General features: G+C 35.9%; 1 protein-coding gene across 1 annotated transcript; it reads left to right on the top strand.

Annotated features, from left to right (window-relative positions):
* Nucleotides 1-30253: 30253 nt before the first annotated feature.
* On the top strand, nt 30254-54454 carry LOC138696155 (ankyrin-3-like). The gene is made up of 4 exons (XM_069820727.1): nt 30254-31309; nt 40055-40342; nt 40423-40601; nt 45218-54454. Exons 1-4 carry the CDS (start codon nt 31261-31263, stop codon nt 47132-47134), a joined length of 2433 nt encoding a protein of 810 aa, XP_069676828.1. The 5' UTR covers nt 30254-31260; the 3' UTR covers nt 47135-54454.
* The last annotated feature ends 6891 nt before the right edge of the window (nt 54455-61345 follow it).

The following is a 61345-nucleotide window of genomic DNA, read 5'->3' as shown; positions in this document are numbered from 1 at the left end:
TTTGGAGGCACAGCGATGATGTGCTTTTTAGATTAATATTGTTACATTTGTTACAAATCTCAATATATTTGTCATTACACAGTTTCAATGAAGAGGGAAGAGCATCTCTGAGAGCATGTGTTTGCACTGCATACCGTAGATATTTAATATTGTCTAATATATTTCAGTAAATGTATCTTCATGTAAGCTGGAATGGTTTCTCATTGCATGTGTGGGCAAAATGTGCTGATTTCTGAAAATAAAGGGGCTGGCTCCTTAAATTTTTTTTACTAGTAAAAATGATCTTTTATTGCATATAAGTTACCTTTAAATAAAAACTTCGTTATTATTGCCATTAAATCCAAGTTATGTATTGTACATGAGTACTATTCCTGTTGTTCACCGACTTATATACACAGGTACACGAATAGATAGATGTAAACACACAGTACCGGAGTGTGTGGGAAGAATACTGCAGCATGAAGTGTTGGCTCACAACTTGCTCTCCGTACTAAGCGAAGCTAGTATGGATCGAGGTACATCTAACTTGTATTCAAAGTAACCAAACGCAAGATCTATTTATCACATGTTACAATACTCGTCATAAATCTACCATCCATGGCATTAGCGATAAGCTGATTACATATATCCATTCTGCATTGAGCCTGTTCAGGTGTCAATTCAAGAGAAACAGATCTATAACTTTTGTATGATTTTCCAAGCGTCTTAATGTGGCGATTTATTCTGTCTTTTGAAGCATCAAGCTCTTTTGACAGGCTAGATGTATATTTTTGTGAATTTTCTTGCAATACAGCATGTATTTTCAATATTCCATGTCTCTAGTTTTCCAGGGTGTTTTATATCTTCAATATCTCCTTCTCCATTAATGAAACGTTGGAACTATCGTTGTGCTACCCATTCACTAACGATACATTCATCCACGACTTCAGATAGTTTTCGAGCCACAGCAGCAGCTTTGTAATCTTGTCTCAAGTAGTTCTTTACAAGAACTCTAATCTCAAATTTTCCAAACATCTTAATGTGGCGATTTATTCTGTCTTTTGAAGCTCTTCTGACAAGCTAGGTGTATATTTTTGTGAATTTTCTTGTAATACAGCGTGTATTCTCAATATTCCATGTCTCTAGTTTTTCAGGATGTTGTATATCTTCAATGTCTCCTTCTCCATTAATGAAATGTTGGACCTATCGTTGTGCTACCCGTTCACTAACGACACATTCATCCACGACTTCAGATAATTTTCAAGCCACGGAGCAGCTTTGTAATCTTGTCTCAAGTAGTTCTTTACAAGAACTCTAATCTCTAATTTTATCATCTCCATTTTGTATTCTCTTTACTAAAAACTGTTGTCTGTCACATGTTCACAACATGCAATAGTAACCATAGCGTCCTGTAAATTGGTTAGCCCAGCTAGAGAAAATTATTTAAATGTTACAAAACATGGAAATTAAAAAATCGACTGTACTGCTTCCGGCCTCTTTAATGAATTGCAGCGTTCCAAGAGTATCCATTAAGACAAAAAGTTTTACTGGAACTGTGCTAGGAGTCTTCTATAAATTTAATATTCTAGCAAAGCTAATTCCTTTCACTCTAAGAAGCTTCATGATAACTCGCTGTACAACAACATTCCATATACAGATATATTCCATGTCGGTTTTCTCCTGTTGATAGAAACAAACATTGGGAAATGAGGCCAGAAAGCGTAATTTTATATGGGCAATAGCCTGCATTCGCACCACAGATTTTTGTTAGATAGGACTCTCCAAAAGTAAGAGATAACTTCAACTGATAATATTTTCTTCATTGTCTACACAATATTAAAACCTTTGGCACTGACTTGTTACATAAGAAATAAGATATTTGCATCACCATGACAACGAGCTTTTCTTATTCTGATTCTTGTAGTGGTCGTGTTATCACTTTCCTGTAACTTGGCCTGCTATCCAGATTGCAGCGAGTGTCCTCCATGATCACCACCAACCAGCACTGCGCGTCTCGCCAAAAAATCCCTAACGCAGCCGAGTCTCATTCACCCCACTCCACCCTTCCAAGCTCCCATGCTGTTTCGTTGGCCAGAAGCAATGCTTTGAACTGTTTTTCTTTTGCACGCAAAGAATCCTTGTTCGGTTTATCCTGTACGAAATAATACGTTCATCTCATCAGTTTCTCATAAATGGAAGTTATGCACTGCTTACGTTGCTTCTATGGAATACATGCCACTGTCTGAATCTCTCATTAGCAGGACAACAATTTTGTTGTCAATAATATATATATTAATTATGAACTATACATTCTACAGAAAGTAATTACGTTTTTGTGTTTCTAAATCAATACCTGGCAATCTTTTTCGTAGTAATTACCTAATTACATACAGATATTCTTTTAAGTAAATGGTGTCGTACTGAGGACAATTAATGGAGGTGAGATCTCACATAATGTTAACTAAAAAATTGGTATTAATTTTTAAAAAAAATTATACAAAACAACCGCTCTTAACTGAGTATAAAGAGGATACTTTCATATCCTAGGTAGGGAAAATTGTTCTTAAGGGGTTAGGTCCAGCTTACAGCGGTAAAATGTTTGGAAATATTCAACATTTTTTTCCCTCCATTACTGTATCTTGTACAACATTGAAAATTGGTATGTGTAAAACATTGTCCTTCTACTATATTAAAAAAATATGTTTACGATTTAAAAAAACTATATATATATATATATATATTTTTTTTTTTTTTCAAAATTCATAATGATGGTAGTTCACTGTGCAGTGATGAAGCATTTCCCACATAACTCATAAACTTGTTAACTTTTTCATGATCTCTCCCTTTTATTTTGTTGCTGAAACTCATGTTTACAATATCATGCTCTTTCAGCTACGTTCCTTAATAAATCACACTTTTTTTATTTTGTGTTAGGAGAAAATACTGATATTTGACTATTTTTTAATTAATTTATTTTTTATCATACAATCTATCAAAGGTAGAGAAGTGATTTTGCATCATATTGTAGATATGATATGCATAAATACACACAAAAAATTTCAACACAGAATGTTGGATAGTTTTTGAGTTACGTCGGAAACACTTCATCACTCACTGCACAGTGAACTGAATTTTGAAAGAAAAAAAAAAGTATTTTTTTTTTAATCATAAATATATTTTTTTTCATATAGCAGAAGGATAGTGTTTTACACATACTAATTTTCATTATTGTACAAGAAACGGTAATGAAGGAAAAAATGTTGAATATTTCCAAAATTTTACTGCTATAAGCTGTACCTAACCCCTTAAGAACAATTTTCCCTACCTGGGATGTGAAAGTATCCCCTTTATATGCGGAAGCTATATGTTTTAATGGCTCTGTGTACATCTGTTACAATTAAATTATGAATTAGTTCATCATGAGTGGCATTCATCGTACTCATCCCCATCGATTATATCCCTTGATAATGTCGTGATTGGCTTCCCTAATGGTGACGTGACATCCGTGATATTCCCTCGTGACGTCATCTTGTATAGCACTCAGAAGATGTGTCCATTGTTATTGTGATAGCATTTAAAAATATCCAGATTTCTGAACTTACTCTGTGCTATGACGGACTAGTTAAGCTTTTCGTTGCTATAGACGTCGAACCACTTCAAGGTGTAGATCCCTGACTGGTAAAGGTCTAGGCCTATCGTTCAGATATAGAGTTGTATCACAAACTACTCTCTGGTGATGTCTGCTATCTGATCAAAGTCGCCTATTTTTCTGTTTTCTGGTCCATAGAACCACAGGTTGTCTTCCTCAGATTACACTTGAGTTTTAAGGTCAATCAGTTCCCTTCTTTCACATGCACGATGTGAGGTGTTATAGGCTGGAGAACCAAGCCGTGACCTGGATAAATGCAAACAGTTTGAGTAACTAACCTTGATTGTAATCTTTTATGATAATGGAGGTCATAATGGAAATGCTTACATTCAATATAGTATACACTCATGGAAATATCTTTTGGCTATCTGATTTCTCCTGAATCAAAGCTTGTACAGTTGTCATATTTTCATTTTGATTTTGAATCTTTATTGACATCTTGTTTTTACACTTGACGAGACTTTTAGATTGACTGTTTCGTTTATATGACGTAATTCCATTTTCAGTCAATGAAGTGTAATGACATTTTGATTCCAACCAATCACAGTCATACATGGCGATAATTTCTGCAGCTCGATTTATCCCTACCAATTTATCGCATGGTCGTTCTTTTGTAGTCAGTGTCCCCAACTGTTTCCATGTAAATCGATGAGCATGATAAAGTGCGAAATCCTACTTCCACATCTACATCTTCATATCCTAATTTCATGCCCATTGTATCTAAAGAAAATGACACTCCTTCATAACAATTGTTCATTTAATTAATGTATTAATCAGGTTATTAGTAATTATACTATAAAATGTTTAAATTAAATTATGATTTCAGCAGATAATGAAAATGTATTTCTGTTATAATAACAAGAGAAAAGAGCAGTATATGTAATTAACATTTTTAAACCTGTATTTCGCTTTTCTCAAATTGGCATTACTGAATAACATTCAATTTCTTTATTGAAGTAATCGTTATTCATCTATTTCGACTTCACAATGTCTTAATAGGTTAAATATTCATAAATATACAATTGAGGACCGTTTTTGTAAAACTTGCCAACTGCAAAATTTGCAAAATTGAGATTTTGGTGAATTCGTTAATATAAAACAGGCCTCTACACGATGTCAAAGTTATCTTAGTAAAATTGCATTATTTTTCTTCATTGTAGTGTGTCAAAGTGTGATGGCTGCACTTATAACCTACTTGTCTCCATTCAGTTTTGTGTCTCCTGTAAAATTTAGTTTTTTAATTTAGCAAGTTTTGCAAAAACGGTCCTCAATTGTTAACATTTTGGGAGCGAATTTTAGGGATATATTATTTAATTTTTATTTTATTCACGAAATAGTCCTAATAAATGTCACTCGAGATCTGAGATTTCCCAAATAAATCCACGAGCGAACAAATCTCAGACCTCTTGTGACATTACTATAGATAAAACTACTTCTGCTATTAAAGCACATCGTTATAGCCTCCTGCATACTGAGATATTTGTTGTTTTATTTTTAAAGTTCAATATAATACAATTCTACACTTCAAACAAGCCACTGACATAAGGAAAAATGCTGAATAACATCTGCAGATTGGAGTTAGGGTACAAACGCAGTTACGAGTATATTATACTATACTTCGGTTCTCTGTACATACATCTTACCTTGTGTTCATGTATGAAGTATAGTATAGGATACTATAGGCTACTCTCAGAACTCAAGAGTATACTAGAACAATGATATATACGAGTACTTAAATGTTAATAAAATGAAATAAATACGATAATTTATTTTGAAGTGACAATGAAAATTTTACTTTAACCTACAGGAATAGAGTTTAGCAGGGCATTTCTAATGGAATTATTTGTACACATTTCATATTAATTTATTTGATATTTCATCGTTAACCATTCACGTTTATGAGTTTCATTTAAAGAAGATCAAATTTTAGTTAGATTCTGTAAATTATTATTGAATTTATGACGATTTTATTCAACGCGAATGTTTTAAATATATTATCAGCATTCCCATCCTTCACTCATTAAAGAGTAGGCCTAGAATATGTGGAACCCAGAGGTTCATTGCCACCCTCACATAAGGCCGCCATCGGTCCCTATCCTGAACAAGATTAATCCAGTCCCCACCATCATATAACACCTCCCCCAAATCTATTTTAATATTATTCTCCCATCTACGTCTCGACCTCCCCAAAGCTCTCTTTCCCTGCGACCTCCCAACTAACACTCTATATGCTTTTCTCTATTCGCCCATACGTGCTTCATGCCCCATCTCAAACATCTGGATTTAATGTCCCTAATTATGTCAGGTGAAGAATACAATGCATGCTGTTCTGGATTATGTAACTTTCTCCATTCTCCTGTAACTTTATTCCTCTTAGCCCCAAATATTTTTCTAAGTACCTTATTCTCTAACACCCTTAACATCTGTTCCTCTCTCAAAGTGAGAGTCCAAGTTTCACAACCATACAGAACAACCAGTAATAACACTAGTCATAATTATATTACAGATGGCAATTATAAATTATTATTGTTCTTGTTTATTTAACTGTTTCAATCTTATAGTGAGCTTCCACGAATATAAAAATTGGTGTTTTCCTTTCCACTCGACTATAAGAAGTCGTTGACAACAGGGGTCATATTGAATGGACACTAGAGTTAAACAACGATCGAGAAATCAAGACTAACAGCGCCTACAAAGTCGAAAACTCGTACGACAATATTGCCAACGACGCGTTGACTGCTTGTGAGTGAATCAAGCGATCAAGACTTCGGGAGTGGTCAACTCTCAAACATCAAGCAACCTTGAATCGTACAGTTGTTTATACCGGACTGAACTTTTATCTGTTTCGACAACTGTTATATGTAGGCCTACATACAATCAAGTAGCCTATTTGAAACATCATACCTTTCAGTGTACAGTAATTCGTTCCCAATCTTTATTTAATTCCTAAGCCCTTATTAAAAGGCTAGTATTTTTTTATTCATATGTTTCAGATCAAGTGTACAATCTAAAGTAAAAGCAATATTAACACTTTATTTAACGTTATGTTTTATGTTTCTTTGAAATGCAAATTTATTTGAGAATTTTTTTTTTCTATTTAGGATAACCATAGCCCATAGGTAATATCTGATAATGTACACACCTGTGGAGTAACGGTCAGCGCTTCTGGCCGCGAAATGGACAATGAATTTCATTTTGCAAAACGTTTCCGTACAAAGCATTGCTTCCATGTATTAATATTAATATAACGCTTAACTTCTGTTCCTCTGAGAGTCCAAGTTTCACAACCATACAGAAGAACCAGTAATATAACTGTTTTATAAATTCTAACTTTCAGGTTTTTTGACAGCAGACTGGATGACAAAAACATCTTAACTGAATAATAACAGGCATTTCCCATACCGTACTTATTCTGCGTTTAATTTCCTCCCGTGTGTCAATTATATTTGTTACTGTTGCTCCAAGGTATTTGAATTTTTCCACGTCTTCAAAGGATAAATTTCCAATTTGTATATTTCCATTTCCTACGATATTCTGGTCACGAGACATAACCATATACTTTGTATTTTCAGGATTTACTTCCAAAGCTATCTCTTTACTTGCGTCAAGTAAAATTTCCATGTTTATGAGTAAAGAATCCTGTTCCTAATTGGTGATTATTGTTTCCCTCCCCATAATAGGCCTACAACAAATAAGCCTAATCTATTTGTGATATACCATTCCCATCTAACCTAACCTCCTGTACTCCCACAAAGTCTATTCTATATCTAGCTATTTCTTTTGCTACTAATGTTACCCCTCCTGTTCTATATAGACTTGTAACATTCCAACTACCAAATCTCATAACTTTATTCCTTTGCTGTGGTCGTGTCAGAGAATCAGTCCCATTTCGAGGCTTATTTTGGGGTTTCGTAACAAGCTCTTTTTTATGGTGATGGGTTGTTAGCTCTTCGCCTAGCCCCCCAAGCTGGAGGACCACCCCTTATCAGCTGTCCGTAATTGCTTAGCCTTATTCAATATATTTGCAGCTACCCTCCATATCTGGAGGCCGTCTCCTCTATCCGCAACCTGAGGATGTGACGAAGCTTCAGGGTAGGCAGGGTAAGCTGAGCTTTCTGAAACATTTTCGAAGAATGGACAAGATCAATTTAGAATTTAGTTAATTAAAAACATGAGCGTTTCCGCGTTTCGTTTACCTTTTAGCGACGTAAAGCACGGCCTAGATCAACATGCCTTCAGCCCAGCTTACCCAAAATTTTTGTCATGCTTTGCTACTGCCGGCTGTGCTGTGGTGATAGGGGCACACAATACATGGTAATACCATTTCACTAATAGTAATAGTAATAATAATAGTAATAATAATAATAATAATAATAATAATAATAATAATAATAATAATAATAATATTAGAGATGAAAAAAAGAGAGTGAGTCTAACCTTCTTGGGGCCTGGACTAGCTGAACCTGGGTTGGGAGGATACTCATGGGATCGTAATGTTTTTATTTGAATCTACGAACATAAACCTGCTGGCAGACAGTTGGGTCCTCTTCCTCTACTTTGCCGATCTCTGGTGTCTACATAAAGGGTTCGATGTTTGAAGTAAGTAACTACTCAACTGGACTTCGATAGTACAAAATGAATTGATCGTTGTATAAATATAATAATTATAATGCGAGAGTGTTTGTATGTGTATGAAGTAGTCTCAGAAACCACATTTTATCGATTTGAATACTTCTTTCACCATTGGAAAATGTAGTTCCTCTAGAACAGCCATGATCACGATGTGTGGCACTCGATTGATAACTCAATAAGTGTGGAAAGGATTGGGGGTGCAGTCAGAAGTAAGGAACCGTAAGTAAAAACAGCCGTATGCAGTTACGTAGAGCTACGAGCGCAGTTCACAATCGTGCGGCCAAATGTATCGAAGCAGATAGCGGCAATTTTTTAATTAATGTTTTGTAAACTCTTTAAGACTGTATACTGGGATGCAAAACTGAACTTTTAACTCGTCCCTTGTTTGTATTGCGATAATAGTACCATCTAGCAACAGCGAGTACAATTAACATCACATTGGTTATGCAGCCTCGCTGCTCACTGACGTTAAGGTTTACGTATTACACGTATTTAAGAAAAATTAATGTATTAATTTTTATTATTTTTTAATTATTTTTTGCGAAGTAGTTGGTGAAGAACCACTTCACTCTCTTCACCAGAATAGCCACCACTGTTATTTCCTCTGATTGAAGTTCTGGCTGATATGTGCACCTATTATCAAGCAGTACATCTCACTAGATGATATGCAATAGAGGGGGAAAGGAACTGGCCATCCTATCCATTATCCCTGGCCTAGTTGCCTCATAAGTGATGTCTTATTGGTGTCACTTATGAGTTTCAGACCTGTTTTCGGACAGTTGACTAAACAAACAAAGTACCTAGAATATTTTATTTAAATAGCATAGTAATATAAATATTTTATATTACTTATAATTTATATCCTACAATATCTACTTGCAGTATTTAGTGAAGAACAATTTTATGAGGTGTGATAGTAGAAAGAAGAAAAATGAAGTTAATTAAATATGCTCATGATATGGAGTTGTTCGCAGAAGAGAAGATGATACACAAAGAACTAAGGAATAAATAAATCTATGCTACAGGAGCTAAATGACAACTGTGACCAGTATGGATGAAGATAAATGCAAACAAGACGAAGATCATGGTTATTGGAAGAAAAATAAAGAAGGTAAATGCGTGAATTCGAAATGGGGCAATAGAACAAGTGGACAGATTCAAATATTAAGGGTGAACTATAAGCAGTAAATGAACTGCTGTCAGGAAGTCGAAAGAAGGATAGCAATGGCAAAGGAAGTTTCTAATAGGAAAAGAAACATTTTTTGCGGACCTCTGGAAAAAGAACTAAGTTAGAGACTAGTGAAGTGCTTTGTGTGGATTTTGGTAGTGTATGGGGCAGAAAATTCGACATTACGACGACAAAAGAGAAACAACTAGAAACGTTTCAAATATGGATATCGAGAAGAATGGACGGTGTGAAATGGACAGCCAAAATAAGAAATAAAGCTGTACTAAACAGAGTGGCTGTAGAAAAATTAGTATGAAACTGAACAGGATAAGAAAAATAAATTTAATTGCCTGAGTCACTAAGAAAAGACTGGCTATTGAAAGGGAATAAAGTTCGGGGCAGAAGAAGATACTGTATCAGATGATAGCCAATATTAAGTTATATGGATCGTATAAAGAGACTAAAAGCAAGACAGAAAATAGGAAGATTAGAGAATTCTGGGTTTGTAGTGAAGGAGCTGTCCTTTCACATAAAAAGTGTGAAATAAATAATAATAATAATAATAATAATAATAATAATAATAATAATTATTATTATTATTATTATTATTATTATCATCATCATCATCATTATTATTAGTTGATTTTATTTTTTTATGTTTCGATGGTACCGCGAGTGATGTTGAAAAGTCAAATTGGATAATAGGCTTATTCATTTTCCTTACATTAATAAAATAAGCATGAGACCTACAGTCGTATTATTATTATTATTATTATTATTATTATTATTATTAGTTGATTTTATATTTATATTTCGATGGTACCGAGAGTGATATTGAAAAGTGAAATTGCATAATAGGCTTATTCATTTCCCTTACATTAATAAAATAAACATGAGGCCTACGGTAGTGTTACTATTATTATTATTATTATTATTATTATTATTATTATTATTATTATTATTATTATTTTATTAGTTGATTTTATATTTATGTGTCGATGGTAGCGCGAGTGACGTTGAAAAGTCAAATTGGATAATAGTCGTATTACTATTATTATTATTATTATTATTATTATTATTATTATTATTATTATTAGTTGATTTTATATTTATATTTCGATGGTACCGAGAGTGATATTGAAAAGTGAAATTGCATAATAGGCTTATTCATTTTCCTTACATTAATAAAATAAGCATAAGACCTAAAGTAGTGTTACTATCATTATTATTATTATTATTATTATTATTATTATTATTATTATTATTATTATTATCATTACCATTATTAATATTATTATTATTATTATCATTATTGTTATTATTGTCATTATTGTTATTCATTGAGATTGTCGTAGCCTAGTTGTATGTACTTATTTTCAAGTTTTATTTGCATTGAAACGTCAACCGCAACCCAGCTTCCTTCGTGACACATAGGCCTTTGTTATAAGCTACAGAGGAAGGTGATAAGCATTGGAACTTCCTGGTCATGCCTTTGCAGGATGTAACTCCAGCCATGAATAACAAACCACAGAAAATGTAAGAAAATGACTGTACACCCAAACCGCATAATAAGAGAAAAATATAGTTTATGTTGCAATACATAGAATGGGACCAGTAATTAACTCAGGACTGTGGACAGAAATATTAGTATGGAAGATACTGAGTGTAATCAATTTAACAATAAATACCGATATTGTACTCAACACACGCGCTTATACTGATAAATGTATAAAAATAGTACCAAAACACTAGCTATACCCTTGTGCTTCGCTGCACTTGTTACAAGCAAATATAATTTATCCGTGTTGGTTTGATAATGAATACTTAATCATCGTCATATCACCATGGTAATGGCGTTAATTACCGCGCTGAGTACGATATGTAAATGATTACCGCACTGAGTGAGATATGTAAATGATTACCGCACTGAGTGCGGTAATGGAATTTTACATATTACACTCAGTCTACGATCGTATCATGAATGCACTAAGGAGTTATGTACAGCTTATAGCAGTATCATTTAGGAAATATTCAACATTTTTTCCCTCCATTAATGTATCTTGTAAATAATGAAAATTATTATGTTTAAAACACCGTTCTTCTGCTAGGCCTATATGCAAAAAATATTTTTACGATTTAAAAAAATAATTTATATATTTTTTCAAATTCAAAATGGTGGCAGTTCACTGTGCAGTGATGAAGCTTTTCCCTCATAACTCAAAAACTATCCAGCATTCTGTGATGACATTTTTGTGTGTATTTATCCATGTCATATCTACAATATGATGCAAAAGAACTTCTATATCTTTGATAGATTGTTTGATAAAAAACAAATTGATTTTTAAAAATGGTCAAATACCAGTATTTTCGTCTAACACACAAAAATATTATTTATTAAGGAATATAGTTGTAAAAGCATGATATCGTAAACATGAGTTTCAGGAATAAAATAAAAGAGAGAGAGCATGAAAAAGTTGAAAAGTTTATGAGTTATGAGCTTCATCACTACACAGTGAACTGTCACCATTTTGAATTTTGAAAAAAAAAAAAAATATATATATATATATATATATAGTCTATATATGTAAATATTTTTTTAATCGTAAAAGCCACTTGTAAGTAAGTAATTATGGGAAAAGGGGAATTTTGTCAAATTTACTTCCCCCTCCCCACCTTCTCAATTAAAATTACATTAGCTTCGTAATGCGTCAATAGTGAGTGTACGTCACGTCTTCAAGGTGTGACCGGACATTTCCCGCACTATATCAGGAAAAAAATGCTCAATATTGAACAAAGAGTTTTGTTCTTATAGCTGAGACGCTTTGTATATCATTGAATCTATTTTCACAGTTCAAAAACTTATATCCTGCAATTTGCGCTTTGGATCATATTAAACAATTCTCGCAAATTAGAATATCGTAAAATTATATAAAAAATTCTAGTCAGAAATTCAAGTCTCTTACAGTTTGAAGTCGTGTAAATCCTGCAACCTTTTCTTCTCACTCAATTAATATTCGTAGCTGCAAGGTTATTTTGTGTTCTCGTAGTTTCGTGCAATCATATTACACGATCTTTTGTTGCGACGGTGAAATCAACATAGCCCTACTCTACATCCAAGTCACAATGTTTGATGCAGTGTTAATCGCTACACTCGTTGGGTGCTTCATTGCAAGTAAGTAATATTTATGAAGGGTTTTTATCTATTGGTTACATTATTTCCTTTCCGAACTACATTTTAGTGACCTCAATACACTATTCGCTACAGTCTCATAGAGACTGTAAATTTATTTAGACCTACGTAAGTACAATGTGTGCACATATGATTGTGTTCAGAGTTTTTGAAGAGCCTCGGGAGCCTTTGTCACTAGAGGGCGCGTCCCAGATTGATAGAACAGGCTCTTTATTTCTAGTGAAGCAACTGTTTTAGGTGTAAGTAGCTACGAAATAAAAATTCAGGGCGGGCCAGGCTCTAAGCCAATGATCGAAAAGCGTCAAAATTGACGACGTAGAGTTTATACTGCCCGCTCGACACAAAGCGAAAGCTAGAGACAGGGTCATCCATCGTAGTGAGCGAGAATACAGTGGTGGATTGATAACTCCATCCCTATCTTCAGTGTTCATAACAAATAAATAATGGGAGATGGCATGAAAATCTGTTTAGTATAATATTCGTTTCATCTGTATTCACCTATTTTGTTGCTTTTCCTTTTTATTGTCACACTGGAACACACGAGTATATCTATCACCTCGCTAGACTTTGAAAATTAGTGGTTGTCTTACATTAAGTATCCAAGATGTTAATTATGCATAATAAGAGTGGAATTAAGATTTCCGGTGAGGGGGCATAGAATCCTAGATAGAGAATACCATATATAAATTTATTATTATCCTCATTCGATACGGCTCAACGCTTGGTCGCACTGAGTTGCTTGTCTTGCATTTTGATCATAATAATAATATTATATCTATGAGCAGCTTAAAATGAGATGTGTAATTCCCAACTTATTGACTGTTGTCAGCTTGCCGGTATTGATAATACATTAATATTATTTTCTTTGCTCCCTATATATTTTATAAAGTATACTCATAATAATTTTTATTAGTAGGTTATTTTACGACGCTTTATCAACATCTTGGGTTATTTAGAGTCTGAATGAGATGAAGGTGATAATGCCGGTGAAATGAGTCCGGGGTCCAGCATCGAAAGTTACCCGGCATTTGCTCATAATGAGTTGAGGGAAACCCCGGAAAAAACCTCAACCAGGTAACTTGCCTCGACCGGGAATCGAACCCGGGCCACCTGGTTTCGCGGCCAGACGCACTAACCGTTACTCCACAGGTGTAGACTACTCATATTAAAACAATTATATTTTGTGAGGGTGGGGATAGAAGTTATCTCTGGCAGGGATGTTAATATGAATTTATTAGAGGGGGGATAACGTTCCAAGAAGGGGAGTAATCCCCCCATTCCTCTATTAATTCGCACCCTTTACCATAAGAGAAAATCTCTGAAGCGGATTCTTCTTCGTGCTTTTAGTATGTTCAATTTTGAAAAGAAAAAAAATGTGGTACACCCGAGCATAGCTCTAATTCTGCCAGAAATGTACCTGTAAAATGGGTGTTTAGAGGAGTCAGTATTTTTAAAACATCTAAATCAACACAATCTTTTTTAACCGTGGCGCTACAGCCCGTGAAGGGCCTAGACCGACCAGCCGGCTGCTGGCCTCACGCCCACATGCCGAAGCAGAGATGGACGATCATCCAACCAGGATGGAGGTATCGTGTGGTTAGCACGATGATCCCCCCAGCCGTTATAGCTGGTATTCGCAACCGGATTTCGCTACCTATCGTAGCTCCCCAAGTGCATCATGATGCTGGGTGGGCACCGGTCCCATACATTGGCTGAAATTTAATGAGAAAATTTCTTCCCCCATGAGGACTCGAACCAGCGCGCATTCTGTAACGCGAGTCCTAGGCGGGATGCCTCAGACCGCGAAGCCACGGCGCAACACAATCTTTACACTAGCTTTTTTTTTTTTTACCATTTGTTTAAAGTCGCCAAATCGTCTATAATTAAATTCTGTAATTAAAATTTTAGGATGTCGCAATACTTATTTATTCTTGATTCAGAAATCTTTGAAAATGACTGCAGATATGAAAAATGAAGACACTAACTTTCTGTCAGTTGACACGGACCCCATGCACTTTGCTTCAATTTGCAAATGGAGTGCATTGAAATCGTAACTTTTGTTTCATGTTACATGAGGTCCTTCCATATTATTGTTGTTGATACTCATTGGTAATTTAGAACACAATAAACATTTAATGGTCTCCTTTTGACTAAAGAAAAACATATTTATCCTTCCATTCCGCCCTAAACAAAGTCTTTGTGGACAATTTAGGTTTTGAATTTGGCATTTCAGTACATAATGTAATCAATAGAAAGAAGACACAATCTTCAAACAGGACTGGATAAGATAATGAGTCCAACGTTGATATTACGCCTAACTACTGTATACTGTTGTCTAACCAGCAGTGTCTAAGTAGAGAAAATCAGAGCAGAGTGTAGCTTACTGCTTTCATTGCGGTCTGCGAGTTGAAGCTAATGTAGTCGTTGGAGTTAAAGTGTCCGAATGGTAAATAACTACGCACGCCCTACAGATCCACAAGGTGAAATAATTGGCAATAATTTGCAAGTTGTGCTACAGGGAATATGGCTATTATACTAATCTAAATCCGTGATCATCACGGCCAAAACGTAATAATTGAGACAGGGAAATCAAAATCCCCCTAACTCCAATAAACCAAATTTTACAGAAGAAAGAATAAACTTATTATTTCTCTTACTAACTTTAAATATTATACATTTGTCTATTAATATTGTGTAAAATTACATTCTTTATCAATTAAATACTTCAAAACCTAAATTGTTACATTATCTTACGCTACAATTTGAAATAAGCACTGCTGGAGTTAATGGTTTTCTGACTTCCACAGTGTATGAATTAAGAAAAATGAATAAACATGAGCCATGTGAAGAAAAAAAGATAAGTATATCATAATTCCCTTATGAAACATTGGAATATACGAGAAAATGGAAGTTTATTATTAAGATTAACATTACTACTTTCTTTTTTTATTTAAAAATATGAGACAGAAAATCATAAATTACAATAAAGCACATCAAATACAGAAATAAAACTACAAACAATATTAAAATGTTAACACAGTCTGATTCATATTACAGATTCTGTTTGTTTTTCTCTCACTCTCATGTTCTTCCTGTGCATCTAGATTCTAGATTATTATTGTCCACAAACAGAGTTTGGTAATTCATTTAATTTTCCTCAGAAATGTACTGCATTAAATTTTGCAAGTCCTTTTGCTTTCTTCTTTCAATGGCAATGCTGAATTGTACTTTAGTCGACTGGGGAATGATGCATCTGTTTTGCGTTTCTGGAAGTTAATCGACTCGATATTATGGCTTAAATTGTCTTACTTGCATGGATTTCATAGATTTTTGTGATATTCTGAATATTGTGTCACTTTACTCAGCTGGTTGAGTGATAGTGTTGCCACATACAGGGAAATTAAACTTGGAATACAAAAACTCTCTTATTCCATGGAGTAAGTGGAGTTCTGACTTCCATGAGTTTTAAAACAGCACCCAGAATGTAGATGAATGTCAAAATAAGTTTATTCTTGCCTTTCACGCATGTGGGAAAACTAAAAAGCATCATCCAGCCCATAACTAAATTTTGTCAAAAATTGGAGTTAGTGAGTTTTGATCTCCCTGTCTCAATTATAAACAAGGAGAAAACCATAATTGTGATCGCAAAATATATCCTCAATTCCTGAAAATATAACCACAAATTTTCAACAATTTTGTAACTATGTGTAACATGAATTACCATAAGAAAATTATTTGGTTATATTACACTAAAATGAGTTCTAAAAATAAAAGAAATGACAAAATAAAACATTCTCTACGGAAATTCTACTCATGCTGTCGAGGTAGCCCAAATCAGCGACTTGTGTTATGGAGTTAACTAAAGCGGCGCACGGAGGTTTACGGTAGTGAACTGCGCGCTCACCCGAAGGGACTTAGAAAATTTTCGCTGCTCCAGAGACCGGCCACTTTCATTTTGATCAAGTGTACATTGACGTTGAAAGATAATTGACCCTATTAGTCGATAGTGATCGGTAGTTTGCTGGTGTAAGTGCAGCTTCTTTAGTTATTACTTATATGGATAGATGGCGAAGATAATAGTCAGTGTTGCCAATCATATATAAATATACCCGCATTATAGAATTCAATATTTCATCACAAAATTTCTTTTCCTCTGTATAATTTCATAAAGTGCAACGTGTTTTGCTCGGTCCATTCCATGTTCACTGCCCACACAGACAGACGAATGGGTGTTGATTGATGGTTGATTGATTGACTAATTGATTGACATTAATCCTACGCTAACAAATGGGCTATCTTTCCTTGACCCTGCAGGTAAGGTTTCATCATCTACTAAAGAACCCGAATAGAACCTGGAGCCTCAAGCCCTTAGAACCTAGATTAACATCGGAAACCCGTACTTGCCATAAGTATAGGGGTCGAATCATTTTGCAACGCAACTTATTTTCGTACATATTGCGAGTTAAAAGGTTTCATGGATTATATGAGGGGATAGCTAAGCGACATAAGGCCGAGGAATGAGACAAGTTTGGAGTGGATTAGATGAGGGGATATATAATGTGAGAGGAGACATACTACGAAGGAACTAAAACCCCGCTCGCATTTTCTTTTGTATCAATATGGTCGAATGTGCTTTTCGCTTCGCTAGTGATGTACGAATATTTTTTGTAGTGGGTTATTTTCTGAAGTCAAGGGCTGCCGAACTTTAATTTCCTTAAATGTAAATTAGAAAAATATCTTATGATGAGTTGCCAGAACTAACGCGTTGCAAACATTTAATGGAATGTGTTCCACTGTATTTATTTTTATTTTTTTTTTGTTTCTTATTTTTATTGTGTAATCACGTAAATCGTGTTTATTTATCACTTAACGCCAATATGTATCCCACTGTGTTGTTTTTTTATTATTAACTTAATATATTTTTTGTGTACATTTTATTCAATTGTCGGTTTCTGGTTTAATTATGTAAATCCTACTTAATTGTAATCTAATATTAATATGTATACTAATGTGTTTATTTTTATTTTTACTGTGTACATTTTTTATTGAATTATCGGCTTCTGTTTTTATGTGATTCGTATTTGATTCTAACAATATTAATATGTATTCCACTACGTTTATTTTTATTTTATGAGGTAAATTTTTATGTAACTACCTCTTTTGATCTCATTATGTACCTAAATTGTATCAGTATGTAATTACTTAATCCGATCCAGTTGTATGTTCAACTATGTAAGCAAGTTTTAATCCTGGTTGAATGTAAAAGAAGGCCTTACGGCTTTAGATGGGCAGGGCATGTAGCACGTATGGGCGAATCCAGAAATGCATATAGAGTGTTAGTTGGGAGGCCGGAGGGAAAAATACCTTTAGGAGGCCGAGACATAGATGGGAGGATAATATTAAAATGGATTTGAGGGAGGTGGGATATGATGGTAGAGACTGGATTAATATTGCTCAGGATAGGGACCAATGGTGGGCTTATGTGAGAGCGGCAATGAACCTCCGGGTTCCTTAAAAGCCAGTAAGTAAGTAAATAATGTCCCTAGTTATTTTGATTTTATTAGTCAAGTTTAGAATAAATTGTTAAAGTAAAGTTATTTGGCTTTTAAGATTACTTTGTGTTTCATTTAACTGATAAAATTCTGGAAGCAATTAATAAAAAATTACAAGTAGGAGGGGTATTCTGTGATCTCTCCAAAGCCTTCGTTTGTATTAATCATAAAATTGTACTACAGAAATTAGACCTATTAATTTGCGGTCATTACTATTTCTACTTTAAATATATTGAGTTCTCTTTGTTTTGCATGAGACTCTTATGTCTTGTGTAATCCAATTATTTTTAGATGTTTGAGAATTTTTGTGCTTTACAAGAAAACTTAGTTCAAAGATATTTAATAATGTATTATGAAAAGCATTGAATTTACTATTCATATCTTCATTGACATATACTGATTTCCAGGTTTCATTTTTTAATTTAGCTTCAAAGTCCTTTAAAGATTCTTCATTTATGATTCTTAACCTAATTTTAGTCTTGTGTGTTGATTCAGCAATGTTATTGCATATTATTGTACAGTTGCCAGAAGCCGCATCGTCACTGCCACTCTTTCTTGAACTGAATGTGGTATCCTTCTTTGCAACATTAGGCGCCAGCAAATATTTAAAGTCAGTAGGTGACATTCTGGTAAAATTTTTATAACGTCCACCAACTGTTTTGAACTTCAAGTCAGCCAGAAAATTTGAATCGCCACATATATTTCTACTTGTATATGATATGTAACCATGTTTGCCACCATTGCCTCTGTTTCCGTTTCTTTTTGCACGCAAAATGCAAACAAATATAGGCTGCTGCAACTACGTCCATGATTGAAAGTAGGAGTACCTGAACTGGCGGACGCTGGTACGTTAGGGCCCAAGTTTACCAAACTTCTTTACAATAACGCTAACAGCATGTTAACTAACGTGTTGTTAAAAATTAAACATCCTGTTAGTGTAATAGTGTTTCACGAACCATTTGAGGTAGTTTGGTTAGGTAACATGATGTTAAGAGTAATGTAACAGGAATCAAAGAAGCAGTGATTGTATGAAAGTTTACTGAATGTGCCTTTAGTTGGTGTAGTCATTTGTTTTAGCGGGGAATTGTATTTTTTACATTATGGAAGTATTGGAGACTAACATAATTACAACGGAAATCGAGTAAAAGAAAGTGTAAGGAGTAGTAATTTTACCTCATATGAGAAATATAATTATTTTAGTATATCTAGCAATTATATGAATGTAATTGAACTCAAACGTAGTGATGGAACTTTCATTAGGAAAAAGGAACAAACATGGGTCTCTTTAACCCAATATTTTCAATCGCCATTTGGATGTGAAAACGCAAACTATGAAACAAATCAATGTTATGAAAATATTAAAAGAAATGCTAAGACGGGTCATGCACAAGATACAGTGGAACATTTGAAAACTGACGGTAGTACTTTTACTCTCAAAGTTGATATTTGTACGAAGATTCTTTCAATTATCCAGGATCAAATAGAACCAACAGAAAATGAAAATAATTCTATGCTGAATAAGCGTTAACATTATTTTCATATCTTATATATCTAACATATCTTCACACGTTATTAGTCATAATTACATGTGAACTCTTAAATCAGTGAAATAAAGAAATATCGTTTTGAAAATCTGCAATTATATCTGAGTATTAATACGAAATAATAATCACAGAAATGCTTACGTTAATAAACACATATCTTCTCTTTACTGAGGATGCAGTGCTAATATTAATATGAATAATTTTAGTATTTATGAACATATCTATTCTGAATAATTAAAAATGCTGAAGTAGTGATTGCAGCTAATTGTTTTCACTGCAAATATATCTCGATATAATAATGCGGCTTGTAACATATATTACCTGGCAGCCATTATTCACGCTGTAACAGGACGTTAAGGATTTAACTGAGGGAGTAGATATGTTAATTTAACAGTGGGTTTAACATGATGATAGCAGTAACAACAGTTGATGAAACATCACTTCCGTTAAGTTTGCTGTTAAACTGCCTTAACGTAATGTTAAATATTTAACAAGGGTTGGTGCAACCGGGCCGTCGTGTTGCGGACTTCGGCGCGGGTTTAAAAAGTTCATCCCGCAACGTAACAGCGCAACCACCGTGCGTAGCATTGCCCTGGCGCGCTACGGGTTTCGGCGCGCATATCTGTACGAGGCTTAAGATGATTATAGACAATAAAGGAATAGAGAAAGTGTTAAATGCGACTCAGTGAAACGTACAGCAGAGTCATGTAGGACAGTTTCTGTCGGATGCTTTTCCAATTCACTGCGGGATAAAGCAAGAAGATGCACTGTCTCCTTTATTTTTTTAACTTTGCTCTGGATATGCCATTAGGAAAGTCCAGAATAACAAATTTTCAAATTTATTTATTTAATACATTACACTTGAGCTACACAAGGCCTTGCAGCCCGAAAGAGCAGAAGCTCGTGCTCGGGCGCAGTTCAGCTCAGTTATACAGAATATTTCACAAAATTAAGAGAGTTCATTGAGGATAATAAAATTAATATATAGTAAAATACATACAGCATATAATAATATATACAGATAGAAAACACAAATGTACATGAGCATTAGAATATCAATTTTTAACTCAATTGGCTTAAAAGAAATACAAAACAATTAAATAATTAATCTAATTTGTTTCCTAAATGTATGTGTGTTAAGTGTACTTAGTTCAGGGTAAGCTCTAATTAATGCATTATTATATTCTGCATCCAAAATTTCTGCTGTGTTTTAATCCAGCAGTTGTATGGTTTGGGGGCGTTTTGAAAGAAACTGTAGTTTTGTCTTGTACAATATTCATGAGGATCAAATTTAAATTTAGGCCTATTTTGATTTTTATGGAAGTAACTCAGCAATGTTTGTTTATAAATTTGTTCTAGATTTGATATACAAAATTCCTGAAAAATTAATTTTGTTGAATAATCTAAAGGTTTATATAGACAAATTTTGATCATTCTTGTTTGGAGCAAATTTAAAGGTTGGAGAGTCGATTTTGCCATTCCTCCCCAACCTAATATACCATACTGAATTATTGATTGAAACAGAGCTAAGTACACAGTACGCAGAATATAAACAGGTAAATAAGAGCGTAGAATGGAAAATTTGTGGATTGTTTTACGCAGTCTGTTACACAAGAAGGAGATATGCTTGTCCCATTTTAAATGTTGGTCAATAATAATACCTAAATATTTAACTTGTGAAGATATTCTCAAGGCGTGACATGAGCAAGTAGGTAGGTTACAATCATGTATTGTTATATTTCTATTTGTAATTATGTTTAGTTGTTCAAGGCCATGTGACGTTAATGAAGATGGTATTGATTTTGTTTTAGAAACGTTCAAAGAAAGTAAGTGAACATCCAGCCATTCTTTAATAATGTTAATACCACTATTAGTATTTATATTAAACACGATTTTCACTAACGATAACAACTGTTTATAATGCTGATGTACAAACAATTTTATTTTAAAACTCTTCGACTTAATTTTAATTACATATTCGGTGAACTCAGCCAAGAAGAAAAGCTTATTTTACATTACACAAAAATTTAATTAATGATTTTAAAAATCTTCTTTTGTCATACTACGAGTATTTTCTTCGGTCAGTTAGAAATAGTTACCTCCCACTTTAATTTTTAAAGTAATAATCGGACTCGTTGTCTCACCCATTCCATGCATACGCTAGCTCAAAAGGCCAGCTAACTTTTGCACGAGCTGCATCTGTCCAGGCAGCTTTGCAGTGTTTTCAAAGCGCAGCAGGATTTAAAAATCATTTGGGGAACGAAAACTTCCATTGGTTTGGATCTAATTTCTCCATATTTAAAGTGCAAAACTAAAATTCTTTCAATTATTTATTATCATAATACACTCCTCTCTTAAACTGACTGAGTATACTCGGAATTAATTCAATAGCTTTCCCAAAATACGTTATGAAATGTTTCACATAAAATAATTTTATTCTCGAAAAGGAAGCACAAAGGAGCAAGATTGTTTTAAACTTTATTTGTTTTAAATAATCCAAGGAATAACCCTTTGAAATTAATGACATTGCTTACGGTTCAACAGTAGGTATTTTTCTCTGATTATGCGGTTTGGGTGTACAGTCATTTCCTTACATTTATCTGTGATTTGTTATTCATGGCTAGAACTACATCCTGCAAAGGCATGGCCAGGAAGTCCCGATGCTTGTCATCTTCCTCTGTAGGCTAGCTCATAATATACGTAAGTGTCACGAAGGAAGCTGGGTTGCGGTTGAGGTTTCAATGCAAATAAAACTCGAAAATAAGAAAATACTACTACTACTAGTAATAATAATAATAATAATAATAACAATAATAATAATAATAATAACAACAACATTACTGTAGACCTCATGCTTATTTTATTAATGTAAAGGAAATCAATATGCTTATTATCCAAGTTCACTTTTCAACGTTACTCTTGGTACCATCGAAACATAAACATAAAAGCAACTAATAATAATAATAATAATAATAATAATAATAATAATAATAATAATAATAATAATAATAATAAATTTCTTTCATAGTTTTTTGCGGAAAGGCAGGTCCTTTACTGCAAAACCTAAAATGCTCTAATCTTACCTACTTTCTGTCTTCCTAAAGTCTCTGCATACGATCCATATATCTTAACGTTGTCTGTCATCTGGCTTCTTCTTCTTCCTCGAACTTATTCCCGTTCACCATTCTTTCAGTGCATCCTTCAGTAGCCAGTTTCTTCTTAGCCAGCAACTCAGGAAATTAAATTTCTTTTTCTTATCCTGATCTGTCTCTTCATTAGTCTTTCTTCAGCCATTCTTTTAAATACAGCTTCATTTCTTATTTTGACTCCACAGGTGTGGACAACAGTTCATGTTACTGCTTATAGTACACCCCAAGTATTTGAAGCTGTCCACTTGCTCTACTCTATTATTTCGAATTCGTAAGTTTACATTCTTTATTTTTCTTCTTATGACCATGTAAACTCAGAAGCCTACTTACTTACTTACCTACAAATGGCTTTTAAGGAACCCGAAGGTTCATTGCCGCCCTCACACAAGCCCGCCATCGGTCCCTATCCTGTGCAAGATTAATCCAGTCTCTATCATCATATCCTACCTCCCTCAAACCCATTTTAATATTATCCTCTCATCTACGTCTCGGCCTCCCTAAAGGTCTTTTTCCCTCCGGTCTCCCAACTAACACTCTATATGCATTTCTGGATTCGCCCATACGTGCTACATGCCCTGCCAATCTCAAACGTCTGGATTTAATGTTCCTAATTATGTCAGGTGAAGAATACAATGCGTGCAGTTCTGCGTTGTGTAACTTTCTCCATTCTCCTGTAACTTCATCCCGCTTGGCCCCAAATATTTTCCTAAGCACCTTATTCTCAAATACCCTTAACCTATATTCCTCTCTCAAAGTGAGAGTCCAAGTTTCACAACCATACAGAACAACCGGTAATATAACTGTTTTATAAATTCTAACTTTCAGATATTTGGACAGCAGACTGGATGATAAGAGCTTCTCAACCGAATAATAACACGCATTTCCCATATTTATTCTGCGTTTAATTTCCTCCCGAGTGTCATTTATATTTGTTACTGTTGCTCCAAGATATTTGAATTTTTCCACCTCTTCGAAGGATAAATCTCCAATTTTTATATTTCCATTTCGTACAATATTCTGGTCACGAGACATAATCATATACTTTGTCTTTTCGGGATTTACTTCCAAACCGATCGCTTTACTTGCTTCAAGTAAAATTTCCGTGTTTTCCCTAATCCTTTGTGGATTTTCTCCTAACATATTCATCCGCATAGACAAGAAGCTGATGTAACCCGTTCAATTCCAAACCCTGCCTGTTATCCTGAACTTTCTAAAGCAAAGTTAAAAAGTAAAGGTGATAGTGCATCTCCCTGCTTTAGCCCGCAGTGAATTGGAAAAACATCAGATAGAAAATGTCCTATACGGACTCTGCTGTATGTTTGACTGAGACACATTTTAATTAATCGAACTAGTTTCTTGGGAATACCAAATTCAATAAGAATATCATATAATACTTCCCTCTAAACCGAGTCATATGCCTTTTTGAAATCTATGAATAACTGATGTACTGTACCCTTATACTCCCATTTTTTCTCCATTATCTGTCGAATACAAAAAATCTGATCAATAGTCGATCTATTACGGCGAAAACCGCACTGATGATCCCCAATAATTTCATCTACGTATGGAGTTAATCTTCTCAAAAGAATATTGGACAACATTTTGTACGACGTCAACAAAAGTGATATTCCTCGAAAGTTACCACAGTTGGTTTTGTCCCCCTTTTTAAAAATAGGCATAATTATGGACTCCTTCCATTGTTCTGGTACAATTTCCTTTTCCCAAATAGCAAGTACAAGTTTATAAATTTCGCTATATAATGCACTTTCACCCTCTTGTACTAATTCTGCTGGAATTTGATCGATACCTGGAGACTTGTACTTTTTCAGATTTTCTATCGCAATTTCGACTTCTGAAAGCGTGGGTTCGGGTATAAATGGCTCAGCATTTTGTATTTCAATTTCGTCCCGATCATTTCTATTTGGCCTATGTACATTTAGTAGTTGCGCAAAATAGTTTTTCCATCTGTTTAGGATTGATGGAGAGTCTGCAAGCAAGTCACCATTCTCATCCTTGATCACGTTTACCCTTGGCTGATATCCGTTCTTAAATTCCTTTATACCTTTATATAAATCTCGAATGTTTTTATTCTTAATATTTGTTTCTACCTCACTCAGTTTTTCCTTCAAGTAATCTCTCTTTTTATTCCTAAGCATATGACTTGCTTCCCGTCTTTCATTGAAATAATTATCTCTATTCTTCTCAACTGGATCCTGTAAGAATTTCAATTTTGCCTGTTTCCTTCTTTCTACTACCATGCAACAATCTTCATCAAACCACGGTTTCTTTTTCTTAGTTTCATAATAACCTATGCTCTGCTCAGCTGCAATCTCGATGCTATCTCTGATATTTTCCCACACGCTATTAACATCTAATTCTTTCTCAACTTCGTCGGAACGTTCTAAAGTGGCAAAGCTATTCGAAATTTCGACATGATAATTTTGCTTAGCTTCCTCGTCCTTTAATTTCAAAATATTGAATTCAGTAATATTAACTTGTTGCCCTACTCGCTTGGCTACTGATAATCTTTCTCTTAATTCTCCAATCACCAAATAATGGTCAGAATTACAGTTAGCACCCCTGAAAGTTCGAATATCTACTATACTAGTAAGTCTCCGTTTATCTATCAAGATGTGATCTATTTGGTTGTGTGTCAATCCATCTGGAAAAGTGCAAGTATATTTATGTATATCCTTATGGGGGAATGTTGTACTTTTGACAATTAAATTATTGATGTGGCAAAGTTGACTAATCTAACTCCATTGTCACTACTAATTGCGTGTAGGCTCTCTTTTCAAATAGTTGATCTAAAAATATCCTCCCGTCCTACTTTAGCGTTGAAATCCCCCAATAAAATTTGCATGTGATATCTAGGTAACTGATCAAAAGTATGTTCCAATTCCTTATGGAAGCTATTCTTTATATGGTCGTCTTTCTCTTCTGTAGGGGCGTGAGCATTTATAACTATGATGTCGCACCATCTACTGTTAAGTACTAAATATGATAACCTGTCACTGATAAATTCGACCTTTTTTACTTCTGTTCCTAATTGGTGATTATTGTTTCCTTCCCCATAATTCAACAAGTAATCTCCTATTTGATATGCCATTCCCATCTAACCTATTGTGGGTCCCTATCACTATGGCATGGCGCGTCCTCAGGTTGCGGATAGAGGAGATGGCCTCCAGATATGGAGGGTAGCTGCGAATATATTGAATAAGCAGTCGTGGACAGCCGATAAGGGGTGGTCCTCCAGCTTGGGGGTTGTGCGAAGGGCTAACAACCCATCACCGTAAAAAAACAGCTTGTTACGAATCCCTACAATAGGCCTCGGAATAGGACTGATTCTCTGGCACGACCACAGAAGCCTAGACCTAGAAGAACACGGCCTGTGTTTTGCCTCTTACCTTAATGGCCGCCAACAAAGTGTGATAGGTGGAGTCCACACCTGTGGAGTAACGGTTAGCGCGTCTGACCGCGAAACCAGGTTGCCCGAGTTCGATTCTCGGTCGGGGCAAATTATCTGGTTGAGGTTTTTTCGGGGTTTTCCCTCAACCCAATATGAGCAAATGCTGGGTAACTTTCGGTGCTGGACTCCGGACTCATTTCACCGGCATCATCACCTTCATCTCATTCAGACACTAAATAACCTAAGATGTTGATAAAGCGTCGTAAAATAACCTACTAAAAATAGCTGAAAATCGTTTTTCCTCTTGGCGGGCCGTGAGGTCAGGTGTTCCACAGGGATCAGTTCTCGGCCCTCTTTATTTCCTATCTATATGAACGAAATATCAGAATCATTAAAGTACTGTCGACACCATCTCTATGCAGACAACCTTCAAGTATACATAACATTTCACACTGACAAAATAAATGATGCAATAACTAAAATAATGACGATCTCGACTCAATTTGGACATGGGCACGGAAATTCCGACTTAAACTACTCGTAAATCCAGAAAAATTACAGTCAATAATTGTATGTTATTCACCTTTGTTAAGCACTATTACCATATCAAATTTGTATCTAATTAAAATATACGGTACCGAAATTCCGTTCATTGAATTAATAAAGAATCTCGATATTTATATGGATAAAAGTTTAAATTGGAACAATCAAGTTACAGAGTCTTGCAAAAAAAAATGTTCTCACTAATCCACTCGTTTAGGCAATTGACGAACTTTCTACTCTTTTCCATGAAAAATATTATAGAGCAAACATTCATGATGTCCCACTGTGATATTCTGTTTACTGACATAAGAGTTGCTTCGGCGCAGAGACTGCAACGTGTTCATGCGTTTGTTTCGTCTGCAATATTCGCCGGGCTGATCACATAACACCATCCCTCGAAATGTTGTCCTGGCTCCGTTTGGAAAATCGTCAGAATATCCACTCTCTTTCCCGCCTCTTTCACATATTCAATTTCTCCACTCCTATCTATCTAGCATCTCGTTTTCAAAATTTATCTACCCACCATAATCTAGACACACGATCACAACACTTCTCAACATTATCCGTTACCTCCCAACGAACATCCTCATTTTCATCTTCTTTCACTGGGGTTGTTTTTTGACTTAGGAATTCCCTATCGAGTAATATCAGAGACTTTCAGACATCAAACCAATTTAAGAGTAGACTAAGGAAATATTTTTTTAAAAATTCTTGTTAACAATAATAGCCGTTTCAAGTTTCTCAATGTTTAATAGTTAAATATACAGGGTGTTTCAAAAATACGGGGCATAATTTCAGGTATGTATTTCCAGCATGTAGACAATCAAAATAGTTCATTACAACATGTGTCCGGAAATACTTCACAACATTGAAATTCACCGGAACGTTTTTCTTTCCGCAGGTCGTTGTCATTAGAGAAGATGTTCAAAATGTACACCTCCTGCTTGAATACAGACCTCACATCGATGTCTCATTGACTTGCGAACACGATCCCAAACTCCAGGAGTATTGCGTATGTCTTCAGAACATGCCACAATTCGATTCCGAAGGGATTCCAAATCAGGCACCGGAGACGAATAAACCAATGATTTTAAATGGCCCCACAAGTAGAAATCGAGAGGGTTCAGATCAGGTGAGCGTGGAGGCCATGCAATTGGGCCACCTCTACCTATCCATCGATCAGGAAACCTTCGATCCAAGTACCGGCGAGCCGTACGACTGAAGTGTGCAGGAGCGCCATCATGCAAGAAGTGAATGTGTTCACGATTGATCAGTGGAGTGTCTTCTAAAACATGAGGTATGGTGTTTTCCAGGAAGTTTGTGTACGCCTGCCCCGTAAGTCTGTTTACAAGTACATGGGGTCCAACTAATCGATCACCAATGATACCGACCCACATGTTGAGGGAGAACCGCACCTGGTGACGAGATGGAACAGTTGCACGTTGGTTTTCATACGCCCATACATGCTGATTGTGGAAATTTGTTATGCCATCTCGTGTGAACTGTGCTTCATCTGTAAATATTACTAAGGCAGGAAAGTTCGGATTTACGCCACACTGCTGCAAGAACCACTGACAGAACCTAACTCGTGCAGGGTAATCTGCTGGTGACAGGGCCTGTACACGTCGCAAATGATAAGGATACAGTTGATATTCTTTGAACAGTCTCCAGACAGTCGTATGAGGAACATTGACTTGCAACGCTACCCTTCGTGTGCTGATAGAAGGAGTCTTGTTCACAGCCTCCAGAATCTCCTCCTGTACTTCTGGAGTTGTAGATCTTGGTTGTCCCCTTCCCAAACCAGGAGAGTTAAATTTTCCATACTCGCACAGACGGTAATGGAGACGTACAAATGTCTTCCGATCTGGACATTGTCGCTGTGAATACCTCTCCTGGTACAAACGACGAGCCAGCGCAGCATTGCCGTCCGCCTTACCGTACATGAAGTGTATCTCTGCCAGCTCTTGATTTGAATACAGTCTAACGCCTACACAACACTGAATGTAACCTTCGCCTCGGAATGAACTGTCAGAGTGCCCTCTTAATGTCTCCTTTGGCGGCAACGACCTGCGGAAAGAAAAACGTTCCGGTGAATTTCAATGTTGTGAAGGCCATAACTCGGAAATAAAGCATTTCCGGACACATGTTGTAATGAACTATTTTGATTGTCTACATGTGGGAAATACATACCTGAAATTATGCCCCGTATTTTTTAAACACTCTGTATATCACAGAATAAATATTTCAATTATCTAATTATTGATATTATTACTACTAGCACTATCACTACCACTACGTCTACTACTACTACTACTACTACTACTACTACTACTACTACTACTACTACTACTACTGTTTCTTACCAATGTTTATTACTGTCTCACTAATATTACTCATCCAAGTTTCATTATTTACTTTTAATTTCAATATTCACTTTCATGTTGTTTTACGGCCTAGATTTTAATGTAATAACTACCGTAAGCCAAATGTATTCAATTAGAATCAGAGTGTCTGGTTGGGAGGAAGAGAAAGGCTTACTGGCCTTAGCTCTGATAGATTAATTAAAAAAATAACCAAATAAATTATTATTATTATTATTATTATTATCATTATCATTATTATTATTATTATTATCATTATCATTATTATTATTATTATTATTATTATTATTATTATTATTATTATTATTATTATTATTATTGGGCCTAATATTATTACTCCTATTCTGGTCTTCGTCTTGTTTAAATTTATCTTCATTTCATATTGCTCATAGTTGTCATTTAGCTCCAGTAGTATATCCCTTAGTATCATCTCCTCTTCTGCTAATAGCTCCATATCATCAGCAAACCTTATGCAATTTATTCTTCTTCCTCCTACTATGACTCCTCCCATGTTCTGAAAATAGTTCTTCATTAAATCCTTCAAGTAGATGTTGAAAAGTGTAGGTGATAGCCTAAAGGGTATCGTTGTCGTACTCCTCTCCCTAATTCACATCCTTCTGACATTTCTTGTTCTATGCACACTTTGACTTCTTGTTTCACATAAAGATTACTGAACAGCCTCCTCTCTTTGCAATCCACACCAGTTTTCTTCAGAATCTCCATAAGTTTCTTCCAATCCACTCTGTCAAATGCAATTTCCAAATCCACAAATACTCTATATACTTCTTTTATTCTTCTCTAGGTATCTATTGCTGATTGTTCGCAGCAGTCCAATAGCATCTTACGTACCTTTCCCCTTCCTGAAGCCAAACTGCTCTTCTCCCAACTCTCCTTCCATCTTAGAATATAAAGTTTGATTCAGTACTTCAGTACTCACAGAAGAAACTTCACACCCATTATTAATTTATTAATATTATTATTATTACTATTATTATTATTATTATTATTATTATTATTATTATTATACAGATACGAAGTATCACTTCTTACCCATCGATATATGTAACTAGTCCATGAATATCAGCCTTGTTTAAAAATACTGTTTGCATACTGACACATTTCCGTTGAAAACATCTTCTTTTTTACTGTGTCATTCTTCTTTTAGATTTCCATGATACAAAAAAAAGTGGACAATAACATTATCTTGGAGATATTTATTTGAAGTTACCTGATTCTCTATTTCCCACTACATTCCTTACTTTTATTTTAGTCATTCACTTCACTATGAGCTACAGTCACTGCTGAATCCTTCCTCTGTGTGGACAGAACCATTTATCACATCCATAATAATAGACAGACATCTCAGAACTCAAGCCAAACAGTACTAAGAATAAATTTCTGAGACAGTCATTGTTTTTGACATGACCCTCTTTATACTTTCTGCGAAGAAAAATCAAAGGTTAACTTTTGTGCAACATATAATGCGCCATAACTCACGTCAGAAAACAATTATTATTTTTAATGATTCAGAAACCAGCTTATAGAGGGCAGACATAATCTGAAATTATATATTGTATGAGAAAAGGGGAATTTTGTAAAATTTATTCCTCCTCCCCGGCACCTCAATTAAAATTGCATCAGCTTTGTACTGCGTCAATAGTGATGTACGTCACGTCTCCAAGGTGTGACCGGACATTTCCCGCACTATATCAGGGAAAAAAATGCTCAATATTGAACACAGAGTTTTGTTCTTATAACTGAGACGCTTTGTATATCATTGAATCTGTTTTAACTCTTCAAACATTTATATCCTGCAATTTGCGCTTTGGATCCTATTAAACAATTCTCGCAAATTAGAATATCGTGAAATTATATAAAATTCTAATCACAAGTTTAAGTCTCTTACAGTTTAAAACGTGTGAATCCTGCAACATTTTCTTCTCTCTGAATAATATTCGTAGCTGCAAGGTTATTTTGTGTTCTCGTAGTTTCGTGCAATCATATTACACGATCTTTTGTTGCGACGGTGGAATCAGCATAGGCCTACTCTACATCCAAGTCACAATGTTTGGTGCAGTGTTAATCGCTACACTCGTTGGGTGCTTCATTGCAAGTAAGTAATATTTATGAAGAGTTTTTATCTATTGGTTACATTATTTCCTTTCCGAACTACATTTTAGTGACCTCAATACACTATTCGCTACAGTCTCTTAGAGACTGTAAATTTATTCTCGTAAGTACAATGTATGTTGTTTGTGATCGGACTTTTGAAGAGCCTCGGGAGCCTGTGTCACTAGAGGGCGCGTCCTAGATTGATAGAACAGGCTCTTTATTTCCAGTGAAGCAACTTTTTTGGGTGTGAGTACCTACGAAATAAAATTTCAGAGTGGACCAGATTCTAAGCCAATGATCGAAAAACGTTAAAACTGACGTAGTTTTTATACTACCCTCTCGACTCAACGTGTAAGCTAGAGATAGGGTTCATTCTTCGTAATAAGCGAGAACACAGTGGTGGATTGTGAAGTCCGTCCATATCTTCAGTGTTCATAACAAATAAATGAGGGGGAGAAGGCATGAAAATCTGTTCTAGTATTATATTCGTTTCATCTGTATTCACTTATTTTGTTGCTTTTCCTTTTTATTGTCACACTGGAACACACGAGTATATCTATCACCTCGCTAGACTTTCAAAATTAGTTGTTGTCTTATATTAAGTACCCAAGCTGTTAATTATGCATAATCAGGGTGCGAATTAAGATTTCTGATGAGGGGGCATAGAATCCTAGATAAAGAATACCATACATAAAATTATTATTATCCTCACTCGATACTGCTCAACGCTTGGTCGCACTGAGTTGCTTGTCTTGCATCTTGATCATAATAATAATAATAATAATAATAATAATAATAATAATAATAACAATAATAATGATAATGATAATAATAATAATAATAATAATAATAATAATAATAATAATAATATATCCATGAGCAGCTTAAAATAAGATGTGTAATTCCTAAGTTATTGATTATTGTCAGCTTGCTGGTATTGATAATGCATTAATATTATTTTCTTTGCTTCCTTTATACTTCATAAAGTATACTCATATTAAAACAATTATATTTTGTGAGGAGTGATAGAAGTTATCCCCTGCAGGGATGTTAATATGAATTTATAAGAGGGGGATAACGTTCCACCCTGTACCATAAGAGCAAAATCTCTCAAGCGGATTCTTCTTCGTGCTTTTAATATGTTCAATTTTGAAAAGAAATAAAAATGTGGTAGACCCGAGCATATCTCCAACTCTGGCAGAAATTCACCTGTAAAATGGGTATTTACAAGAGTCAGTAATTTTAAGACATCTAAATCAACACACTCTTTACACTTGCTTCTATTTTTTTTTTATAAAGGTATCATTTTGGATTTCAGAAACTTCAAATTACGTCTGGTTTTACCTTCACTATGGCTATAAAAGTATTTTGTAAACTGCATGAAATTATTTTCCACTTCTTTAAAGTCGCCAAATCGTCTATCTTTAAATTCTGTAATTAAAATTTTAGGATGTCGCAACACTTATTTATTCTTGATTCAGAAATCTTTGAAAATGACTGCAGATATAAAAAATGAAGACACTAACTTTCCGCAGTTGACACGGACCCCATGCACTTTGCTTCAATTTGCAAATGGGCGTGCATTGAAATCGTATCTTTTGTTTCATGTTACATGAGGTCCTTCCATAATATTGTTGTTGATACTCATTGATAATTTAGAACACAATAATCATTTAATGGTCTCCTTTTGACTAAAGAAAAACATATTTATCCGTCCATTCCGCCCTAAACAAAGTCTTTGTGGACATTTTAGGTTTTGAATTTGGCATTTCAGTACATAATGTAATCAATAGAAAGAAGACACAATCTTCATACAGCACTGGATAAGACAATGAGTCTAAAGTTGATATTACGCCTAACTACTGTATACTGTTGTCTAACCAGCAGTGTCTAAGTAGAGAAAATCAGAGCGCAGAGTAGCTTACTGCCGTCAATGCGGTCTGCGGGTTGACGCTAATGTAGGGGTTGCAGTTGAAGTGTCCGAATGGTAAATAACTACGCACGCCCTACGATCCACACGTTTAAATAAGTGGCAATAAATAATTTGCAAGTTGTGCCACAGAGAATATGATTATTATACTAATCTAATTCCGTGATCATCACGGCCTAAACGTAATAATTGAGACAGGGAAATCAAAATCTCCCTAACTCCAATAAACCAAATTTTACAGGAGAGAGAATAAACTTATTATTTCTCTTACTAAATTTAAATATTGTACATTTATCTATTAGTATTGTGTAAAATTACATTCTTTATCAATTAAATACTTCAAAACCTAAATAGTTACATTATCTTACGCTACAATTTGAAATAAACACTGCTGGAGTTAATGGTTTTCTGACTTCCACAGTGTATGAATGAAGAAAAGTGAATAAACATGAGCCATGTGAAGGAAAAAAGATAAGTATATCATAATTCCCTTATGAAACATTGGAATATACGAGAAAATGGAAGTTTATTATTAAAATTAACATTACTACTTTTATTTTAATTTAAAAAATATGAGACAGAAAATCATAAATTACAATAAAGCACATCAAAATGCACAAATAAAATTACAAACGATATTAAAATGTTAACACAGTCTGATTCATATTACAGATTCTGTTTTTTTTCTCTCACTCTCATGTTCTACCTGTGCATCTAGATTCTAGATTATTATTGTCTACAAACAGAGTTTGGTAATTCATCCTACTTTCCTCAGAAATATACTGCATTAAATTTTGCAAGTCCTTTTGCTTTCTTCTTCCAATGGCAATGCTGAATTGCACTTTAGTCGACTGGGGAATGATGCATCTGTTTTGCGGTTCTGGAAGTTAATCGACTCGATATTATGGATTTAATTGTCTTACTTGCATGGATTTAATAGATTTTTGTGACATTCTGAATATCGTATCACTTTACTCAGCTGGTTGAGTGTTAGTGTTGCCAGATGAATGTCGAAATTAGTTTATTGTTGCCTCCTACGCTTGCGGGACAAACTAAAAAGCATCGTCCAGCCCATAACTCAATTTTGTCAAAAAGTGGAGTTAGTGGGTTTTTGGTCTCCCTGTCTCAATTATAAACAAGAAGAAAAACCATAATTCTGATCGCAAAATATATCGTCATTTCCTGAAATCATAACCACAAATTTTTACCAATTTTGTAACTATCTGTAACATGTATAAATTTTCACCAATTTTGTAACTATCTTTAACATGAAGTAACATAAGAAAAATTATTTGATTATATTACACTAAAATGAGTTCTAAAAATAGAATAAATGACAAAATAAAACATTCTCAACGGAAATTCTAATCATGCTGTGGAGGTAGCCCAAATCAGCGCCATGTGTTATGGCGTTAACTAAAGCGACGCATGGAGGTTTACGGTAGTGAACTGCGCGCTCAACCGAAGGGACTTAGAAAATTTTCACTGCTCAAGAGACCGGCCACTTTCATTTTGACCAAGTGTACATTGACTTTCAAAGATACTTGACCCTACTAGTCGATAGTGATCGATAGTTTGTTGGTGTAAGTGTTGCTTCTTTAGTTATTACTTGTATGGATAGATGGCGAAGATAATAGTCAGTGTTGCCAGTCGGTATATAAATATATCCGCATTATAGAATTCAATATTTCATCTCCCTCAACTCAATGCTCAATGTCTGTTGTGTCATTTTGACGAATTTTCTTCTATCTACTCACCTTTAGACTTTCACGTTATTCTTATCTCCGAATCTTGGTTACATCCTAATCTTCCTTCCACTCTCGTAAACCTTCCTGGCTATACGCTTTGCCGTAATGACAGAGAGGGCAAGAGAGGCGGAGGGGTGGCTGGTTATATTAGATCCGATTTGCGACCTAAAATTATTCATCATTCTCCAAGCCAGTACTCTGCCAAACCCGAGTCCATGTTCATTGAAATTTGCACCTTATTTACAAAATGTCTAGTGTGTGTCGTATATAAACCCCCACATATATATGACGTAGATGATTTCGAAACATCCTTACTAAACGTAACGCCGCAATATGAGAACGTTATAATCATGGGTGACTTCAATTCAAACTTACTTGACTCACATTCTAGTACGACTAAAAGACTTCAATCATTCTTTCAATGCCTTGATATGGTAATCCTACCCATAGCTCCCACACATCATACGGAAGGTACAGACACATTACTGGACTTGATAATTACTAACAATGTTGACAAAATACTGACGCATGGACAGTTGCCTGCACCAGGACTATCAGGGCATGATATCATTTATCTAACCTTTAATCTGCAGTGTCATAAAATCGGCTCCCAGAGTAATTACTTACAGGGATATTAAAAGAATAGATAACATTGCACTGAAAGAAGACGCTGCACAACTTCAATGGCACATGATCTGGACATTACGAACAGTAGACGATAAAGTAGACTTATTCAATACGTTAATACTTCAACTTTATGACAAACACGCACCATTAAAGACCAAACGTACCAGAAGGAACCCAGCCCCTTGGATGACGACTGAAATACGTAGCCTGATGTCCGAACGCGACTTAGCTTATAGAAAATACACCCGCAACAAAAACGACGAATATTTTAACTTCTATAAACACCTAAGAAATAGAACGACTCAACTAATAAGAAACGCTAAACTGAAATACTCCTACAAACTTATAGAACCCAACACAACCCCTTCCGAATTATGGAAAAATCTGAAGGTTATTGGACTTGGAATGGCTAGTGAACAAGCAGACATTCCCATCCCACTTGACCGATTGAACGAACACTTTGTAAAGGACCCGAGCTTAAACGACACAACGAAACAATACACAGTTTTGCCTGACTCAGTTCCCCCAACTCGAGGCAAATTCTATTTTACCGACGTCACTCCCATTGACGTAATGAAAGCCATCCGACGCATCAAGACAAAAGCCCAAGGGCCGGACAACATTAGCATAATACTTATACAGAAAATACAAAAGATAGTAATACCTACGATTGCACATATATTCAATAGTTCCTTAATCACTTCAACTTTCCCTAAAATATGAAAGCAAGTTTTCGTTCTTCCTCTTCCAAAAGTCAAAGTTCCCACCGACCCGAACGACTATAGACCAATAAGTATCCTGCCAGCCATTTCAAAAGCACTGGAAAGAATCGTACACAGACAAATTACTAACTACATGAACGAACACAAGCTATTCGACGAGTATCAGTCAGGTTTCAGAGCTGGACACAACACAAGCACTGCTCTACTTAAAGTGACCGAAGACATTCGTGAAGCAATCGACTCTAATAAAGTAACATACTAACTCTTCTTGACCTTAGCAAAGCTTTCAACTCTGTAAATTTTGACCTGCTCACCCATAAATTGAGAAAATGTATTTGTCAGAGACTGCTGTGAGTTGGTTCGAATCCTACTTACGGGAAAGACAACAATGTGTTGTATCCGGGAATCGAAGCTCCTCCTGGTTTGACATAACATCAGGTATACCACAGGGGTCGGTACTCGGACCATTGTTGTTCATAATATATGTCAATGATATTACATCTCTTGTAAGGCATTGTAACTATCACTTGTATGCTGACGACATTCAATGCTACATCTCTTCCCGCTTAGACCGAGTAAATGACGCTATAGATAAATTGAACGAAGACATTGACTCGATTGTGACATGGACAAAGAAACTCCGTCTTAAAATCAATCCTGGAAAGACACAAGCAATTATATTAGGACACAAACGGAAAACCGACGCTGTAAAACACCTCGACATTTCCCCCGTTAAAGTAAGTACAGTGCATATCCCTTTCAGTTCTTCGGTAAAAAAATCTTGGCATTCACATGGATAATAATCTCAACTGGGACATGCAAATCACAGAAACCTGCAGAAAAGTATATTCTATTATCCATGTCCTAAAAAGGCTAAATGTTCATCTCCCCTCTTGCTTAAAAAAGTCCCTTGTACAGACACATGTATTTCCCTATTTCGACTATGCGGACATTTTACTGACTGACCTCTCCAGCGACAACAAAATGAAACTTCAACGTGCTCATAATTTGTGTGTACGTTTTGTAAGCAATGTTCGTAAATATGATCATATTACCCCATCCATGGAAGCAATAGGTTGGCTTAAACTAGATAAGAAAAGAAATTTACATTCACTTCTCTTTCTCTTCGAAATCTTGAACTCTTCTATTCCTTCGTACCTGTCGTCTCCCTTCACTTACCTTTCTTCCCACCATAATCTGAACACACGCTCTCGTCATGAAACAATACTAACAATACCATCCCATCGCACCTCCTCATACTCATCTTCTTTCACAATAGCCCTGCTAAGACTTTGGAATTCGCTACCTGCTAGCATCAGGGACAGTCGAAATAAAATTGAATTCAAACGAAAACTTACTAGGCACTTGGTCAATAATTGATTTCTTGTAAATAGTTTCTTTAATATATCACAAAATATTTCAATATTCAGTAATTTCATCACTATACAATTTTGTTATTCTAGATTTAATATTTATTTCAGTAAATATAAAATATTCTTTGTTTCTCTATGATAAATTATCTAGCTTTAATTATTCAGGTAATCTTTTCGTACTTTGATTTTATTTTAATTGTAATTGTAATGTTATTTGTAATTGTAATTATAAATTTAATACTAATTGTAATTTTATTGTTCATATTGTAGTTGGAATCTCCTGGTAGAGGGCACAGAAGGCCTGACGGCCTTATCTCTACCAGGTTAAATAAATAAATAAATAAATAAATACTACTACTAATTGCAAAATAACACTGGGTTTAGCTGGAAACCGCTGATATTAACAATTATGAGAATAATTTATGTTTAATCTACGTAATCACTTTCCCCAACATTTTTATCCGCCCCAATAATGATTCCACTTATTCAGAACTAGCGAAACTGTTTTCTGTTGATCAGGTACTGCGGTTATGCACATCTAATAACAGTTAAAGTTGTCATTTTTAAAATACAGACAATAGATACAGTAAACTGACAAATATTATGGAAAATTATGGCGGAATATGGAATACCGAAAAATTTACTTAATGCAATGAAGTTTTTATATCAAAATACAAAGATAGCAATCTGGTATAACAACCGCAGGTTCTTACTGCAGCGTTACAAGATCAGTTACAAAGAAATGCCACACTTATAAATAATAGGCTTATATTACAAGAATGCAACTTGCAAATATCATGTAGGAAAACGAAATTTATGGGTTATGGAGTTTAAACACATACGAAGATGTAAAATAGTAATAAACAATAGCACAATAGACCAAGTTAACCAAGTTAAATAATTACGCAGCACCTTCTCGCTACAGAAATATAACACAAATGTACTGGAATATAAAGAAATACAACACACTAAACGGATGTGTACAAAGAAATTTTGGGAAATATATGAGTAAAGATGTAAAATTAAGAATATATAATATACGCTCTAAACCGGCGATTATTTACAGTAGTGAAACATGGATAATAACGACTCAAGAAATAGAAAGCTGGAAGCAGCACAAATGTGGTTCATGAGATCTCTTATACCTAGATGATAAGGTCCAAAATAAACCGGAAACGGAAACAACAACGAGAACGGGAATATTGTTAAAATGAATTTATTTGAATGTGAGCATTCACAATTAATTTTCACGTTCCCGTTCCCGGGCTTCGGTAAGCTTCTCGTTAATTGCGAATGCTCGCATTTAAATACACTTATTTTAACATTTCCGTTCTCGTTCTCGTTGTCTTTTCCGTTCCCGTTTTATTGTGAACCAGCCCTTGAAATGAAATGGAATTTAACTGACGGGAGCACGGATGGCCCAGCACTGAGACCTATTGAGATCTATTGCGCTAACCCTCCATATGGAATGAGTTGCATGCCACAGATCCCCTGCGCGCATCGCCCTAACCAAATGACTCGCTTAATGACAGAATCCATATACCATTCTTGGTACGGCAAATTCCCCCAAGGCCTCCCTGTCGATCCGAGGCGGAACTCCTCCCACGAGTAAGTCCGCCTCGGGTACCATATCAGAAGCCATCCAACATCGCTGAACTACATTCCACGGAGGCCGGTCTAGAGAGTCGGCAGCTTCGGGAGGCCGCCGGTAGAGTGATCTGAAAAACCAGAAACGGGATGATGAGGAAAAGATGATAGGGAAGGAAAGAAAGTGACCAAGAAGAGTGGGGTTCCAATCGCCTGATAAATTTACCTGATATTCATCCATAGAATTGAGGGAAAGCCCAGTAAAAACCTCACCCAGGTAACTTGTCCTGACCGGGAATCGAAGCCGGGACCGCTGGGTTCGTAGTTAGAGACTCGCTAACCCCTCAGCCATAACGGTGGACGAACCAGCCCTAATTCGTAGATAAAGTAAAAGGCCAAACAATATTAGAATAACTAGGAATGAGATCAATAACAGAGAATATCAAAGAGTACCATCAAGAATGGAAACAGCATACTTTGAGGATGCCCAATGCACGAATTTTGCATCAAGTAGACCTATATATACCCAGCGACGAGACAGAACATAGAACGTCTTAGAACTAGATATAAACAGCAGTTCCATTGACCTCGCAACGGAAACAAACCCAAAACCTCATTTAGGTGGAAGAAGAAGAATAACCTACATAGACGGCAATAGGCTATTTGATTTGCGACAGCAGCGCTCTGGCCTTATATTTAGGTGGTGATGGGTAGCATCACATGCAAGATTTCTTATTCAACTGTATTTTTCTGTTCCAGGTCAAGGCTTGATTCTCCGGCCTATAACACCTCGCATTGTACATTTGAAGGAAGGGGACACGTTGGTCTTACAAGCACACGTGGAGTCTGAAGAAGACAACCTGTGGTTCTATGGGCCAGAAAACAGACGGATAGGCGACTTCAACCTGAAGGTAGACATCACCAGAGAGGAATTCGTGATACAGCTCCATATATGGAGGGTAGACCGTTACCAATCTGGCGACTACACCTTAAAAGGGTTCGACGTCTACAGCAATGAAAGACTTAACTGGTCCGTCATAGTACAGGGTGCGTTCACGTATTTTGACGTTTTCCCAATTCGGACACAATGAATAGGTTTGTAAAGAGCAGCATCTGTTTGTTTGCAGTTTCTCCTCAACACCACAACTCCATGGGCAGCGCCTCCCAATGCAGTGTCAATGTCGACCAACCTGAATTGAAATGCCAGGCTCCGAATCAAGGTGATGTCACGTGGGAGTATCACGGTTGTGATGTCACTATCAGGGATACAAATCACAAAATTATCAACGAATATAGTCAATGTGGGGTGAGTACCTCTGAGGATGAACTAATTTATACAGGGTGATTCAAAACCTCTGCGACAAACTCTGAGGGGTGATAGATCTAACAATAAGGAACCCTTTTTGTTTAACAACCTTTGTCTTTTGTCGCGTTGTTTCTAAGTTACCGTTGAAAATGTTCTTACGCGGGCGTATGTCAATGTATGCGAAAGTGTGCACCCCTGTTTGTTTGTTAAGATGTTTGTAAGAGACGAGAAGGGTTGTTGTTTGTTTACGTTCAATATTCAATGCCTTTTCCTTTCAGTTCAATTTAATCATCAATTGAGAATGGATGTCTACACTTTTCCCGAGTTAGCCGACATGATATTGTGTTATGGGGAGACTCGCGGAAACAGAAGAAGGGCTCTCCACATGTACCAACAACAGTTTCAAAATAGAAATCACCCTCATCACACAATGTTTGCTCGACTTTATCGGCGCCTTCGAGACGCTAAGTCTCTTCATCCCCGGCGCATTGGTGGAAGACCGCGTAGACATCCATTCTCATTTGATGATTAGACTGAACTGAAAGGAAAAGGTATTGAACATTAAACGTAAACAAACAACAACAACCCTTCTCGTATCTTACAAACATCTCAACAAACAAACAGGGGTGCACACATTCGTATGCATTGACGAAGGCCCGCGCAAGAACTTTTTCGACGGTAACTTCGAAACGACGCGTCAAAAGACATAGGTTGTTTAACAACAAATCTAATTAATTTTACACAAAAGGCATTTAATACATTACATAATCGCAGAAATTTAGACGTGATATACCTTGACTTTTCCAAAGCGTTTGATAAAATTGACCATAAAATTTTAATTAATAAACTTTCAAGATTTGGATCATCTTTTTCATACTTACAGTTAATAACGTCATATGTTACAAACAGGCAGCAGTATGTTTCATTCAATCAAGCAAAATCAAAACCATTCACAGTAACTTCAGGTGCACCCCAAGGATCTAATCTTGGTCCCTTGTTCTTTTTACTTTATATCAATGACTTACCTAAACATATTTTGCACACTAAATGTTTACTATATGCTGATGATGTTAAATTGTATAAAGTCATTGACAAACAACAAGATGTTTTTGATCTACAGCATGATTTGGACAGACTATATAGATGGAGTATCGATAATAATCTTAATAAATGTTGCTTTATGACATATTCTAAACATAAGACAGTTGCTCAAAATTCGTATGAAATTAATGGTGTGGAGTTACCTAGAGTAGAATCATTTAAGGATTTGGGTATTTATTTTACACACAACTTATGTTTTAAAATGCACTTAAATCACGTGGTAATTGATACATATAGAAAATTAGAATTTATAATCAGAAATACAAAAGAATTAAAAAATATAAATACTATTGATACTCTATATAAAACTCTAGTTAGAAGTAAGCTAGAGTATGCGTCTGTAATATGGTCACCCCAGTTCCAGTCCCATCAGATGCAAATAGAAAGGATACAGAAAAGATTTTTACGTTATTTATATTTTAAAAAACATCACGTGTCGTCTTATGACAAGCAAATTTCATATAATCAGGTACTCTTTGAATTTAATTATAAAATTTTAAAATCTCGACGATTAATAAATAGCCAAATTTTACTCTATAAGACTGTTAACGGTATATTGAATAACTGTGATTTTCTTAAATTCCTTCAGTTCAATGTAAAAAGAACAGAATTATGTCATAGGCAACCTTTTATTATTCCTATTCCTAGAACTGTTTTCTTCAAGAACTCTCCATTTTTTGTTATGTGTAATACTTACAACTCTCTGTCTTTAAACTGTGATTCTCAATTGGATTTCAGTTTAACAATTGAAAATTTTCATACAATATTAAAAAAAATTCTATTTCCATAGATATTTTAATTTTGAAGAAGTATATTATAATGTTTTTACTCTAGTTCTTAAAAAATTTTGCATCATTATATTGACATTTGACACTATATTAACTGTAATATTATATTCTAGCATCTATTACCATTATGTATTTTCTTTCTTTCGTTTGTGTTATTTGTTTTGTTGTTTTTTTTCCCCTCTTATTATGAATTTTGTGTATATATCTATGTAAGCCACCTGTAATTGGAAGCCTGCTTCTGTTGGTGGTAGATTTAAAATAAAATAAAAATAAAAGAGTTTCTTATTGTTAGATCTATCACCCCTCAGACTTTGTCGCAGAGGTTTTGAATCACTCTACATGTTAAAAATATTATGTTTTTTATTTAACGACGCTCGCAACTGCAGAGGTTAATCAGCGTCGCCGGATGTGCCGGAATTTTGTCCCGCAGTAGTTCTTTTACATGCCAGTAAATCTACTGACATGAGCCTGTCGCATTTAAGCACACTTAAATGCCATAGACCTGGCCCGGGCTCGAACCCGCAACCTTGGGCATAGAAGGCTAGCGCTATACCAACTCGCAACCAGGTCGATACTCTGTATGTGTACGAAGTGTCCAAAAATTAAGTGTAGAGTTTACTGAAATAGCGATTGTACTGCTAACATTTGTAATGGTAGGTAATATGTTCGTTACACGTTACTTCCAAATATGTGCATTCACATACCTCCAATCTGTTGCCAGTAGCGCGAGAGATGTTCTAGAACAGTGGTCGTCAGCACTCGCTGAAATGGGTAAAGGGTAAGCGGAGCCGTCCCCTGTGTCCTTTGGTGCTGCAGGAAGAGGTAGAGAGCATACCCGCTAGCAGCTACGAGTGCACCATAGTACAGTGTGTTCTCCGCGGGTAAGTGACGCTAGTTCCAGAGTGCTCCGTGCTGATGACCGCTGTTGTAGAACATCGTCAGGATCATGGTGACTACAGCTTATGTAATGCTGTTTCGGAACTTTGTCACTGTCATTAAATAATTTGACACGAAAGAAGTCACACGCTCTGTATCATCCTTGCTGTGAAGATGGTGCAGAACCTGTAGGTGGTATAGCTTCTTCTCTAGAATGAAACTCAACACCTTAAGCACATTCGAATGCGGAATGTTAAATTCGCCTGATAAACGCAGCACCGATTTTGGACTACGTTCAATGGGAAAAGTGATGCCTTCAATGCTTTCGTCTGAAGTTGGCGGACGTCCTTATCCTCATTCCATTACGACCTCACCAGTCCTCTTAAAATTGTTCACCAAGTGTGAATTCTTTTGCCCCTGCGTCCAGCTTTATGGAGTTGAGGATGAAATTTCGTACGAATGGTACCATACGATGATCCTTCCATCTTCCACATCACAATAGCAATCCTCTCTGGTTCGCTGAACATAATGCAGATTCAGTTACTTTTAACGACAAGCATATGTTTAGCTGTTGTCACAAATTCAGTGCACGGACTCCAGCAGCAACTACATAGTATACTGTATATTCTCAATCTACCTGCAGTGCACCATCATACACGTGTAACTCCTAAACGCACATTTTTACAAAATCGATACTAAGTTTTGGACACTTTGTATATGAATTAGACTACATAATATATACACAACACAATCTACGACTAACACCACTAAGTCCCAGGAATCAAACTTGACGTCTAGAACAGGAGTTCCCAAAATTTCAATTGTCGCGGACCCTTTACAATTGATAAGTTATTTTGGCGGAACCCTGAAATGTTAGCAAAATCTATACTGGTAAACATATTCTTGTCATTTAATATTTGCGTAATGTAGAGAATCAAATATCGTTAATAAATTCATAGCGATATTATCTTCCAGTTAAACCCTGGCATATAATACTCGAAATTAGGGTTAAGATACTAATTAGAATTACTTTAAATGTCATTTTAAGTGAACGTGCTTCATTTAATTCAGGATGCTTCTTGTTAAAATTATTATACTATTGTTATCATTATTAGTATTACTTTTATTAATTGTAATTTATTTACAAGTGTCATTATTGAGTATAATTCGTTACCACTGCCACCGGCTATTGACCCATTTGCAGTGTGAATAAATACATACTTACATACTCCACAATCACCCCTACACTGCGAAGTCTCAAGACAGGCCTCTAGAACAAATGAAAAATGGCTAAAACAGTTGTACACAATAAGTTCAAAGAATAATAATTGAGTTTTTCAAGTAAACAGTTTGCTACTGAAGCCAATTTCTACCGTGTTACATGCCCTCCTCATCCCTTTTCCATGATGTAATGTAGTACATATCGGTCCCCTCAACGGACCCATTTCTTTGACACATTTTTTTGGCTGTAATATCCACGATAACGATGTTTAATGATTCAACAAATTGTAATTAATACACATATACAATATAAAAAAATAAAATACGTAATTCTTTCATCACAATATGACATACGCAAAATAATAGTAGAAATAAGAAAAGAAATGTAAAATCAAATAGTATAACCCTATTATGGTGATTAGTTGACAAATCTGTTTCCTGGGCATCTACATGGCGAGGAGCATAACATGTATTTGCATAGAAATCCTTGCACCTTTGATCACATACGAATAAAGGAGTGCAGCTGCTAGCTGATGTATAGATAAGATCCTGAGTGATAAAGAAAATCAGGCATAAGAGTAGATTCCAATAATCAAATTACCAAAGTTATAAGTCAATCTTTATTTGCAGGAACTCTCGTCGCTTGACTCTAATCAAATAGAATCACTTCTGTTGGATGCCGCCAAGAGTGGAAACTTCGAAGAAGTATGGAAGCTGCTAATGTTGGGGACACCAGTGGACGGAGATGCGTCTATTAATAAGTCTCCTCTTTGTCTTGCTTCTCTGGGAGGTCATCTCGAAGTGACCCAATTACTATTGAACGTAGGAGCAAATTATTCTAACATTCTAATTGATCCTAAGATAGGCATATTAGGAAGTAGATCGTACACATTTAACACATTTTTAACACCCTTTCATTGCGCGGCATGGTCCGGGTCACTCTCTGCAGTTGAAATGTTTCTTAGTCGCGGTATGAACTCTAATTTCAACAATACTCGCTTTCAACAACCTGTTCTATTTGCAGCTCTTTCAGGATCTATACCGATGGTTCAATTTTTCTTGTCCAGGGGTGCGGACTTGAATTGCATGGGCGCAAATGGTCACACGCCCATATTCTTTGCAGTAAGATCGGGGTCACTTTCACTTGTTCAGTATTTAATAAGCAAGGGTGCGAACCCTCTGGTCGTTGACGGATTTCAAATGACTCCCTTGACCTATGCGGCAGAAATATGTTCCATTCCTTTAGTGAAATTTCTACTATCTACTGGCTTAAACCCTTTACAGGAAGATAGTTATGGGGAGACACCCATTTTTGCAGCAGCACGTTCAGGATCTGTTCCTGTGTTGCAGGCTTTTCTCCAGTGGGAAGAAAATGGTACAGCTATATTCAATCAATCATTGTTACACATAGTTGGTGCATATGTGGCTACCAAAAATGGTCATACTCCGCTTCACGAGGCGGCATTTAAGGGTCACATGGCAGTTGTTCGGTTTCTGATCGAGGCTGGCGCTAGTCCAAACGTTACTTCCAAAAGTGGTGAGACTCCGCTTCACGATGCGGCAGATCAGGGTCACCTGCCAGTTATTCAGTATCTTGTCGGAGTTGGCGTCAGTCCAGACGTTACTGCCAAAAATGGTGAGACCCCGCTTCACAAGGCGGCATGTCAGGGTCACCTGCCAGTTGTTCAGTTTCTTATCGGGGCTGGCGCTAGTCCAGATAATGCTGCCAAAAATGGTGAGACTCCGCTTCATAAGGCGGCATATTATGGTCATTTGCCAGTTGTTCAATATCTTGTCGGAGAAGGCGCCAGTCCAGACGCTGCTGCTGAAAATGGCGAGACTCCACTTCACAAGGCGGCATATATGGGTCACTTGTCAGTTGTTCAATATCTAGTCGGAGCAGGTGCCAGTCCAGACGTTCCCGACGAAAATGGCGAGACTCCGCTTCACAAGGCGGCATGTAGGGATAACTTGTCAGTTGTTCAATATCTAGTAGGAGCAGGTGCCAGTCCAGACGTTCCCGACGAAAATGGCGAGACTCCGCTTCACAAGGCGGCATATCAGGGTCACTTGTCAGTTGTTCAATGTCTAGTCGGGGCAGGCGCCAGTCCAGATGCTGCTGCCGAAAATGGCGAGACTCCGCTTCACAAGGCGGCATATCAGGATCACTTGCCGGTTGTTCAATATCTCGTCGGAGCAGGCGCCAGTCCAGACGCTGCTGCCAAAAATGGCGAGACTCCGCTTCACAAGGCGGCATATAGGGATCACTTGTCAGTTGTTCAATATCTTGTCGGAGCAGGCGCCAGTCCAGACGCTGCTGCCAAAAATGGCGAGACTCCGCTTCACAAGGCGGCATATAGGGGTTACTTGTCAGTTGTTCAATATCTCGTCGGAGCAGGCGCCAATTCAGACGCTGTTGACGAAAATGGCGAGACTCCGCTTCACAGAGCGCAATATAGGGGTAACTTGCAAGTTGTTCGTTTTCTTATCGCGGCTGGCGGGAGCCCTGCAATAGTTGACAAAGATGGTAATACTGTACAGCCTTAGACTTGACGAAAAAGAAGCGCAGATCCGAAGTTGTGGTATGGTTATCAGCACTGCAGACTTAGTTGTGACTGAGGTCGTATGCTGTTTCGCTAGTGTAGCACTTCTGAGAGATAGTTGACTACAGATATCCATTCTGCCTTGAACCTATTCAAGTGTCAACCAATTCATGAGGTACAGATATACTACATCTACATGTCGACCTGGTTGGCGAGTTGGTATAGCGCTGGCCTTCTATGCCCAAAGTTGCGGGTTCGATCCCGGGGCAGGTCGATGGCATTTAAGTGTGCTTAAATGCGACAGGCTCATGTCAGTAGATTTACTGGCATGTAAAAGAACTCCTGCGGGACAAAATTCCGGCACATCCGGCGACGCTGATATAACCTCTGCAGTTGCGAGCGTCGTTAAATAAAACATAACATTTTTTTTTTACATCTACATGTATTTGTAAGCGTTTTAATATGGCGATTTATTGTATCTTTTGAAGCACCAAGTTCTTATGACAAGCTAGGGATACATTTCTGTGGATTTCCTTGTAAGAATGGGTGTATTCTCAATATTCCATGTCACTGGTCTTCCAGAACGATATAGTACGCGTGTCCAGTTGCAGGAAATGAAACCTAAAGTAGCATTTTTAATTTTTTTGTTCTTTTTTGTGGTTTCGAATCAGAATGAAATACTGAGCATTTAAAATAATCGTGGTTCTAGGTGATATAATTTTTAATGTGAGGTATTACTTATTGAATATTGATATTACATTATGTAATTTTAGAGAAAAATGCAATTAAAGTTTTCAATTGTTTTCTTAGCAACTATAAAGAAATATTCAGGAATTTAAGAAGCACTGTGTAATTATGAGTTGTACATGAAATAAGAAGGTAAAAATAACATTAACATTGCTTATTTATGTATTAGTGCGTTGCAATCTGTATTTGAGTGATAATAGGCCTATAAATGTAATTTTTCTGCAAAGTGAAGTGACCGCAAAGTGAATATAAACAAATTAATATGAAATACAACACACATTACACATTAAGTTACAGCATGGAATTGATACGCAATACATGCAGAAAACATAAAGAACTTAAAGTAATAATTGAAACAATGTCTTCTAGTTGGCCATCAGATTTTTTATTCTCCATGTCACTTTCTGATAAAAAGTTTGAAATTCATCACTTAAACCTTCTATATTAATTTCATTCTCCATGACATTAAATCAAGGACAATTCCAACAGCTGATTTTGGTACAGAATGAAAGGGACCTAAAATCGGCAATATTATAATTCCATAAACGACTTTGGGTCCCTTGTCTGCTGTTTGCATTCAGTCAGTAAAACTCATTTTGTGCGATTTTGTGACAAATAATAAAACTACATCGTAGTTTAATATGTAAAGAAAGCTTACAGGTAGCGCGAGACGTCGAAACATAGAAATTCAGTTTTTACATCGTAAACTCGTTATTTTGTTCTTCTGTAAAGTTTCCTTTCACGACTTAGGTCCCTTTCCGCGTAACGGGTCACATATCTTCAATGAGTTTCACAGATTGCTGTTATATAGTGCTTTTCAAAGTAAGAGATAATTTATTTGATCAAATTTTATTCTTTCTCTACACGTTACCGGAAACTTTGGTACTGGCTTTTTACACAAGAATTGAGATTTTTGTGTCGCCATGACAAGAGCTTCTTTGTTTCTGATTATACTGGTGGGCATGTTATCAGTAGATTCTTTCCTGTAACTTGGCCTGCAAGATCGCGAGATATTAATCCAGGAGGGTTTTTGTTTGTGGAACTAGCCGAAGGAAAGCGTGTTCATGAGCAAACCTAAGAGAATCGATGAGTTGAAGGACTCCATCACACAGATTGTGGCAGATATTCCAGAACACGGACTCAGAGCTGCCATATGCAGCATTAAAGAGAAGTTGATACTTGTACAAGAACAAAATTGTGGACACATACAACTTCTACGATAAAATTAGGCCTATAGCAATTAGCAGTGATGCAAAAATTTCCATTTCTTGTTTAATATACCACTACCAGAATTTTTAAAATGATGTAAAATATGAAGAATTATAGCAATTAAAATTACCTCTAATCTCTGAAAACTCTATGGGTAGATCTTATGAATTAATAGAATTATGGGTTCTTCAACTGTGATATACAATCCAATAACGCACTTGAGGGCTCGGTGGTAGATGCAGAATAATACGTTTTCCCCAGACCTATAATGATAAGTTGGATTTCTTTCCCTTTATACGTCATCTTCTCACACATTTGGCGAATCATGGATGTTCTGTCAAGGCGCAACATGTTCAGTGATCTATCTACAGATAATTCTGTTCTTTTATATGCTAACGTCAAACTTTCTCCACTTGTTCACCATCGTGAATATAAAGTATTCAATGAATTGATTATACTCAAATTGTCCCTTCTTCAGATCACTCACATCTCCTTCCCTCTCAAACCTGTTGCGTAATTTCGTAATTGTTACACGTTATGAAGGCGCAATATCAAATTCTGCCCGCAATCGTCTCTGCATCTCAATCATGTTCTCACATTTCCAAAAACATTTTAAAACCCACTTACGTTGCTGAAAAGAAAATTTCTGAGCCATATCGTTAATTACCTGTCGCTACTGGCAACCAAACGGAAAATAAAAGAAAGAAAAAATTAATGGCTACACACACTAGTCATGACAGCTCCAAATACTAACAGTTTGATGAGGTTATCTTTAATATTTTCTCTGTTATTAACGTTCAAAAAGTGTAAACATTATTGTATACTCTGTATATACGTGCGTCCGTACCTCGGCCGAACCGTTCCGCGGCGGCCTTAGAGTGGGTGAAAATTGGCGCGTCTGCCGCCAGAGTTGCGCTGTAGCTACCGCTGACGCGCCAGTCAGTCGAGTTGGATCTGTCGTGAGGGAAAGACGTCTGTGCGCGTGTTGTGAGAAAAATTGTGTTGTCTCGTGGTGATAAAGTGTATATTAATAATGGTTGAGTACACTTTAGAACGTATTTTACTCTATGATGCGTATGTGAAATACTCTTCCGCAAGAAGTTGTCGAAGGGAATTTGAACATCGGTTTGCAAGTGTTCGAATTCCTAGCAGGTCAACTATTCATGACCTTGTCAATAAAGTCAGACGTACAGGACCTTTTATGAACAAGAAACGTGTTCAACAACGCCGAGTACTGACAGAAGAGAAGCTTGATGAAGTAGGGGCCCAGTTAGAGCACTCACCCCGCAAATCACTGCGACGTTTAGCACAAAAGGTTAACATTTCCAAGACGTCAGCTTTTGTGGCAACGATACTTCTGAAACTTAAGCCGTATAGGGTAACTGTAGTTCAAGTTTACAGCCATAAGATCCTGTAAGTAGGGTTAATTATTGCAATTGGTTTGTGCAGTCCGTTCATAATGGCGACGTGGACCCACTTTCAACGTTCTTCACTGATGAAGTGTAGTTTCATCTTCACGATCACGTTTCTACTCAGAACAATACATATTGGGCTACCGAAAATCCCCATATTATTCATGAAGTTCCTCACCACGCTGCAAAGGTTGGGGTTTGGTGTGCAGTGAGTGCGAATAGAATTATCGGCCCCATATTTTTCGACACAACAGTTGATTCACACGTTTATGTAACTTCAATTTTATTTTTTTTTCCGCAACTAACAAGAAATGAACGATTGAGTGGCTGGTTTCAGCAGGATCCAGCTACAGCGCACACCGCTGCGAATTCTATGCATGAATTGCGAAGTGTGTTTGGTGACAAAATAATTAGTCGAGGATTGTGGCCACCTCGTTCCCCTGACCTATCTCCATGCGATTTTTATTTATGGAGAACTTTAAAGAATAAAGTGTACGCATCAAATCCACACAAGAATTGAAGGACAACATCACGAGAGAAATACAGGACTCAATCAACATGAACTTTTGCGAGTGAATCAGAATTGTTTTCGGAGATATAGGAAATGTGTTCGAGTTGAAGGTCATCAATTTCAACATCTGTTGTGATGCAGATAAGCCTAATGTTAGTAGAGTAGTTAGTGTTCCGTACCCATGACTTGCCGGTCGTTTACGTGTAACTCTGGCGGCAGGCGCGCCAATCTTCATCCAGTCCAAGGCCGCCGCGGAACGGTCCGGCCGACCTACGAACGCACTGTATATAGTACCACACGATTTAAGTTCTTAACTTCCGCGATATTAGTAGACATTCACGGCTTGTATATTCCTAGCTTCTGCTTCAAAATCGACGTGCGGCTCACGACAGGAAGAACTTGGCTGTGATCAAACTGCCCATGCGTGGACTTGATTAATAAAAACCAAACTAACCAAACCTAGTGACATACTACAACCACTAATCGCGATTATCGACCTAATTGTGATCGTGGTTGTAGTGTGTCCACGTCCCGATCGCGATAGGAGTTTAATTCTGTTTCCAGAACTAGATAATTGGGCTGAGGCACGGCCCAGTGTACGAAAGTAAGATTTGAGTAAACCTTAGTTTCGAATCACTTTGATATTTTGAAGTTTTCCATTATTTAGGAAGTCATGATAGCTGCTGATGTGGAATTTTTTACCCCTTCTAATGCATTATATGCAAGAGGAAAGAAAATGCATTGAAAGGCTACAAAATGGCATTTGGTTACTCTTAGAAGTATTGGAGAAATTTAATGCAGATATGAGAAAAGTAAAAAGAAATAAAATAACAAATGGCATACGAATTATTCATATATGGAAGGCAACAGTATTTAATTTCAATAACGCTTGAATTAACTGATTTCTCTGGCAGATTTTTAATTTGAGTCTCTATCACGATGATATCTTTGGGGTTAGAGTTCATTTTAAAAATATGTTTTATTACAAAATAATATAAACGGTAGGCTTAATGATATAAATTATATAGGTTATAACCATTTTCCGAAATAATAGAAATTGCAGGCCTAATGGTATAAATTGTATCAGTTTAAGTTACAAAATCTCTAAAAATTTTAACAAGTAAATTCCCATATGAAGCTGCAAGAAACAACAATAAAAAAATGAAAAAATAATGTAATTGATTAACTAGCGGACTTACTCGTGTTAATAATGTAAGTCTGTGCGGCTAACTGCTGTTTCGGTGCTTCATCACACCATCCTCAGAGCCTACTAGATCTCGGCGTCATCTCGAACTTCTCTGCCTGTTGTGTGGGTGCGTTTGATTGTTGAAAAATGTTAATACGAAATATACAAACACACTAAAACACACCCCGATCAAATTCTCAACACACAGATCAATTTCAGTACATACACACTATTTGACTCCAATTTTCAACACTTTTCAACAATCAAACGCACCTACACGACAGGCAGAGAAGTTCGAGATGACGCCGAGATCTAGTAGGCTCTGAGGATGATGTGATGAAGCACCGAAACAGCTGTAAGCCGCATAGACTTACATACATAATTAACACGAGTAAGTCCGCTAGTTAATAAATTACTTATATTCAAGTGTTAAAAGTAGTGTACGCAAGATTAAAAAAATAATGGTCAAACATCTAAAGAAATATAACCTTCAGACCTTATACAGGAGGGAAATAAGCATACAAGCATAAACATGGAGAAAATTGTTTCTTCTATGGTAATTCAACTGTTGACCAGACTGGACCAAGCGTGACCTAGTGTATCCATACATTTTCGGTAATCCTGATCGGAGATAATAGCGATAATGATAGTCGAGATTAGCGACTGTAGTCTGTCATTAGTATAACCTTCGTGTATGCAAGATGTGTAACCGGAGTACGAAGGAAACTCCTTGATTTGATGTGGAATGTGCACGCGAAAATAAATCCAGTTAAGGATCAGGCTAGTACTGCATGAGAAGTCCACGCATGTAGGTACGAATAGTTTGATCTCACAAATAAGTTTTTCCTGTCGTGAATCCCTCTTCAAAATCGTTCGTGTCGCTCAGACGGTTTCAGTAGTTTCATAGTGGTTCTACGGATTCCAGTACTCATACCTATATGATTTAGTGTAAATAAATATGAAAATAAATAAATATATTTAAAAAATGTGTAATTCAAATTAAATTATGTTTTTGAGTATCGAATACTGTCCATCCGACTGGTTATGTCGCAGGGTCGTCGAAACGGGGAAAATCACGTGACAGTTACTTACTTAATGGGGTCCTTTTCTTTAAATTATTTCGAACAGTTGTATAATATTACGTAGAGTTCCAGTTCCGTACAGCAAATATTTTCAGGAAAGAGCCTAACACTCCAGCCAATAGCCAGCAGAAAGGGTGGGGAAAACCGAGATGCGACATAACCACTCGGACGCACAGTACTAAGCTCACAAACTTGCAGGAGACGTAAGTGTACTATTGCTTTGCACAAAATAAGCTACCAATTTTTTTTTGTCAACACCACATTTTTTAATAAGTTATTGTTTGGATGCATGCATGTAGGCCTAATCGTACGTAGTAAACAGTTCTTTCCGGTTTTGTATAATAACAGAAACATACGACGATTAGTGATTCTAATTTACCCTCTGTACTGCGAGTTAATGTGTCTACAATAGAACCCAATGTTGAAAAATTAGTTACTAGTAAAATGCAATATTGTCCTCACAGAACAGAGAATAGTATGCTTGGAAGAAGTAATTTATTGAAAAACTTATTATATAACTTTCACGTGTTAAATTTTTATGTTACCTTGTTAACATGTTTCGACCTGTTATTGGTCATCTTCAGAACTGGTCGTTGCTGGTCTTGGCGCCTTTTGTTTTGTTTCCTGTGGGGGTTGTTGTGTAGTGTAATGTGGAGTCAAACAGTGTGTGTGTTCTGAAATTGAGTTGTGTGTTGAGAATTTCGTTTGGATGTGTTTTTGTATGTCTATATATTTTGTATTCTTCTAGTATGTTTAGTTTCTGGCTTTTTGGTTGGATGTGTAGAATTTCCATGTCTGTGTTGATGTCTCTGTTTGTGTGGTTAGCATTTGTGATGTGTTCTGCATATGTGGAAGTGTTTTGTAATTTTGTTATGGCTGTGATGTGTTTTTTGTAACGTGTTTGAAATGATCACACTCTTTGATTCCACATTACACTACACAAACACACCCCCACAAGAAACAAAATAAAAGGCGCCAAGAGCAGCAACGACCAGTTCTAAAGATGACCAATAACAGTCTAAAAATTTTAACAAGGTAACAAAAATGTAACACGTGAAAGATACATAATAGGTTTTCCAAAGTGATATAGTGTTAAAAATTGTGTAATCAAGATGTATAATATATTGTAAGAAATACATTGTTTTAGTTATGCTAATAAAGGAATAATATTAATTGATCTTGTTAACGGTTCGCTACTGAAGCCACTACCTACCGTCATAACCTCCTCATCCCTTTTCCTTGATATAACATAGTACTCGAATATACAGAAGGCACTATGACAGGGGTAATCCCAGCAGATCTCGTTCCCCTCAACGGCACTTCTGCTGTAGTTCTTTGGGACATTACTTTTGACTGTAATGTCCGCACAAACAATTTTTAACAATTCAATAAATTTCTAATTAATACAGCAGAAAACCATAAGAAGTTGCATTAACACAAGTGAAATTATTTGAAAACTGTTATCATGATTTTTTTGAAAGTAAAGTATAGTTAGAAGTTATTTTGAATCTCTAATTAAAAGTGAATTAAAGCGTTCCATAGTTTATTTTAAATATTCAAGGACCTCCAGAGTTCTCCACTTATCCATTAGAGTTAGACAGTGGGCCATATTCGTGGACTTTCTTAGCGCCGGTACTGATTACCTAGCTGGAAGAAATTCACAAAACGTTACGCAATGGAGGCGTGCAAGATGAAGACTGTTCGATAGATTGCTACCTTGCTTGTTACCCCGCCGGCAGCTGGTAGAATGGATCCCCTCATTTTTTTTAAGCTACCAACGTTCTGAATGCCTTTACTGCGCATGCGTCTTTGGCAATTAATATATATTATTTTATCAATGTTCTATTTGAATCAGATTGTCCTATATGGGATTTAATAAAAGGGTTCTTATTATGACATAATAACAATAATAATAATAATAATAATAATAACAATAATAATAATAATAATAATAATAATAATAATAATAATAATACATACATACATACATACATACATACATACATACAAATGGCTTTTAAGGAACCCGAAGGTTCATTGCCGTCCTCACATAATAATAATAATAGTAATAATAATAATAATAATAATAATAATAATAATAATAATAATATTTATTTATTCTGGCGAAGTTAAGGCCATCCACTTAGCCAGAAACAAACAATTTGCAGTAATACAAGTCAATGATTACGGACTAATATATTTAAAGAACACTAATAAAAATCTATATAGTCATGCAAGCATAAGTTGAGTAAAATAATGCAAACGTACTAAGTAATAATTACAAAAAATATAAGGCTAGAAGTTACACTCAATGAATATGCAAGCGGTAAGTGAACCAATATTACAAATTACAAGAATTACAAATTCAAATGTAAATTATAACTATACAACTTATTTACTTACTTAGGCTACTTACTTACTTATGGCTTTTAAGGAACCCGAAGGTTCATTGCCGTCCTCACATAATAATAATAATAATAATAATAATAATAATAATAATAATAATAATAATAATAATAACAATAATAATAATAATATTTATTTATTTATTCTGGCGAAGTTAAGGCCATCCACTTAGCCAGAAACAAACAATTTGCAGTAATACAAGTCAATGATTACGGACTAATATATTTAAAGAACACTAATAAAAATCGATATAGTCATGCAAGCATAAGTTGAGTAAAATAATGCAAACGTACTAAGTAATAATTACAAAAAATATAGGGCTAGAAGTTACACTCAATGAATATGCAAGCGGTAAGTGAACCAATATTAGGCCTACAAATTACAAGAATAACAAATTCAAATGTAAATTATAACTATACAACTTATTTACTTACTTAGGCAACTTACTTACTTATGGCTTTTAAGGAACCCGGAGGTTCATTGCCGCCCTCACATAAGCCCGCCATCGGTCCCTATCCTGAGCAAGATGAATCCAGTCCCTACCATCATATCCCACCTCCCTCAAATCCATTTTAATATATTTAATATTATCCTCCCATCTATGTCTCGGCCTCCCCAAAGGTTCATAACTATACAACACTGAGGAAAATTACATATATACACACATACACATAAAGGGGAATTAAACATGAATGAGGAAGAAGGAAGACATTTTCAGAAAAATGAGTAAAATATGTACCAACAGTTTGTAGGATTACAATGCATATTTATAATTTAAATGATAAAAGTACATACAACAATCATGATAGGATAAAGGAACGGGAAAATTAAATCTGAAGCGAGTTATATGGTTTAGTACTGGTCACGTGTTTAAACAATTTATTTTTAAATTGCAATATCGTTCCACAGTTCCTGAGGGAGTTGGATAGGGAGTTCCAGAAACGAATTGCTGATGCTGTGAAAGAGGAAGAATAGTGAGCTGTTTTATGGTAAGGCATAGATAATAAACATAAGACCCTGTCCAGAAAAAGTTAAACAATTTTCGTGGTTATTTCCGCACTGAAAGTGCCAAAACGTTTAAGGTACGCTCAAAAGATCCTGCTGACCAGTGCAGTTCATCCTGGCAGTTTTACAAATTGTTATTGTTTTTAAATCACGACAATGGACCGCATTCTGCATGAAAGGAACCCACCCAAAAATAAATATAACATCCCAATACTGAAATTATTCCAAGAATCAATATTTTGATCAAAGATACGTCCTATAATATGATTTTGGTTAAAGCAATAAGCATGTAGTTATATTTATTTGTGAATTTATTACTTACGTTTATTTTTAAAGAGTATTTTTCTCAATTTAGGTATGACGTGTGTTGGTTTCTTTCTGCAAAATAAGGCCCAATTTGAGAAGCAGAGTGGGTTCAGATACACTGACTGGCAGGTGCAAACAAGCTTCGCTTTGATCACCTTGACTTTCTAGCGACCAGCTAGGTTACGAGCGATGAGCTCGGTAACCAGCCAGTCTACGTACCCTTTAAGCCAGCGGTCATCAGCATACTGCACTCTCGGGCTAGCATCTCTTACCCGCAGGTCTCTTACAGCACCAGCGTGCACCCGTGGCTGCTGGTGAGTATGCTGTCTCTCTATCCATTCTGCACAACGGAGCAAATTTTGTTGCACTTCTTGCAATCAACCCATTTCAGCGAGTGCAGACGGCCATTGCTTTAAGCAGTAGTATGCGTGCTAAGCAGGGTTTGGCCCACTATGGCCTCTGTGGGTAGCTTAAAAGGCGGACTGACTCTGCAAATTCAATCACTGTGACGTTTATAGCGTGGCTTTCGTTAGTCGAATTCGTGAAACGAGACGGAAGGAAACATACCTTACAAATTTAGATGTAGGCTTATTTAGAATTAATTATGACGTCAATTTTAGAAAATTAACAGAATCACTAAACAAAATGCAAGATTGATAGTGTTGCTGCACCCTAACCTATATATGGAAACGAAGATGATCGCAAGTTATCAATTCCAATATTGAGACGCAATTTGTAACTGAAATCTGTTATTACGCTAGATGTAGTGATGAAAATTTAATATCGGAAGGTTTTCCTCAATATGTTTCTCTTATTACGATTTTTTTAGCGTAACCTATTGATTTTTCTAAGTTTCATAACTTAATTGTTCCGATTATAATTAGGCCTATATATTATGTAGTGATAAAAATATAATATCACAAAGTATTCCTCAATATTTTTCTCTTTTTAAGCATTTATAGCATACTGATTTTTATGTTTTATAATTGTTGTAATGAAATTAGGCCTATAATGAAATTAGGCCTATGATAAAAATTTAGTATCGGAACGTTTTCCTCAATATTTTCATCTTATACATTTTTTAGCGTTAAGTTTTATAAGTAATATTGTTCTGATAATATTAGGCCTGTACATTATATAGTGCTGAAAATTTAATATCCGAAAGTTTCCCTCAATATTTTTCTCTTATTAAATAATTTTTAGCGTACTAATTTTTCTTTATAATTTTCCTGGTATAATTAGGCATACATATATTCCTGAAAATTTCCCCCTTTTAAGCAGTTTTTTAGCTTGATTTTGAGAAGTTTTATAATTTTGCAGATATATTTTAATCGTACAGTTTCCTGAAAATGCTTCCCTTAGCAAGAAAAATTTTTAAACTTTTCTTATTTTTGCTAAGTATTATGATTGTACTGATATAATTACAAATATTGATAACTATTCCCTTATTAAGCAATATTTTTCATCTTATCGATTATTCTAATTGTAATAGTGTACTCATAATTAAAAGCTTTCCTCTTAGTAGACCTAAGCAGTTTTTTTAGACTTGATTTTGTTAAATTCTATAATTGTGTTTGTATTATCACTCACCATTTCTCCTGACCGGCTGAAGAGCTAAGGGCTCACCAAATAGTCATCATTTAAACAATACATATTTATATTACACACACACACACACAAACACATGAAAATTGTACACGTGTAATTAAGAACTGATCACGATTTAAAAATACATTTGATAACTACACGGAACAGTTTTCCAGACAATAATGAACCATATTGAATACAGTGTAGAACTTTGCATTTCCTATGGTATGAAGACTGCTTTCACATCGATCCCGTCCAGTCCACTCAAGTCCAGTCAACAGGTTTCACACCGAGTAGATACGTGAAGTCTGCCCTCAATGAACGTTGTATATCAGTATTTGCACATGCTGAGATTTTCATAGAAGAGGGTTGGAGGTAGTTCAAGGTATATATTAGCACCAGAAAGTAAATCATTTTCCACAAAAATGCGGCAGATTTTTTTTGTTGAAAGTTACCTCCCCTGCAAGAAAGTTTTATATCAACAAAGATGGCGGATGTTGACAATCTGAGTGTGTCACCAAGCGCAATCTTAACGTTGAATAACAGCAGGAAGAGAAAGATTAGTCCACTGAATTGAAGAACAATATACGCAAATGATTGAAGATTAGCGGAAAAAGCTGTACATCAACATCAGAATATGTAGTGAAAGAAAAACAGCGTACAACTAAGGTAGGGCAGAACGTTATATATCACATATATGCAGTTGTTTAAGTAATACTTTCGTATTTGCATAGTAGTGTATCACATTTACATTCACTAAACGTAGCATACTAACGTATTATTGTAACGTTTGTTTCCGTTTAGGCCCGGGTTTGCAATCTTAAAGGTTGTTTTAAAAAATGCAGTGCAAAGATTACTATGGCGAAAGTAATGGTCCCATCTCAGTGGAAGCATGCAGTTTACTGAGCCATGTGTCAAGAGACCATTCATTGATGGATCAGGAAGATTTTGTAGACATTTCTATGATAGATGAAACCTTGAAACATGATCCTGCATTAAAAATCTCACAAGTTCTGTGGATAAAATGTTTGGCAAATGATTCCCAGGCAATCATTGTAGAAAAAGTCATAATGTAGCTACTACAACCATGGGTAAAATATCCTATAATGAAGAGAAGAAGAGGTAATCAACCAAGAACTGAGTTGCCTGTAACAGAAATTCAATTCCCTCAGTTGTATCCTGCTTTCATTTCACTCACACTGAGAAAAAAAGAGAGATTTGCTTTATATGTGTCAATATCTGCAGCCACAGGACAAGCAATTTTATATGGACTTACCCTCTATGAGATGTGGAAAGTGAGATTTTGCAGATTGTATTCGTATGTTTGAAGTTTATTATGTATTATATTTAAAACACAGGATGCAAGTGTGTTGTGAAGCATAAAACACAATTTTGTTTTACTTAACTTATATAGGGAAAATTCTGTTTTATTTCTCCAGAAATTGTTACATAAGTAAAATATCTCATGGCTACCGTATTGCAATAAATGAAGTATTGTGTACTATTTTAGAGGCCTCCTTTGCTACAAAAGTACCCATGATCCTTCCTTTATGTTTTTCTAATAAAGCTCAGGGGCGAAGCTGAAGGGTAATCTGTGAGCCTTAGAATACCCATGGGATTTTCAAGAAATAAGCGCATTTTCATTTTCCTGTTTCCATTGGTATAAGTAAATGAAATCTCTAGTTTTCGGTATTATGCTCTCTAGTTACGGAAGGATTGACGCCAGCTCCTCGGCGCGGGACCAGCGCACAACTACATTATGGCTACTCACCAATGGTTATACACTCACTGAATGAGGAGACTGCTTCAAATCAGGCTCGCTGCAGCTGATAGAGAAAGCATATGCGCATGCGCCAAGCGGAGTGCTTGCATACGTCACTAATGCTAAACCGTGTGCTGTGAAGTCTGGAAAGAGCCTAGACTCTGGACATGCTCCGGACGTGTCATTCAGCGTTACCAACCTTAATACTAGTGAATCTGCTACAAAGGTCCGAAATTCAGCTACAAATACCAAAATGAAGCAACACACATTCACAGAGTAATAACCAGAATCTATGACCTATGCTATAGTTACAATGTTCGAAGGCGGATGTGTTGGATATGTCATGCATTAATTTAGGGCCAGTTCATTTTTGTTGCATAGTCGACTCCCAATAAAGACACTGTCAGGTGTCGGCGAATTCACCAATCCAGGAATTGACCATTAAACAATGGGCGCAATTCACATAACAGGAAAAGAAAACTGAAAATAATAAAGTTTTCCTTGCCATAAATAATGGTCGCAGTGTCCGGAATTCAGTCCTAACTTAAATTTTCTATTATGTTTTCGTAATTTTTTTGAGGAAGCGAGAAACTTCTTATGGTTATTAGAGTGTGAGAAAATAAAATTTGATAGAAGAACGTGTTTACAAATAAAATCGAGTATTCACAAATGGTCATTCGATCGAATCTCATTCGGCTACACTTTGCCATTCGACTACGACCATTCTGCTAAAAGCTACGTTTAGCCGAATTCGGCCACGGTTGGCAAAGCTGCAGTCTGTCAGTGTGTGAGAAATTATGGTATAAAAAAAGTATCGCAGATCTTTTTGGCCCCTGAAATTTTAAATGTTAAACAAAGAAGCGAGTCACTGTCCAATTTGTATGTCTCCCAACCAGCTGCAACCCCCTACAGACACCATCCTGCCAAACGCCGTGACAGTAGAAGTACACTCAGAACTCGTGTAAATAGTCCTATAATGCCAATAAGTTAAGAAAACCAAAT

This window comes from Periplaneta americana, chromosome 3 (assembly GCF_040183065.1).
Source record: "Periplaneta americana isolate PAMFEO1 chromosome 3, P.americana_PAMFEO1_priV1, whole genome shotgun sequence".
In the NCBI taxonomy this organism is placed as follows: Eukaryota; Metazoa; Arthropoda; class Insecta; order Blattodea; family Blattidae; genus Periplaneta; species Periplaneta americana.
The sequence above is the reverse complement of the archived record's forward strand: the minus strand, read 5'-3'. Positions and strand labels throughout refer to the sequence as shown.

Bases quoted from the DNA above. Each gene is read 5' to 3' on its own strand.
- LOC138696155 (XM_069820727.1), top strand. From the start codon at position 31,261: ATGTTTGGTGCAGTGTTAATCGCTACACTCGTTGGGTGCTTCATTGCA. The intron at 31,310-40,054 runs GTAAGTAATATT...TTTCTGTTCCAG, and splicing joins CGTTGGGTGCTTCATTGCAA to GTCAAGGCTTGATTCTCCGG. The intron at 40,343-40,422 runs GTGCGTTCACGT...GTTTGTTTGCAG, and splicing joins CTGGTCCGTCATAGTACAGG to TTTCTCCTCAACACCACAAC.